Raw genomic sequence first — 72,089 nt, 5'->3', positions numbered from 1 at the left:
GGATGTGGAGAAAGGCGAACTCTTAAACACTGGTGGTGGTCATGTAAATTAGTGCTGCCATTATGAAAAAAAGTGTGAAGTTTCCTAAAAAAATTAAAAATAGAACTATCATATGGTCCAGCAACCCCACTGCGGAGTATATATCCAAAGAAAAAGAAGTTAGTACAGGCATACTTCATTTTGTTGTGCTTCACTCTATTGCACTTCAAAGATACTGTGTGTTTTTATTGTATTTATTTATTTTTTGAGATGGAGTCTCTCTCTGTCACCCAGGCTGGAGTGCAGTGGCGTGATATCAGCTCACTGCAACCTCCGCCTCCTGGGTTCAAGTGATTCTCCTGCCTCACCCTCCCCAGTAGCTGGGATTACAGGCACCTGCCACCATGCCCTGCTAATTTTTGTATTTTTAGTAGAGACGGGATTTCGCCATGTTGGCCAGGCTGGTCTCGAACTACTGACCTCAGGTGATCCACCTGCCTTGGCCACCCAAAGTGCTGGGATTACAGGCGTGAGCCACCGTACCTGGCCAGATACTGTGTTTTTTCCAAATTGAAGGTCTCTGGCAATCCTGCATCAAGCAAGTCTAGCAGTGCCATTTTTCCAAGAGCATGTGTTCACTTTATGTCTCTGAGTCACATTTTCATAATAATATTTCTAACTTTTTCATTATTATTTTATCTGTTATGGTGATCTGTGATCAGTGGTCTTTGATGTTACATTGCAATTATTTTGGGGTGCCATGATCTACCTCTGTAGAAGATAGTGAAATTAATCCTTAATTGTTGTGTGTATTATGACTGCTCCATTGATTAGCTCTTCCCCTGCCTGTCCCCCACTCCTCCGGCCTCATCCCCTGAGACACAACAATATTAGAATTAGGCCAATTATTAACCTTACAATGATCTCTAAGTGTTCAAATGGAAGGAAGAGTCTTGTGTCTTTCTTTTCTTTTTTTTTTATTATTATACTTTAAGTTTTAGGGTACATGTGCACAATGTGCAGGTTAGTTACATATGTATACATGTGCCATGCTGGTGTGCTGCACCCATTAACTCGTCATTTAGCATTAGGTATATCTCCTAATGCTATTCCTCCCCCCTCCCCCCACCCCACCACAGTCCCCAGAATGTGATGTTCCCCTTCCTGTGTTCATGTGTTCTCATTGTTCAATTACCGTCTATGAGTGAGAATATGCGGTGTTTGGTTTTTTTGTCCTTGTGATAGTTTACTGAGAATGATGATTTCCAGTTTCATCCATGTCCCTACAAAGGACATGAACTCATCATTTTTTATGGCTGCATAGTATTCCACGGTGTATATGTGTCACATTTTCTTAATCCAGTCTATCACTGTTGGACATTTGGGTTGGTTCCAAGTCTTGCTGTTGTGAATAGTGCTGCAATAAACATATGTGTGCATGTGTCTTTATAGCAGCATGATTTATAGTCCTTTGGGTATATACCCAGTAATGGGATGGCTGGGTCAAATGGTATTTCTAGTTCTAGATCTCTGAGGAATTGCCACACTGACTTCCACCATGGTTGAACTAGTTTACAGTCCCACCAACAGTGTAAAAGTGTTCCTATTTCTCCACATCCTCTCCAGCACCTGTTGTTTCCTGACTTTTTAATGATTGCCATTCTAACTGGTGTGAGATGGTATCTCATTGTGGTTTTGGTTTGCATTTCTCTGAGGGGCAGTGATGATGAGCATTTTTTCATGTGTCTTTTGGCTGCATAGATGTCTTCTTTTGAGAAGTGTCTGTTCATATCCTTTGCCCACTTTTTGATGGGTTTGTTTGTTTTTTTCTTGTAAATTTGTTTGAGTTCATTGTAGATTCTGGATATTAGCCCTTTGTCAGATGGGTAGATTGCAAAAATTTTCTCCCATTTTGTAGGTTGCCTGTTCACTCTGATGGTAGTTTCTTTTGCTGTGCAGAAGCTCTTTAGTTTAATTAGATCCCATTTGTCAATTTTGTCTTTTGTTGCCATTGCTTTTGGTGTTTTAGACATGAAGTCCTTGCCCATGCCTATGTCCTGAATGGTAATGCCTAGGTTTTCTTCTAGGTTTTATGTCTAACATTTAAGTCTTTAATCCATCTTGAATTAATTTTTGTATAAGGTGTAAGGAAGGGATCCAGTTTCAGCTTTCTACATATGGCTAGCCAGTTTTCCCAGCACCATTTGTTAAATAGGGAATCCTTTCCCCATTGCTTGTTTTTCTCAGGTTTTTCAAAGATCAGATAGTGGTAGATATGCAGCGTTATTTCTGAGGGTTCTGTTCTGTTCCATTGATCTATATCTCTGTTTTGGTACCAGTACCATGCTGTTTTGGTTACTGTAGCCTTGTAGTATAGTTTGAAGTCAGGTAGCGTGATGCCTTCAGCTTTGTTCTTTTGGCTTAGGATTGACTTGGCAATGCGGGCTCTTTTTTGGTTCCATATGAACTTTAAAGTAGTTTTTTCCAATTCTGTGAAGAAAGTCATTGGTAGCTTGATGGGGATGGCATTGAATCTATAAATTACCTTGGGCAGTATGGCCATTTTCATGATATTGATTCTTCCTACCCATGAGCATGGAATGTTCTTCCATTTGTTTGTATCCTCTTTTATTTCATTGAGCAGTGGTTTGTAGTTCTCCTTGAAGAGATCCTTCACGTCCCTTGTAAGTTGGATTCCTAAGTATTTTATTCTCTTTGAAGCAATTGTGAATGGGAGTTCACTCATGATTTGGCTCTCTGTTTGTCTGTTATTGGTGTATAAGAATGCTTGTGATTTTTGTACATTGATTTTGTATCCTGAGACTTTGCTGAAGTTTCTTATCAGCTTAAGGAGATTTTGGGCTGAGACAGTGGGGTTTTCTAGATATACAATCATGTCATCTGCAAACAGGGACAATTTGACTTCCTCTTTTCCTAATTGAATACCCTTTATTTCCTTCTCCTGCCTAATTGACCTGGCCAGAACTTCCAACACTATGTTGAATAGGAGTGGTGAGAGTGGGCATCCCTGTCTTGTGCTAATTTTCAAAGGGAATGCTTCCAGTTTTTGCCCATTCAGTATGAAATTGGCTGTGGGTTTGTCATAGATAGCTCTTATTATTTTGAGATATGTCCCATCAATACCTAATTTATTGAGAGTTTTTGGCATGAAGTGTTGTTGAATTTTGTCAAAGGCCTTTTCTGCATCTATTGAGATAATCATGTGGTTTTTGTCTTTGGTTCTGTTTACATGCTGGATTACATTTATTGATTTGTGTATATTGAACCAGCCTTGCATCCCAGGGATGAAGCCCACTTGATCATGGTGGATAAGCTTTTTGATGTGCTGCTGGATTCGGTTTGCCAGTATGTTATTGAGGATTTTTGCATCAATGTTCATCAAGGATATTGGTCTAAAATTCTCTTTTTTGGTTGTGTCTCTGCCTGGCTTTGGTATCAGGATGATGCTGGCCTCATAAAATGAGTTAGGGAGGATTCTCTCTTTTTCTATTGATTGGAATAGTTTCAGAAGGAATGGTACCACTTCCTCCTTGTACCTCTGGTAGAATTCAGCTGTGAATCCATCTGGTCCTGGACTCTTTTTGGTTGGTAAGCTATTGATCATTGCCAAAATTTCAGCTCCTGTTATTGGTCTATTCAGAGATTCAACTTCTTCCTGGTTTAGTCTTGGGAGACTGCATGTGTCTTTCATTTTAAATTGACAGCTAGAAGTGATTAAGCTTAGTGAGGAATGATAATTGAAAGCTGAGATAGGCCAAAAGCTAGGCCTCTTGCATCAAACAGTTAGCCAAGTTGTGAATAAACAGGTAAAGTTCTTGAAGGAAATTAACAGTGCTACTCCAACTAACATATGAATAATAAGAAAGCAAAACAGTCTTATTGCTGATATGAAAGTTTTAGAGACCCAGATAGAAGATTAAATGAGCCTCAAAATTCCCTTAACCCAAAGCGCAATCAAGAGCAAGGCCCTAACTTACTTCAATTCTATGAAGGTGGACAGAGGTGAGAAAGCTGCAGAAAAAAAATTTGAATGTAGCAGAGATTGATTCATGAGGTTTAAGGAAAGCAGCCATCTCTATAAGATAAAAGGACAAAATGAAGCAGCAAGTGCTGATGTAGAAGCTGCAGGAAGTTATCCAGAAGATCTAGCTAAGATCACTGATGAAGGTGGTTATACTAAACAACACAATTTCATTGTAGATGAAGTGCTGGATCCTTATTTTACAAGAAGATGCTATCTAAGACTTTCATAGCTAGAGAGACGAAGTCAATGCCTGGCTTCAAAGCTTCAAAGGACAGAGGGGCACTCCTGTTAGGGGCTAATGCTACTTGTGACTTTAAGTTGAAGCCACTGCTCATTTATCATTCTGAAAATTCAAGGGCCCTTAAGAATTATGGTAAATGTGCTCTGTCTGTGCTCTATAACTGGAACAACAAAGCTTGGATGACAGCATATCATTTATTCAGCTTGTTTTACTGAATATTCGAAACCCACTGTTGAGACCTACTGCTCAGAAAAAAAGATTCGTTTCAATATATTATTGCTCATAGACAATACAACTAGTCAAGAGCTCTGATGGAGACATACAAAAAGATTAATGTTGTTTTTATGTCTGCTAATATAATATCCATTCTGCAGCCCATGGATGAAGGAGTAATTTCAACTCTCATGTCTTATTTTATTTAAGAAATATATTTTATAAGGCTATAGCTGCCATCAATAATGATTCCTCTGATGGACCTGGGCAAAGAAAATTGAAAACTTTCTGGAAAGGATTCACTGTTCTAGATGCCATTATGAACATTTGTGATGAATGAGAGGAGGTCAAAAGATCAACTTTAACAGGAGTTTAGAAGAAGTTGATTCCCACCCTCGGATGACTTTGAGGAGTTCAGGGCCTCAGTGGAGGAAGTCACTGCAGATGTGGTGGAAATAGAGAACTAGAGCTAGAAGTGGAGCCTGAAGATGTGACTGAATTGCTGCAATCTCATGAATTGCTGCAATCTCATTATAAGACTTGAACAGATTAGGAGTTTCTTCTTATGGATGAGCAAGTAAAGTAGTTTCTTGAGATGGAGTCTACTCCTGCTGAAGTTGCTGTGTACATTGTTGAAATGACTACATAAGATGTAGAATAGTCCATAAACTTAGTTGATAAAGCAGTGACAGAGTTTGAGAGGATTGCCTCCAATTTTGAAAGAAGTTCTACTGTAGGTAAAATGCTACCAAACAGCATCACATGTTATATAGAACTCTGTTTGAAAGGAATAGTCAACTGATGAGGCATAGTTAATTGCGTCTTATTTTAAGAAATTACCACAGCCATTTCAACCTTCAGCAATCACCACCCTGATCAGTCAGCAGCATCAGCATTAAGGCAAGATGCTTCACCAGCAAAAAGATGACAACTTGCTGAAGGCTAAGATGACTGTTTGCATTTTTTAGTAATAAAGTATTTTTCAATTAGGTATATACATTTTTAAAAGACATAATGCAATTGCACAGACTACATTATAGTATAAACATAACTTTTATATGCACTTGGAATTAAAAAATCCATGTGACTCACTTTATTGTGACATTTGCTTTATTGTAGCAGTTGGGAACTGAATTCACACTATCTCTGTGGTATGCCTATATGTCAAAGAGATACCTGCACTCCCATGTTAATTGCAGCATTATTTGCAATAGCGAAGACAGGAAATTGAGCTAAGTGTTCATCATTGTATAAATGGAAAAAGAAAATGTGGTGTATTTACACAGTTGAATGATATTTAGCCATAAAAAAAGAATCAAATCCTATAATTTGCAGCAATATGGATTAGCCTGGAGAACATAATGTTAAGTGAAATAAGCCAGGTGCAAAAAGACAAATACTGCATAATCTCACTTGCATGTGGAATCTAAAAAGTTGATCTCATAAAACTAAAGAGTAGAATCGTGGTTACCCCAGTAGAAGCTGGGGAGGAAGAGGGAGTGGAGAGGATGAAGAAAGGTTGTTCAGCAGGTACAAAGTACAGTTACGTAAGAGGAATTAGTTCTGGCATTCTGTTGCACAGTAGAGTGGCAATAGTTAACAATAATATATTGTATATTTCAAAGTAGCTAGGAGAGGATTTTGAATGTTTTCACCATAAAGAAATAGAAATGTCTAAGGTGATAGATATGCTAATTACCCTAATTTGATCATTACCCATGGTGTACATGTATGGAGACATCACTTTTTACCTCATAAATATGTACAGTAATTATGTGTCAATTAAGTTTTTTAAAAATAAGACAACTGAAGATCAATAGAGAACTAAATGGCCACTCTTTGAATCATTTCTCAACTAACTGTATTTTAGTGTCTATCTCACTTAGGTATATGCCAGACATTGACTTCACAATGATGAGCAAGAATGATAAAATCCAGTTCCTACCCTAAGAAGCACAGAATCTTCTTTATGGAGAAATATATCAGGTATTTCTATTTACATCAGGTAGGGGAATGAATTTAAAGGGAAATAAGGCGTAAGAATTATCAAAATAAATTATATATGTTTCAGTTATATTTCCCGTTAAGTATTGTTAAACTGCAATCCTAAGATTTTTGTGAAAAATCTTCTTTTCTTTTTCTTTTTTTCTTTTTTAGAGACAGGGTCTCCCTATCTTGCCCAGGCTAGTCTTGAACTCCTGGGCTCAAGCAATCCACCTGTCTTGGCCTCCCAGGTGCTGAGATTACAGGCGTGAGCCACCACAGTACTCGGATTACAGGCATAAGCCACCATGCCTGGTCTTCAAAAATCTTCTTTTCCATTTCATTTCTCATCTAGACTTTGATATAATGCTTTAGTTCTGTTTCTTCTCCCTTTTTGACATTAGGACTTTCTCTAACTTTCTATAAACTCTCTTATTTCTGTGCTATTAAAGCCATCTTCTTAAAAGGCTTATTATATCACTCCCTACTTCATAACCTTTAATGGTTACCTGTTAGAAGTAATATAAATTAGAGATCATAAAATTTGGAAAATGCCAGAGTTAGTTTCAAGTATTCTGAGATACCTGGTAAGTTACTTAGCGTTTCTAATCCTCAAGGCACTTATTTGTAAAATACAGACACTAAACTTACTTTCCTCATAGGATTTTGGTGAGGACACATTCCCTGGTGATTCCTGGTACTCAGTAAATTATGGCCATCACAGTGATTAAATATTGTGTATAAGATCCCATTCCTTTAACATATTTCTTGCCAGGGATACCATGGAACAGATTTCTCTTTGGCTAAGAGACTAGTCTAGATAATTGTAAAGTTGCCTTGTAAGATTTTCTGGATCCTTGGCCCATTCTAACACTATATTTGCATTATCCTCATGAAACAGCAGTGTTCAGTCTATAAATCCCTTGTAAAGGTTTTAAGTAACTCTCAACACATCTCTTAAAGGCCATAAGATGGTAATAGGACAAAGGAGGGGATGTGCCTCTTGCATGCTGCCAATATTGGCTAGGTGCTAACCAGAGACACTGAGGAGAAGGACTTGGTAATGTGATGGCAACATTCCCAATGCCTTAAGCTGAGTAGTCCTCTCTTCTGCAGTGACTGATTGCTATTTATAGCCTTAATTTTTGGAGCTTCTAAGTAAGTGTCCTCAAAGGAACTTATCAAAGAAAAGCAGAAGCTAGAAGCAGCAGGCAATTTCCTTTATATAATTGTGATTTTGAATATAATCACATTGAAAATGATGCATTGAAGATAATGTATATCTTGATTATATTTATGACTTATGAATTTCCAGTCTCTAAAAGTGAGATATAATGTGTCTATGGTACCTACAGGTCTCAAGTACTTTTTCCAAAATGTCTGCATATCCTGCCTTTGTATGTTCTTGAAGAGTGACTCAATCCCAGCAAGTTAGAGTCTTTGACATGGAAAGTTCCCTTCAAGGTGTCTTCCCCATTCTCTTTTCTTCCACAAAAAGAGACAGAAGAGAACAAGATGGTGTTGCTGAACTTCCAGCAGAGGAAGAGGGAGGGAAAAAGAAATTCAAGTTATCTTTCTTATCTCCACACACATAGAGTTTTCCTTCATGGGAAGCTGAATCTTGATATGATCAGATATGGGATAGCTTCTGTAATGTTAGAGGGCCTGAGTTGATGGTCAAGTCTGAGGGCTAGAGGGGAAGGAGAACTATGTCATCTACAAAACAGGAGGAACTAATGTAAACGCTTTATAGAGTTCTCTAACAACAACAACAACAACAAGACAAACAAAACACTTATTGGGTACAATACCAGTCCTCCCTTAGTTCTTTGATAGAAGAATATGATAAATAAAGCTGTGTCTGAAATTTTCAAATTATTTAACAAAAATTATTAGATGGAAGTGTTTGAAGTAATGGCAGTTTTTTTTTGTGGCAGTTCAGGGTATATATACAGAGCTAGGGTTAACTGGGTAAGTATCTTTTAGCTTAATGAACATGAAGCTTCATTCTACATATATAGAATTTATTTATTTATGACTTCATAGATCATTGTTGTTGGAGACAAACAACAGTAAAGTGTTTGCCAAAAACTTTGAAAAATTAAATAAAATTGCTGTGAGACATACCTAAATATCACAAGTAAAATATGCAATGCCATTTTACTAGTTACGCTAGGCAAAGTTTCATTATAGTGAAAATCAACTACAAAATCTCCATGGATTACTCATCATGGTTTGTTTCTTGTTTATATAGTATGTGTCCTTCACATACTATAGCAAGTATCTTACCTAGAGCCCTGTGTTCCGTATTTTCCTTCCATTGGGACCCAGAGTAGACCTCAAGTAACCTCTTAAAAATTTGGTTTCCTTGAGGCTTTTCTACAAAAAAAGAGAGGAATGGTCAGGAGGATGCCAGCATCTAGTTCACTTAGTATAGTTCTATTTTAAATTAACACATCAATATCCTGGTTTTATAAATTGAGTTTTGTAAGCTTAGTTGGCTTGAATTAGCTTCCTCATTAAAAGGGGTTTGCTACATACTTTTATAAACAAAATCATAAAGTGTGCATTTTATTCATGATTCAATGTTAAGTTTTTTTTCTATTAGATTTGACAGTCAAATAAATAAATTTTGTGAGTCAGTATCTTTATGTTGTCATATAGAGGACTGTACAAGATGTTGCAGAAGAGATTAGTATTTGAATCAGTAGACTAAGTGAAGACGATTGCCTTCACCAATATGGGTGAACATTAATTATCCTTTTTTTTGAGTACCTGAATAGAACAAAAAGGTGAAGGAAGAGTAAATTTTCTCTCCTGCTTGAGCTGTGATATCCATTTTCACCTGCCCTTGGACATTGGCACACCTAGTTCTTGGGCTTTTGGACTTAGACTAGGGCTTACACATCATCCCCTTGCCAATTCTCAGACTTTCAGACTTGGGCTGAATGACACCACTGACTTTCCTAGTTCTCCAGCTTGTAGACAGCAGATTATGGAACTTCTCAGCCTCTATAACTGTATAAGCAAACCGCTGTAATAAATGTTCTCATATATATATATATATATATATATAAATGTTCTTATATATATATATATATATATATATCCTATTAGTTTGGTTTCTCTGGAGAACACTGATGCATACAGTAATGGTACCAAGTTATTTAGCTAAATATTAATATAAGTGTTTTTATGAAGGCATTTTGAAGATGTGGTTAATATCTACAATCAGTTGTCTTTAAGTAAAGATTGTCCTTGGCCAGGGATGGTGGCTGACGTCTGTAATCCCAGCACTTCGGGAGGCCGAAGCAGGTGGAACACTTGAGGCCAGGAGTTTGAGACCAGCCTGGTCAACACGGCAAAACCCAGTTTCTACTAAAAATACAAAAATTAGCTGGGCTTGGTGGTGCATGCCTGTAATCCCAGCTACTCAGGATGCTGAGGCACGAGAATCGCTTAAGCCCAGGAGGTGGAGATTGCAGTGAGCTGAAATCACTCCATTGCACTCCAGTGTGGGTGACAGAGTGAAATTCTGTTTCAAAAATAATTAAAGATTGTCCTTGATAATCCAGGCAGGTCTCATTCAATTAGGTGGAAGGCCTTTAAAAGAAAAACTAAGGTTTCCCTGAAGTAGAATAAAGTTTTCCTGTGGATTTCCTACCTGCTGGGCTGCCCTACAGATTTTGAACTAGCCGGTCCTTACGACCACATAAGCCAATTTCTTGATATAAATCTCTCTCTCTGTCTCTCTCCAATATATCCAATATAATATCTTTGTGGTTTTTTTTTGGTAGATCCCTGATTGGGTTATGCAAAGAAAAGCAAGCAGCACCTCACTTCCCAGTACAAAAAGAAATCTGTACCCATCATATACTGGGAAGCGAGGTGCTGCTGTAACAAATATGTACAAACAAGAAAGCGGCTTTGGAACTGGGTAATGGGTAGAGGCTGGGAGAATTTTGAGAGGCATGAAAGAAAAAGCCTAGATTGCTTTGAAGAGACTACTGGTAGAAATATAAAGGCATTTCTAAGGAGGTATCAGAAGAAAACCAGAAACATTATTTGGAACTAAAGGAAAGAATTTTTATTTTATTTTATTTTTTATTTTTTTACAAACTGGCAGAAAACTTGGCTGAATTGTGTTCTATTATTGGTTGGAAAGCAGAACTTGTAAACAATGAAGTTGGATATTTAGGCTTGTTTTTTTTTACTGCTTAGAGTAAGATGAAACAAAAAAGATATAAACTGAGGGAGAGATTGTTAAGCAATTGAAAAACTTATTGGAAAATAAAAAAAAAGAAAATCTTAAGCAAAAATAATAAGCATTTGATGGTTTGGGAAATTCTCAATCTATCCAGATTACAAAGGATGCTAAAATTAGAGAATTCACTGTTGAGAAAATGTGCTCTGGAGAGAAGGCCAAGGGTATAGCTGGACAACTTATTATTGAAGAGATTAGCCATGTCACTCATGGGTCCAATCAACCATTTCAGAAGAAGCCAGGAATAAAGATGAACTTATCCAAGAAGAATCACTGGAGAACTTTATTGTCTAATGCAGTGAATACTCTTGACATACATGGGAGACCCATGATGTTTTTGGAAATGTTACATCAGTAGAAACACTGCCAGTTTGGACTGAAAGGGACAAAGACTAGACAAAATTAAAAAACATTGATTAGATTCCCAAAATTCTATAGGCGAGAAATGAACTGCTATAGCTACTCAGCTTCAAATATGTACTACCATTCAAGGAAAAGAAAGAATGATGCAGAGAGTGGAACTGTGGACCCAGAAGCTGATGATGGTGGAGCAGCTGCTAAGGAAATAGGAAAAGTGCCTGTTCCTAAAAGTAAAGACTCAGGGGTGTTGGAGCTGTGGGCCCAGAGTGTAGAACTGTGAGCCACAAAGGACTATTCTTATGCCTTAAAACCATAAGCCAAGGAGTGACAAGAGCCACAAGACGCTGGAAAAATCAATGAAGGATGCTCGCTTAGGGTCTTCGGGGTAAACAAGTCCCTGCTGACACATTGATTTCAGACCTACAGAACTGTGAGAAATGAATTTCTATTGTTTTAAGCCACTAAGTTTGTGGTGATTTGTTAGGGCAGCCCTAAGAAGCCAAAGCATAACCTTATATTGCTTATTTGTACACGCTTATATTTAATTTTGTATTAAATACAAAAATAAACATTTATTATGTGCCTGCTCTTTGTGAAAGGCACTGGTCCTAGATGCTGAGAATATAGCAATGAATAAAATACATTCCCAAAATATACCAGGCAAGCAAAACAAAATACTTGCCACACCGTGTCATAAGTTCTGTGATAAGGATAACTAAAGAAGCTATGGGAATGCAGAGCAGCGCACCCAACCCAGTCTAGGTTGCTTAGGGAAGGCCTCTTCGAATGTTAGGCGTTAGCTAAGGAAGGGGTTAGAGTGAAGAGAGGAGCAGGTACAAAACCTCAGATCCGGCCGGGAGCGGTGGCTCACACCTGTAATCCCAGCACTTTGGGAGGCCGAGGCGGGCGGATCACGAGGTCAGGAGATCGAGACCATCCTGGCTAACACGGTGAAACCCCATCTCTACTAAAAATACAAAAGTTTTTCTGGGCGCCGTGGCGGGCGCCTGTAGTCCCAGCTACTCGGGAGGCTGAGGCAGGAGAATGGCGTGAACCGGAGAGGCGGAGCTTGCAGTGAGCCGAGATAGCGAGATAGCGCCACTGCACTCCAGCCTGGGCGAAAGAGCGAGACTCCGTCTCAAACAAAACAAAACTAAACAAAACAAACAAACAAAAAAACCCCCAAAACCCTCAGATCCAAGAGAAGATGGAGAGTTTGTTCAAGGGACTGTAAATAGCTCCATATGGCTGGAGTCTTGGGCATGATGGAGGTATCAGATAGTAAGGAGGTGGATGGGGCTTAGCTTGGTGATTGTCTGGGCACAGGATGGCAGAAAGAGAGAATGACAACAAGGCTTCAGACACTGTAAGTAATGGGGCCGTTCCTGAGATAGAAACAAGAAATACCCGATTTGTGAAGGAGAATAATTTCAGTTTTTAATATTTTGAATGTGAAGTAGATGTAGGGCATCCAATAGAGGATGGACAATAGGCCATTGGAGTTAGTTTTATGGAGTTTAGGCAAGACTAAACTGATTTCTGTCAAATAAAGGTGGTATGGAGTTTGTAACTGGAAGTTGAGGAAATGGAGATAATTATTTTTAAAAGTTCAACTTTGAAGAGGAAGAGATACAGTTGAGAAGTCACTAAAGGGAAATATCAGTTGAGAATGGGTTTATTATGGGAAAGTTTTGAATAACCTTTCAAAGTTGTATAGAAATGAGAGAAAGACACTAATTCAAGACAGAAGGAATAACTAATCGGTAGGGTGAGGTCCCAGAAAAGACAGAAGGTGATGGTTCAGAGCACTGGTGGGATGATTAGTCTCAGACAAGTGGCACATATGTTATGTGTGGCAAGAGGGAAGAGGGAAAGGATGGGATACAAGTGCCAGCAAGTGTGTGGGTTGCGGCAGGAAGACTTAGAGAAAGACATCTATTGTATTGGTTGTTTACTGCAATGTAACCAATTACCCCAAACTTAGTGGCTTAAAACAATGAACATGTACTATCACATAGTTTCTGTGGGTGGGGATTCTGGCACAACTTTAGCTGGGTGCCTCTCATTCAGAGTCTCTTACAATATAGCAGCTAAGTTGTCAGTCAGGGCTGCAGTCATTTCAGAGCTCAACTGAGGGAGGATCCACTTTCAAGCTCACTCACATGGTTGCTGGCAGTTTCTTGTCATGTGTACCTCTTTACAGACACCTTGAGAATGAGAGTCCTCACAACATAGTAGCTGGCTTGCCTCAGAGAGGGTGATTCAAGAAGGAGAAAGCCAGACAGAGCACACAAGATGAGAACCACACAGACTTCTTATGACCTAATACTTTCCTGGTTCATCCTGGACTTGTGAGATTCAATCTCCAAGTCAGTGCTTTCATCATAATTGCCTCTTCATCATGCCCATCCCTAAGTTCTTTTCTCCAGATTGTGCAGTAGCTCTGTTTTGGTTATTTACTTCTCTAGTCCAGTTGTATGTGTCCTTCCTTCTATTATTAAAATATCACAGCCATCCAGCCTCCTTTTTTGGAGATGTCCAAGTCATGTTGCTGTAGCTATTATAATTATTCTTATTTTCATTATGCGAACTCTTAGAAAACATGGTCACAATAGAGACAATATTACAAAAATGAAACTAGCACTATCTCACTACAAAGCACTGTAGTTAATCCACAAGATTAAAAGCACAAGTTAATCCACTTGAAGCAATGCAACAATGGATGATTCATTATGCATTGTGAGCTGCAAATAATGGTTGCCAACATCAGTGGTCATGGGAAAAAAAATTAACAGTGGTAGCTACTACAGAGGGTGGATAATCTGTGTCACATTCATTTGACATAAAAAGTAGTGTTACTTCCAGCCCTATTTTTTTTTGGAGGCACAGTATGGGTTTTGCACTTTTACCCTAACCTCCCATACCCATTGCCATTGGGACTTTCTGAATCCCAGGGAAGGGTTCTAGAGAGACAAAACTTTCAGTGCTAACACTGGGATAATCCCAGGCAAACTGGGGTGGTTGGTCTTCCTATGTTATAAAGAGGTCCCAAAAAGATTGCTGCCACTACCTGGTGGATGAATTCACATTGTGGGATATCCCTTACTTCTGTTTTTAAATTTGGCATGACCATCTCTGCTCACCAACATTCTGCAATGGTTTTCCCGAGGAATATCTTTCCTTCTCCACTTTTTCCCTCCTCCCTCACTACATACCTCTCACAGCACACTTTAAGCTGGCCCTTCATTTTAGAGGCAAAAGTAAAAAGCACTGATAGAGCTTCACAAGAGAAGGGAAGAATGGAGGTAATTATCTGGACAACCTAGACAAAGAGGCTTATTATTGTTGCTACTTCGAAACAAGGCAGAAATGAGTGTGGGCTGTGAATAATGATCTGATCCTTGGATAAAAAGGAAATAGCTTGTCCTTCTGAGCCAGAGCCCTCTATAAAGTGCTCCAATTGAGGCCAACAGAAAGACAGAAAGATTCTGAAAAACCAGGTCTCTCCCTCTGAAGTGTCACTGAGAGTAAGAGGCTCTGGCCAGATCTCTAAAAACTATCTTTGTTCTTTAACTTTCCTGTGTCTTTTAAGGAAGTCTTTATTTCTCAGGGGTTTGTCTATAGCAACAGCTCTTCACCACTTGTCTCTAGAAATGAGCTTCCTCTTATTTTGTTACTGACGAGTTCCAAATCACCTCCCTCCACTCAGGGGCCAGTGTCAGAATGGAGTGTGGTTTGTGACCAACTGGGTCAGCTATTTTAACTTGGAGCACAGTTTTACATGTTTACCATATTTTAAAAGATCTCTTTCCTTCTCTATTTTTGCTTATTTTTACTTGTGATGATTACTCACCATTGTCCACTAGTCTCCTCCCTTACTGCAGGTACACAATCTACGAAAGGTGTTGGAGCACTAAATCCTTCTATCTAGTTGAGTGAGGGGCTAACTTTTGCCTAATAGGCCCATTTTCATAGGGCTGCCTCTGACTGAAAGGCCTTACTTGCAGAAAAACAAACAAAAAGCCAAATGAGGACTTGCGAGCAACCTAACTTTCTTTTAGGATTTAAAAGATTCACTTTTTCTCTACTGATTTTGTTTTCGGGGAAGAAGACTTTGTCTTAATGACCTGTTGTCTGAATTTCCCCAATTTTCTGTATTGTTCATTTATAAGGTGCTTACTAGCAAAATCAAAAAGTTTCTGCAAAGTTTTAAACACTTTTATAAAAACAAAATAACAACAAAAAAGTGCATGCATTTTCTCAATAATATTTTAGCCATACTGAATTGTGCCATGGCCTATGGACACATTCCTGAGTACCTCCAGGGATGAGAAGTGGAGTCTGGGTGAAAATGTAAAGAAAAGGCTTTATCTACAAAGCCTCATGTATTCCAGACTCCCTCATCTTCACTGTAGAGCTGCTCAAGCTGATGGAGCCTGTACACAACTTTCGGGAAGAAGAGGCTGCTGTGGGAGGGCAGGATGGTTTTCCTTTGTCATGGAAAGATTTTCAGTTTGGTGGAGGAAACGGAGGGAAAAATATCCAGAGCGACCAGCTGGAATTTAGGGTAATGTTTTTAAAAAGATGGGATTGTTAAAACCATATTTCACCCAGCTGTCTTTAATGGTGACTACATCTCACAAAGCACAGCAGTCCTTTGCTTGGTGCTGTCTGGGATCTCAGCCCTTGGCATTGTAGAAATGCTAGAGAGTCAATTCATTTGCTGCCAGGAGTGTTCTCAGTGCCAGGCAAGCATCTTTGCTTTTGTCTTTTTCCAAGTTTTTCATTTGCTTAGCAGTGGTCTTCAAACCAACCTCCTAGAGAGCATATTCCACACTCCAAAACTAAAATGTTTAGTGCTAAACTGTTCCACCACTAATGTAGAATAATAGCGGCTACATCCCAATTCACAGAGAAAACAAAATTACAGAATGGATTGATATCTGATTTTAGCTATTACTCCCATAAATATTGGCAGTGCTTCAACACCCGAATAAACAATTAGCTCATAAAACTAGAAATGTAAAACATATTTATTAAGGTGATTGAACTTGGAATCCTGACTCTGCCACTTATGTAGGCAAGTTAATCCACTGCTGTCTAGCTTCAGTTTTATCATCTGTAAAACGGGCATATAAAAATCCTTAGTTCATTTGGTGGCTGTATTAAATTATACATTAGTATGGTAACTTGAATGTGTTATGCACTCAAAAAATACTCATTTTAAAAAAGATATGGATACTGGAAAATATGAAATGTAATCCTTTAGTAAGATTTTTTTTCCTAATTTGTCTTATGGCATTACATGCATGAGTATTTCATTGTATTTGGTGTCACTCCGAGGGCCCACCTCTTCTTTTCACCAAGCTTGTCAATCAGAGTACGTTATAGTTACTTTTTTTGTTTTTTTGTTTCTTGAGATGGAGTCTTGCTCTGTTGCCCAGGCTGGAGTGCAGTGGCGCGATCTTGGCTCACTGCAAGCTCCGCCTCCTGGGTTGACGCCATTCTTCTGCCTCAGCCTCCCAAGTGGCTGGGACTACAGGTGCCCGCCACCATGCCTGGCTTATGTTTTTATTTTTTATTTTTGCATTTTTAGTAGAGACGGGGTTTCACCATGTTAGCCAGAATAGTCTCGATCTCCTGACCTCGTGATCCACCCCCCTCGGCCTCCCAAAGTGCTGGGATTATAGGCGTGAGCCACTGCGCCCGGCTGTTATAGTTTCTTATTTATCCTTGAGGTCAACTTCAGTGACAGTGTTTCCTTATATATTTGCCAACATTTCCATCTTCTTCTAGGAAGATAGGGATCCTTGTGCTAAGACCTACATTTTGGATTCTGTTTTTTTGTTCCTCTTCAATTGTGGTGTCATTCTTTTCTGGCCTCAATTCAGGAGTGGCTCAATTATGGGATGAGTTTTCCTTTGGCTACGTCTCTCTGAATGCCCATATCACACCCAAGCTCCTGTGCCTCTTTCACAAATTCTTACCCTCCTACTATGCCAGACCTCAGCACTGTCCATCTTTCACCTCTGTTATGTGTGAATCCATACAGCAGTGATCTTACCTAATTAGCCTTAAATTGACATTGTCTTGATTTTTTTTTCAGTATTTGTTTCTTTTGTGTCTGTATTATCTCCATGACTAGATTATGAGATATTTAAGATCACGACCATCATATGATGTACATATTTTTATTTATTGTTAACCCTTGTAGCCCCTAGCAGAGTGTAGCACTCACATCTGGTGCTCAGTGAGTACTAGCTTCCAAACTCCTTCCTAATTCAAAGTTGAAGGCATTTAGGGAGCTGAAAAGAAGGATTTACTCAGGCAACCTAAAATGGCAAGTAAGAATGTAGAATTGACACTAATAATGAATCAGCATATGGTGTTCAGAGTATGTTTTATCCTGTCTCAGCTGATGCTCACTAGAATACAGTGTGGTACAGAGGAATTATTATAATTATCTTCATTTTACAGACAAAATCTCTGCCTCGTGAGGACTGAGTCACTTGCCCAAAGCTGTGCAGATTGAACATTGTAGAGGGGGAAGAGAGCCAGGTAATCTGACTCTGTATCCCACACCCCCCAACTCTGCTGTGCTGCTGCTTTCCCAACCTGGTTGGCGAAATATTTTCCTACAAAACTTCCTCTATAACTATACACACCTGGTCCAAGGCATGAGGTTTCACACTTAGCCCCCGGAAGCCAGAGCCTTCAGCATAAATTTCTTTCCTGATTTTCTCTGATGAATGAAATTTACCTAAGGCTTGTGATCTTGGTTAGAAACAGATTATTTGCATTTTAAATTAAAATGTCATCCTTCAGAAAAAAATATTTGCCTAGGAATTTAGCAATTACACCAGGTGCGCAGATACGGAAGTCAGGTCAGTGCAGAATGCAGAAGGCAGCTGGCACATGCAGAGTGGAGCTAGCATGTGGTCTGAGGGCAAAGCTGAGGCTAAAATCTCTGGCCTGCGATTAGGAGGTCTGTCTTGTTGAGATCCTTCAAAGCTATTCCTACTGATGGTACTTTGAGGAAGCAAGCCACAGTCCCTGGCTTCTCAGGATTCACCTTGGGGAAAAAGAATGACCATATGGGAGTTGGATGAAAGCTGAAAATTTGCCTCAAACATCTCCAAGAGGCTCTTCAAATATTCTCTTTTTTGAGGGACAATCACCTTTTCTTCATAAATTCACAGCTTTAGGAAAATTTCACCATTCTTTAGAGGACACAGTAGCCTTTGTTTTTTTTTTCCCTGACATTGGAAAGATGTGCTAATTGAAACTTAGTAGGAACATTGTGCCAACTTGAAACATTGATTTAGTAAAAATCTCAATGTTTAGATCCTTTGTCCAGTGATGGTGTTTATCAGGGAATGTATTCAGCTTGCTCAGAAAAACAAAAGGGCATTAAAGCCGCAAAAGCAAAGAAGAAAAAAAAACTTCCCATGTTTGGATCTTGTTCTAGTTAGAAAAATTAAGCTGAAATTATTGGACTTTTTCATTCATGAGGCAAATGCTGTAATACCTTGCCCTTTGACAGGTTTGGATTCTTAACATTACTAGTGGTATTTCAGGAAGTGAGGTTACAGTTACTTTAGTTATAACGGCTAAGTGTATTAAGTTGAATGTAACGATGATAATATTAATTTGCTTGAACTGAGGCCCACTACTGATTCTTTAACAAATTGCTTGAATTCTTATATGTAAATAATTTTATGGGAATGTTCCATCATAATTTCTAAATCGTTCATATATCAAGGTAGCCTTAATTTGTATATGTTTCAGTACAATGAGATTTTATTGCCTCTGTGATGCTGTTTATTTTGTATTTTGTTGAACTTTTTTATCCTAGGAAGAGAAACCTGCGACTTCTGTACCTAGATCATCTGTTACATAAAAAAGCTGCCCTTTCAGCATTAGAGCTATAAATGAATGTTATCTTGTGGGGAAACAATCTAGGTTTTAGCTATATGAGCTATGTTTATTATGGTGCTTATGTTCAATAGCCACATTTGACTGATTTCTCCATTTTCTTTGATGCTGTGGCTAGCAGCAGAGCTCGCCAGTTCATGCCTGGACATACTGTCTTTGGGGTTGACTCCATATCTTTTTGATGTGGAAGTATAAAGCAAATATCTTGATTTCTAAACCCAGGAGCTTTTGAATTGACCTTTATGAGTGAAGACTTTTCGAGCTTCTAAAGATCTTGGCAGTCATGATCTCAAACCAATTTGGAGGTCCAAGCTCCCTTCCCAGGTAACTGTTGGGAGCAATGGCATCACAGTATGCCCTTGTAATGGCTCGAAGGGACATGATCTTGTAAGTAGGAAGGCTGTCACTTAAAATTGTATTGTTTGCTTATTAGCCATATATCTCTTAAACTTTTGTTATGTTTACAACGATGTACCTTATTGGCAACAAATTATTAGTTTGATGTTTAACAATAGTGTCTTTAGTAAATTATTTTACAACTAAAAAAAACCAAATATTCTATTTTTTTCTTATTAAAATATCTTTTTTTTTTCTTTAAGTTCTAGGATACATGCACAGAACGTGCAGGTTTGTTACATAGGTATATATGTGCCATGGTGGTTTGCTGCATCTGTCAACCAGTCATCTAGGTTTTGGCCCCATATGCATTAGCTATTTGTCATGATGCCATCCGTCCCCTCTCCCCCAACCCCATGACAGGCCTGAGTGTGTGTTGTTCCCCTCCCTTTGTCCATGTGTTCTCATTGTTCGATTCCCACTTATGAGTGAGAACATTTGGTGTTTGGTTTTCTGTTACTGTGTTAGTTTTCTGGGAATGATGCCTTCCAGCTTCATCCATGTCCCTGCAAAGGACATGATCTCATTCTTTTTTATGGCTGCATAGTATTCCATGGTGTATATGTACCACATTTTCTGTATCCAGTCTATCATTAATGGGCATTTGGGTTGGTTCCATCTCTTTGCTGTTGCAATTAGTGCTGCAATAAACATAGCTCTGCACGTGTCTTTATAGTAGAATGATTTATATTTCTTTGGGTATACACTCAGTAATGGGATTGCTGGGTCAAATGGTATTTGGGTTTTAGATCCTTGAGGAATTGTCACAGTGTCTTCCACAATGATTGAACTAATTTACATTCCCACCAACAGTGTAAAAGCATTCCTATTTCTCTACAGCCTCACCAGCATCTATTGGTTCTTGACTTTTTAATAACCGCCATTCTAACTCACGTGAGATGTTATCTTGTTGTGGTTTTGATTTGCATTTCTCTAATGATCAGTGATGTTGAGCTTTTTTTCATATGTTTGTTGGCCATGTAAATGTCTTCTTTTGAGAAGCGTCTTTTCATATACTTTGCCCCCTTTCAGATGGTGTTGTTTGTTTTTTCTTGTAAATTTGTTTAAGTTCCTTGTAGATTCTGGATATTAGACCTTTGTCAGATGGTAGATTGCAAAAATTTTCTCCCATTCTGCAGGTTGCCTGTTCACTCTGATGATAGTTTCTTTTGCTATGCAGATGCTCTTTAGTTTAATTAGATCCCATTTGTCAATTTTGGCTTTTGCTGACATTGCTTTTGGCATTTTCGTCTATGCCTATGTCCTGAGTGGTATTGCCTAGGTTTTATTCTAGGGTTTTCATAATTTTGGGTTTCACATTGAAGTCTTTAATTCATCTTGAGTTAATTTTTGTATAAGGTGTAAGGAAAGGGTCCAGTTTCAGTTTTCTGCATATGGCTAGCCAGTTTTCCCAGCACCATTTATTAAATAGAGAATCCTTTCCCCATTGCTTGTTTTTGTCAGGTTTGTCAAAGATCAGATGTTTGTAGATGGCTGTAGATGTGTGGTGTTATTTCTGAGGTCTCCGTTCTGTTCCATTGATCTATATGTCTGTTTTGGTATGAGCACCATGCTGTTTTGGTTACTGTAGACTTGTAGTAAAATTTGAAGTCAGGTAGTGTGATGCCTCCAGCTTTGTTCTTTTCGCTTAGGATTGTGTTTGCTATATTGGCTTTTTCTTGGTTCCATATGAAATTTAAAGTATTTTTTTCTAATTCTGTAAAGAATGCCAATAGTAGTTTGATGGGAATAGCATTTAACCTATAAATTACTTTTGGCAGTAAGGCCATTTTCATGATATTAATTCTTCCTATTCATGAGGATAAAATGTTTTTCCATTTGTTTGTGTCCTTTCTTATTTCCTTGGTTTGTAGTTCTCCTTGAAGAGATCCTTCATGTCCCTTGTTAGATGTGTTCCTAGGTATTTTATTCTCTTTGTAGCAATTGTGAATGGGAGTTCATTCATGATTTGGCTTTCTGCTTGTCTATTGCTGGCATATAGAAAAGCTTGTGATTTTTGCACGTTGATTTTGTATCCTGAAACTTTACTGAAGTTGCTTATCAGCTTAAGGAATTTTTGGGCTGAGACGATGGGGTTTTCTAAATATAGAATCATGTTGTCTGCAAACAGAGACAATTTGACTTTCTCTCTTCCAATTTGAATACCCTTTATTTCTTTCTCTTGCCTGATTGCCCCAGCCAGAGCTTCCAATACTATGTTGAATAGGAGTGATTAGAGAGGACACCCTTGTCTTTTGCTGGTTTTCAAAGGGAATGCTTCTGGTTTTGCCCATTCTGTGGGTTTGTCATAAATAGCTTTTATTATTTGGGATATGTTCCATCAATACCTAGCTTATGGAGAGTTTTTGACATGAAGGGATGTTGAATGTTATCGAAGGCCTTTTCTGCATCTATTGAGATAATTATGTGGTTTTTGTCATTGGTTCTGTTTACATGATGGATTACATTTATTGATTTGCCTATGTTGAACCAGCCTTGCATCCCAGGGGTGAAGCTGACTTGATCATGGTGGATAAGCTTTTTGATGTGCTTCTGCATTTGGTTTTCCAGTGTTTTATCGGGGATTTTTGCATCAATATTCATCAGGGATATTGGCCCGAGGTTTTTCTTTTTTGTGTCTCTGCCAGGTTTTGGTATCAGGATGATGCTGGCCTCATAAAATGAGTTAGGGAGGAGTCCCCTTTTCATTGTTTGGAATAGTTTCAGAAAGAGTACCAGCTCCTCTTTGTACCTCTGTTAGTATTTGACTGTGAATCCGTCTGGTCCTGGGCTTTTTTTGGTTGGTAGGCTGTTAACTACTGCCTCAATTTCAGAACGTGTTATTGGTCTATTCAGGGATTTGACTTCTTCCTGGTTTAGTCTTGAGAGAGTGTATGTGTCAAGGAATTTATCCATTTCTTGTAGATTTTCTAGTTTATTTGCATAGAGATGTTTATAGTATTCTCTGATGGCAGTTTGTATTTCTGTGGGGTCAGTGGTGATATCCCCTTTACCATTTTTTATTGTGTCTATTTGATTTTTCTCTCTTTTCTTCTTTATTAGTGTAGCTAGTGGTCTATTTTGTTATTTTTTTTCAAAAAACACACTTCTGGATTCATTGATTTTTTTTTGAAGGGTTTTTCATGTCTCTATCTCCTTCATTTCTGCTCTGATCTTAGTTATTTCTTGTCTACTGCGAGCTTTTGGATTTGTTTGCTCTTGCTTCTCTAGTTCCTTTAATTGTGGTGTTAGGGTGTCAATTTGAGATCTTTCTAACTTTCTGATGTGGACCTTTGTGCTATAAATTTCCCTCTTAACACTGCTTTAGCTGTCTCCCAGATATTCTGGTATGTTATCTCTTTACTCTCATTGGTTTCAAAGAACTTCTTGATTTCTGCCTTAATTTCATTATTTACCCAGGAGTCATTCAGGAGCAGGTCATTCAACTTCTATGTAGTCGTGTGGTTTTGAGTGAGTTTCTTAATCCTGAATTCTAATTTGATTGCACTGTGGTCCGAGAGACTGTTTATGCAAAAAATTTCAGTTTTTTTGCATTTGCTGAGGAGTGTTCTACTTCCAGTTATGTGGTAGATTTTAGAATAAGTGTCATGTGGCACTGAGAAGAATGTATATTCTGTTGATTTGTGGTGGAGAGTTCTGTTGACGTCTATTAGGTCCACTTGATCCAGAGCTGAGTTAAAGTTCTGAATATCCTTGTTAATTTTCTGTCTTGTTGATCTGTCTAATATTGGCAGTGGGGTGTTAAAGTCTCCCACTATTATTATGTAGGAGTCTAAGTCTCCTTGTAGGTCTATAAGAACTTGTTTTATGAATCTGGGTGCTCCTGTATGGGGTGCATATATACTTAGAATAGTTAGCTCTTCCTGTTGCATTGATCCCTTTACCATTATGTAATGCCCTTCGTTGTCTTTTTTGATCTTTGTTGGTTTAAAGTCTGTTTTGTCAGAAACTAGGATTGCAACTCCTGCTCTTTTTGTGCTTTCCATTTGCTTGGTAAATTTTCCTCCATCCTTTTATTGTGAACTTATGTGTGTCTTTGCATCTGAGATGGGTCTCCTGAATACAGCACACCAGTGGGTCTTGACTCTTTATCCAGTTTGCCAGTCTGTGTTTTTAATTGAGGCATTTAGTCCATTTACATTTAAGGTTAATTTTATTATGTGTGAATTTGATCCTGTCATCTTGATGCTATCTGGTTATTTTGCACAGTAGTTGATGCAGTTTCTTCATAGTGTCTTTGGTCTTTACACTTTGGTGTATTTTTACAGTGGCTGGTACCAGTTTTTTTTTTTTTTTCCCATATTTAGTGCTTCTTTCAGGAGCTCTTGCCAGGCAGGTCTGTTGGTGATGAAATCCCTCAATATATGCTTGTCTGAGAAGGATTTTATTTCTCCTTCACTTATGAAGCTTTGTTTGGCTGGATATGAAAGTCTGGGTTGAAGATTCTTGTCTTTAAGAATGTTGAATATCAGTCCCAAGTCTCTTCTGGCATGTAGGGTTTCTGCTGAGAGATCCATTGTTAGTCTGATGGGCTTCACTTTGTAGGTGACCTGGCCTTTCTCTCTGGATGCCTTGACATTTTTTCCTTCATTTCGACCTTGGAGAATCTGAAGATTATGTTTCTTGAGGTTGATCTTCTCATGGAGTATCTTAGTGGAGTCCTCTGTTATTTCCTGAATTTGAATGTTGACCTGTCTTGCTATGTTGGGGAAGTTTTCCTGCGTGATATCCCGAAGTGTGTTTTTCAGCTTGGTTCCATTCTCCCCGTCTCTTTCAGGTACTCAAATCAATCATAGGTTTGGTCGTTTTACATAGTCCCATGTTTCTGAGAAGTTTTGTTCTTTTTTTTTCATTCTTTTTTCTGTAATCTTGTCTGCCTGCCTTATCTCAGCAAGATGGTCTTCAAACTCTGATATTCTTTCTTCTGCTTGATTGATTTGGCTATTGATACTTGAGTGTGCTTCACAAAGTTCAGCTCCATCTGGTCACTTATGTCCCTCTCTAAACTGGTTATTCTACTTAGCAGCTCCTCTAACCTTTTATCAAGGTTCTTAGCTTCTTTGCATTGGGTTAGAACATGCTCCTTTAGTTCAGCAGAATTTGTTGTTACCCACCTTCTGAAACCTACTTCTGTCAATTCTTCCATCTCATCCTCCATCCAGTTCTGCGCCCTTGCTGGAGAACTGTTGTTAACATTTGGAGAAGATGGACTCTGGCCTTTTGAGTTTTCAGCATTTTTTCGTTGATTCTTTCTCATCTTCATGAGTTTGTCCAGTTTTGATCTTTGAGGCTGCTGACCATTGGATGAGGTTTTGTGAAGACTTTTTTGTTTTTCTTTCAATGCTCGGGTTCCTCTTCTGCAGGGCTGCTGTGGTTTGCTGGAGGTTCACTTCAGGCCCTATTCACGTGGTTTGCTCCTGCGCCTGGAGCTGTCACTCAAGGAGGCTGGAGAACAGCAAAGATGGATGCCTGCTCCTTCCTTTTGCATCTCTGACCTCGAGGGGTACCAACCTGATACCAGTAGAAACGCTCCTGTATAGGGTGTCTGACAACCCCTGTTGGAAGGTCTCACCCAGTTGGGTGGTATAGGGAGTAGGACCCATTTAAGGAAGCACTTTGGCTATTCCTTGGTGGAGTGGATGTGCCGTGCTGGGGGAATCCCACTTGTCTGGGCTGCCCAGATTCCTCAGAACTAACAGGAGGAAAGGCTATGTCTGCTGGTCTGTAGAGACTATGGCCACCCCTCCCCCTAGGGGTTCAAGCCCAGGGAGATCAGAGCACCTGGCTGGAGTTGTTGGAGTTCCTGCAGAGAGGCCCCACCCAGTGAGGGATGGGTCAGAGTCAGCACACTCTGGCTGCAGTCTGCCACAGCCAGTGTGTTGGGCTTTGGGGATTAGTCTTGGGCCAAGCCCTCCAGCCTCCCTGGCTCCAGCAGGGGAAAAGCGCAGCCTGGAGCTATAGAGATGGCTGTTGCCCTTCCTTTTCCTTGGGAGCTTAGTGTGTTAGGCAGCTAGCAGTCCCAGTGTTGGCTGCCACCTCTCCCCTAAGAGCTCAGACAGCTTAGACAATAGGCAGCTGCCCCTCCCCCTGGGAACTCTGTAGGCTTAAGCAGATTCTAGCTGAGTGGCTGTTGAGAATCTACATGGCTCCCTGGTTAGTACCCTAGGCCCCAGTGGTGTGGGCTCACAAGTGGGGACTTCCTGTCCGATCTATGGATTGCACAGTTCCATGGAAAAAGCACAGTTTCCCAGGCTGGGTAGCATGCTCACTCACTGTCTCCTTTGGCTGGGGGTTGGGGGCTCCCATGCCCCATGTGGCTCTCAGGTGAGCCATTGTACCATATTGTTCTTCCTTTCTCTCTGTGGGTCATGCCAGCTGCCTAGTCAGTCCTGATGATGGAACTTGGATACCTGGATTGCTGGTGCTAGATTCACACACTGTTTTGGTTATTTTCGATGGGAGCCTCCAATCACCACTGCTTCTAGTTGGTCATCTTTGCCCCACACCCCCGGAAGATTCTCTTTGAATAGTGATTCAGATTAATAGTTCAAGACACATTTATGGTCTCATAGGAAAGTGGAGAATTCTGTAGACATTTAATGTATGTGATGCTTAAATAATAGCAGTGACAATGCATTCAGTAACTTAATAAAAATTTAAAAAAGTAAACTATAGGGTATTATGTAAGAGTACAGAGATTTGAAGGAAGCCAGAAGAGTCTAATAAATGTTTGTCATCAAAATAAATTTTATTAAAAACTCTAATAGCCAAAATGCAATTTTTATGAGGGGATAGAGCCATTTACAAACAGGGATTCAGTGTGTTAAATATAACACTGAAGGAATGAGGTAATATTAAGCTTGGCTAAGACTGGTTTTTTTTTCCCACTCTTGAGCAGTTTAACCATTGTGCTTAAGTTGTTCAGTTAAATAAGTCAGATATATTGTTTGTTTCTTCATTGCCCTGATTGGTTGCCTGATGAAACAGTTCAGTCACAATGGCTGAGTTATGGCCGAATTGAAGGTGCCCATAAATACAGACTAGAGAGGATTATGTACTTTTCAAATTGGAAGACACATTAGAGATTGCCTAGTCCAATACATGTAACCAAATCTGCCTTAACAGAGCTAGTCTATAAAATCTCATTTTGGCGGGAACTTGGAAGGACGAAGGATACTTTTTTGGAAAATCTGACATTTGCCTCTTGCATGGTACTGAAAAGAGCTTGGATTGGGGAGTCAGAAGACTTGAGTTTAAGTCTTAGTTCTATTTCATATAGCGATGTAAACTTGGGCAGTCCACAAGGTTTGGATGCTTACCCCCTCAATTGTAAGGTGGGGGCAGTAGTACCACCACACAGGCCTGTGGAAGAACTGTACAGTTGTTCATTGTGTTTGTGTTTATTAGTAATAATCATGTGTAGAACACATTTGACTGGAGGCAGTTTGTATTTATAGGTTATCTCTTGTTGCTCATGGGTGTCCCTTTATTTTCACTAAATAAGTTGTGAAATGCTTGAGTGTCAGAAATCTGTTATTTTATTATTTCCTATTGCAACAAATATGGTGCTGTCCCCACAAGATGATTTTACTTAGTACTGTTGACCAATTGACTGAATCTTTGCCTAATCATAGGAGACATCGAGTGGTGGCTACCAGTGAGAGAGAACATGTAATGGAATGTCATTAGCTGCTGTGTATTCTACCAGTAAATGCACTTGTGTTAATGTTATGTATCATTCGTTTTGAAAATGTGTACTAGAAGCTTTTTGCTTTATGAAATTAGCTGAATTTATGAAGATAATTTGCATTTTTATTTTAAACATACCTTTTATGATAAGATTTTAATTTGAACCGAAGAATATTCACAAAATATTGTTCTCAGTTGAAGAACTTTAATGAGAAATGTACGTCCTGTATCATTCTGGCATACATTTAGCTTATTGTCTGCTGGAAGACCTGATCTTTGTCCAAAAGTTTGCTTTCCTTTGCAACACATTGTGCTATTTTTCATGCCAACTCATTATTCTGCCTATCATTAGATACTATTAATTCAATACCCATAAATGAGCACCTACTATGGGGTCAGAAACTGTGCTGTCTACCAAGGATTTGGAGAGAAATATAATACAATCCTTGTCCTCAAGGAATTTACTGTCTGGCCATGGGAACATAATTTTCATAAAGTCACCATAAAGCATTATGGCAAAGGCAGTGATGGTGTTCTGTACACAGTATTTTAAGATTCCTGTATTTCCTCCCTGTCTCCTAACCAGCCAGAGAGGGATCAAGGAAGGCAGGGAGTGAGGAGATGAGAGACAGAGGACACTACTCCATGGAGGACATTAATGCCTTTTTAAGAAGTTAAGTTTAAACCCATCTACCATGAAGAACATGGCAAGTGTAAGCATTGGAGTCAAAGATTTCCATGTTAGATCACTCTGGCATTTGTGTGTAAGTGGAATTTGAAGGCGACAGCAAGAACAAAGACTGCTACATTAGGTAGAAAGCTGTTGCAGTAGTCTGGAATAGAGATGATGAGTTCTACTTGTGGGTATTTTCCATGGAACTGTAGACTGCCTAGTGTCAGAAGACTCTCCTTTCATTCTTTAAATATTTATATAGTTAATAGTTAATGAACACCTACCATATGCTGGGCACTGGGTATGAAGAGACAATGAGAACATTTAGTTACTGTCAAAATAGAAAAAAATGCAGAAGTGTGACAAGTGCTATGACGTAGGCATAATCAGGTATATGGCAGCACCAGTGAGGAACTATTAACTCACCTTGGAAACCAGGAAACACACCACTGAAAGTCCTCCAGGGAAAGAAGGTACAGGTACAGAGGCATCCAAGCATGGGAAATTGTATGTGAACAGGCACGGAGGCATAGGGACACATGGTCTCTTCAGGGAAACGTGACTAATTCTGCTTATCTGGAGCACAGGAACCCGGCGGTGTGTGTGAAGGGTGCTATGCCACTGAAAGACTATGTGGTTTGCTTGGAAAGTGTTTAGGAAAAATTTTAAGTGGGGATACAACCCATTTGATTTATGTTTTGGAAAAATCTCCCTCCAGCAATTAAATGGACTTCCTAAAGTAAAGCATAGACCAAAGGAGATAGGAAAGCAAGGATAAGGATCTGAATAAAGGAGACAGTTGGAGAATAGATGACAGGGCTCAAATTCAAGAATTACTTAGGAGGTGAAAATTATTCTAGAGATTCCACAGGACTCAGAGCCTATGTGAATGCATGACCCTCACTCAAGAGGACTGCAGGGAAAGCCAGGGTTCAGTTAAGGTGAGGAGGTCAGACATGAGTCTATGAAAAAATGGAATATGTGTGGTCATACTTTTTCATTTTTTTAGAGCCATGGGGTATAAGTTCTAAGGTCACAGATAGTGTAAATATTTGGGGATATGGGAATGAAAGCAACAGTGAAAGAATATGGATTGAAAGACTACGAATGAAGAGTCTGGGGGAAGAACAGGTGAATGAAGGGACTGCCACTTAGAGCATCTACCAAGAATAATCAACTAAGTCATTCATTCACTCCAAAAATATTCACTTAGTGAGTTTATTCCATTCATATGTTGTATATATATTTGTATTTTATTTATTTATTATTTATTGGGTTTATTTATTTATAACAAACATATATTTGTGACTGAGCATCAACAATGTACTAGGTACTCTGTGAGGTACTGGGGATACAGTCATGAACCATGTGTACCAGGAAAGGACCTACTAGACTCAATGTTTGAAGTTAGCTTTGATGTTAAGTTGATGTGGTGTTCATGCTGGCTGAGCCCTAGGTGGTGAGAGGAAAATACGCCAGGAGCAGCTGTTACTCCTATAGGAGGCAGCATGGCACAGTCTATATTGGAGTCTCAGGAGAGCACAGAATATCCTGGAATGCACAGGCTCTGGACTCATCCAGGCCTGAGTCTGAGTTCTGCTTCAGTGTGTACAGTTATGTCCCTGAGAAAGGAACTCAATCCCTCTGTGTCAGTCTTATCCTTTGTAAAATAAGGATAATGATAGCCACTTTGGAAATCTACTTGAGTATTCATATGAGGTGCATATAAAGATTAAGTAAAGAGCGTGGCTCAGAGTATGCACAAAAATAATTAATTGTAGTCATCATTATTATTTGGTACATATATTTAGAGCCATAGGAGAATCAAAGACCTGGATCTTCAGGAGATAGAGACCTGCTCTGAAGGCACTGAAGCCAGCGTGGACTGAAGCTGCACGTAACATCAAAGACAGCTCTGTTGGTGGCCATAGAGATTGGCTTCCTGTGGAAGGACCTTAAGGTTGCAGCTACTGGAAATTTGCTTACCTTTCTACACTTTTTTTTTTAATAAGTGAGAGCGTTACATTGTCTAATAGAGCTGAACCACATTATTTCACTTCCTTAGATTAAGTGTCCAAATTCCTTTACAGGAAATTAAAGATAATGAAAAATAATTTATGTGTCTAGAATCTGTTATAACTATCAGATCTCAGTGATCAATTTGGTTTATGATGCAGATAACCTGCACAGTCTAAGATAACATTGAAAAAGAGCAACATGAGGTGAGGTGAGCTAGAACTGTGATATCAGCCCAACACATTTCTGCTAACAGACCGAGTATGCTGGAGTTTAATCAACTGAAGAGAGCAGTGATGCTTATTGAGTGTGCTAATTCTCTAGGCAGAAAGCTTCCTGGAGCACACACAGCAAAGATAAACAAGGCCATGACTCGGTGTGGAGAGCCTGCACAATTGTGGAGGCTGAAGGATCAAACAAAGACAATTATGATCTCGGTTGTCACAGCAATTCTGTTTATTTGGGTTAGATTGAGTTTATGGAGGGTTTGTTATTTAGGAGTCATTTTAGAAGGCAGACAAGAGTTATTATTACTACAGGAGATGTTGAACCTGTGTCTGATTTTATTATAGTGGGTAATGTTTACATTAATATAAAACAGTCGAGTAGCAACATTATTATTTTCAGACAACTCATCTGGCGTTCTAACTTCCAACAACGTCCTCCTGACCACCTTACAATGCCATCTCTCCCTCCAGAGGCAATGTTTAAAATACTGGAATAAATCTTTGAATCATTTTTTCATATTGGACATTATTCAACTATTTCAAATTGAACATTATTTAAAAAGCAGAGTTTAAAGCAGTTATCTCTCCTTACTCCCAGTGGAAACCCTTGACTCCAAGTTGACATAGCTGAGATGACTGGGCTTTGTAAACAGCTAGACTTCAGTTCAACATCTATTTCCACCAGCTGTGTGACCTTGGGCAAGTCACCTATTATTTTGGGGACCTTTGAACCTATCTATAAAATGGCAGTAACTCTGCCAGTCTAGGGTATCTGCGAGTAGCAAATGGGAAAGCCTGTTTGAGCATAGAGTGCAAGAGCCTGCAATGCATGTTCTCTCCCTCTCTCTTCGCCTCACTAAACCACTCACTGGACAGGGACCTGACAGATGATATCACCAAGCTCAGATCCCAGAGGCTTGAATTCTAAGTGTCTCCATCATTTACTCATAGGTGTCCTCGGGCAATTCATTTGCCTCACTGGGCTCCAGCCTGAGAAATGGGTTCAGGAGACCCAAGGTTTTTCTTGGCTTCTTGAGCAGCCTCCTCACTTCCATAGGTTTCCTCAGGCAGTCTCTGCTGCTGGCATAAGTCTTCTTCATCTTCTACCTGTCCTAATGCCTTCTGTTTCTCCAGCTCATAGTGATCCTTTGCTCTCTGCAATAGCCTAAGATTTTCTGTGTGTATTACTCACTGGGTGTGGGATTGTGAGCAGCCTTCTTTTATTCATTAACCTTTCCAGTTTTTTGTTCTTTTCTCCCTCTCTAGAACAAAAAATCTCTCTGAGGAAAGGCATGTGTTTTATGCTTCTTGGCTTTCTTCAGTTTGTACCAGGAGCATGGAAGGTGATTAATGGCACCTTGTTGAAGTAGCGATCAACCTTATGTGTACAAAAGCATAGCCATGTGACATTATCCATTTAGAACAAGCCAAAGTGCCATTCTGGAAAGCACTGAGTGTCGCCGCCCTGCCCAAAACAATCCACTTGTCCACCTCTTTCCATTTTTTCTCCTCCTCTGCAGGGACCTGGGAATTTTCTCGAGGCTTACCTATGCATGAAGAGAACTAAGAGCCTGCCTTCACTCTGTGAATTTCTGTGGACTGAAGTCCTTCTCCAAGTTGAGCTGTGCAGTTTCATACCATGACAGATTTTCCATTTCTTCCTCCCAGAAGCCTATTGGCAGAACCAGTCTGCATACTACACTGTTGTGGTAGGCGGCAGACAGATGTGACTCAGAGCATGTTTGATTTCCCAGAACGTATTTCCAAGGGGGTAATGGCTAATGAGTTCACCTTTGAGTCTGCCAACAAAAGAGGCCCACAGAGACACCCAGGTCAGCTGAAATCTACCAGACACAGAGAAGACAGATTCCAGACACCAGCAGGGTCTACGAATGCCTGCTAGACAGCCGTATAAAAAGAAAGCTACCTAATTCTGAGAAACCAGCTTCACTGCATTGGTCCATCTAATCATGAGGTAATCCCACAGGTACACTTTCAGTGGGAGTAACAAGAAAAAGAAAAGGCTATAAGGTCTATGTTCATGAAGTCATAATCTGCATTAGGGTCTGTCTTAGGGCTCTACTTTTATTTTTTCATTAAATATTTGTTGAATTCCTACCATGGGTCAGTCCCTATTCTAGGTGCGGGGGATATATCAGACAAAAATCCCCACCCACCCCACCCCTAGAACTCATATGCTTATATGAGACTTAAAAACAGCATCCAAATTTTCACAGGTTTACACTATTTTACCAACCTGAGCCCCTTTGCCTCTTGGTCCCCTAGTCTCCCAAGGAGTTATTCAGTGAGACTTTCCCTCATTTCTGCCAAGTGCCTAGTACTGTACTAGCTGCTCATGTGTTGATTTTGATACAGTTCACAGTTCATAAAAACACCAAAATTGTTATGTTACCCAGGATGGTAAAATACACTTTCTGAATGTGTAAGTGATCATTGTGATCGTGTGTTATACTTTCCAACTCACTTACCATTAGTGAATAGCTCTTAAAGGGATTAAATGAATGATTACCCAATGATGATGAATAAAGAGAGTAAGAGTGGTATTAACCTCCATCAGAACCACAGTACCATCATAATACCTTGCCTGTTAATAGAATTTCATAATTTTCAAAGTGTTTTTTCAGTTTTTGGTTGCTTAGAGTGTTGATCGATCTATTGAAACCAACCAGAAATCCAGATAGTTTAAAAATACATGTCTTGGATGCCCATTATGTGTGAAACACTTAGATAGGCATGGGAAATCTACCAATGAACAAAGAGAAATGAGACTCCTGTCCTCAGGGAAATAAAGATAAATACACAGAATGCTGAGGGAGTGAAGAGCCCCAGTCTTGGAAGGCTCAGGGAAGTTTCCTGGGGAAGCTGAATTTATACTTGGCCCTGAAGTAGGACTTCCATGAGTGGAAGACGTGGGGAGAAGATTTCCAGCTTCTGCTGTAAATGTTAGTTTCACATTGGCCTTATGACAGGCTGCACATCTGTTCCATTGTCTCTGGGGATGGTTAGAGACCTTGGAAAGAGCAGGTAATTCTGCATATTAAATTATAACCCATTAGGCGGCCGGTTAGATGAAAGGGCCTGGCTTCATAATCTCTTTCTTTCCATGAAGTAACCATATGGTCACCTTTCAGCTGAAACATTGTCCTAGGACTGAACTGCCTGGCAGCCGGTGACTTTTTTTGTTTTATAAGATTAAAATTACTTTTCTTTTTTGATTATAAATACAATCAATGATAATTATTTTTATAAGTTGGGGAAGGCAGAAAAGTATGTAGAAGAACAAAGGAATAAAAAATGCTACAATGCAAATTCATAATTTGCATTTTGCAATATTTCTATCGAGCATTTTTCACTGATACAGTCATTCATTCACATTTATAACTGGGCTTCTTATGGATAAATAGGCCTGCATTAGTGTGAGAGGAAGAAGAAGGTCACACAAAGGTAGATTCAAGTGCTTAGCAAGACACAGTGGCATCTAATGAATAGGTTTTAAAATTAATACGGAGTTTTGGTTGGTTTTGACTTTTTAGAAATATTTCATTCTATGAAAAATTGAGATATGGGTGGGATATGAAAATCTGAGATATGCATGAATATGTTATTATTTCTTACCATAAATTTTAAGGTATGTGTGTTTTTTAATTCTTGCTTTATAAAGGAATATATTTAATAACAGAGATTCAACAAGTTAGTAGGAAAGGGATGCTATGCCCAAGTATGTCTAGGCAACATTTTGTCAAGGGTTCTGCCTATCCAGTCTCACCAATTCTGGATCTCAGGATGGTAACCAGGCTCAGATAGCACTGCTTAATAATGTGGTTCGATTAAATAGAAGTGGTTTAATTAAAACTGATTGAGACTTTAAAAGGAGAGTGGATGCTATTGACTATGTGATCTCTGTTCTATTGGCCACTGTGATGTGCACAACTGTTTGGTCATGGGCTATATTGAGAAACATTTTCTCTGATTAATAAGAGAAGAACCAAGTAGGCTTGGAGCTAGCTGGGGGACCAGCTAGAGAGATAGAAATCCTTGATTTCCTGGTGAACAAGAACATTTATAAAGACAGAAATATACAGAATCTGTTGTTGTTGTTGTTTTTGAGTTTGTGGGGACTAAATCCCAGATCTGTTTAAGCATTTGTGAGCACTAATGCTTTTGTGAGAATGAATTTTTCTGAAGGAACTTACAAAAGTGTTGAGTTTCATGTTTGGGTTAAAGCAATCAAGCATGAAGACATATATATGGATGAAGGGCCAGGATGGAGAGAGAACTTCTCCAAGCCATCTGAGTTCCAGATAGATAGAATAAGTTACAACTAACATGCCCAAATTGTGGAATGCCTTATGGTACTGATGTGAGAAACCAATCTCTTTTTAGAGCAATATGACTGTATGTTGGACCTCCCAGGCCCCCTTGGTAAGGCCAGTATTTCCTGGAGAACCTTTCTCAAACGCATGCCTTATTTTTTGCCTTCCATAATATCATTTCCATTGCCTTAAATTCTACCAACCCCTTTCCTATCCTGACCTCTCACTGCCTTCTATTGAAATGCCGCCTGCCCTTGACTTATCAAACTGTACTGTCACGGTTTGTTTGCTTGACTAACTCCTTTAGTTTATAATTCTCCAGAATGCAGGAACTGTGCCTAGTAAAATGGTTGGTATATAATAAACACTTGATAATTTATTGATTCAGTTACTGAGCAAATGTAAGTGGGACTTAAGTTTGCTTGATAAATGTTTCCTATTATTGACGTTTACTAAAATCCAGCTTACCTAAGGAATTTTATTTCCAATATATACTAACACTGTTTTCCTTCTCTGACTACATTTATTGGGTACTTATTATGTGCAAGACCCTACGTGATCTCATTTAATTCTTACAGTAACCCTGTGTTGTAAGTACTATATTTCTACAGGTAAGGAAATAGACTCTCAGGAAAGGTAGGTGATGTGGCCAAGGTCATAAAGCTGGGAAGTGACAGGACCATGATTTGTGTCCAGGAAGTCTGACGCCAGAGCTTACAGTCTTTTCTACTCACCTCAGAAGTCCTACTTGTCCTTCAGGGCCAAGCATAGACTCAGCTTCCTCAGGAAACTTTCTTGCAGTTATTGTCATCATCTATCTTCTCATCTCACCATTAGGCTGAAGGCCTTGTGAGGCAGGAATCATGTATCTCCTCTTTTTGTTATCTCGTTGTATGTGGCCAGCATCTTGTAAAGTTGTTTAGAAAGGAATTCCTACCTGTACTGGGCAGATGAGGGGAAGGGGGCTTGGGGATTTCTCTAATCTTACACAGCCACCCTCTGTCAGAGCCAGCGGTAGGCCCTAGGTTATCATCTTTAGTTCCAGGCTCCTTTCCTGGAAGAAAATGCCTTAGAAAATCCCTTTATAAACAATTCAGGTGGTGACAGAGTTCAGAGATTCTTAGAATTGCAAGAAACCACAATGGTTACCTAGATAAATGTCCTCATTTTAAACAGTAGGCCTAGAAAGGAGAGGTGACTTATCCAAGACTGTGGAGCAAGTTAGTAGGAAGTTTGGAGTAATGAAAAAACAGAGAACAAAACTTGCAGTTACCAGATCTGGGATTTAGTATTCACTCTGACACTTAGTTCTTATTGAAAGACCTATAACATAAAGTATAATTATTCAGATTCAAACCAAGTTGACAATGTCTTTTCTGTCATTGTCCTTGGCCTATCTACGTGCAAATAATAGTTTTCTTCTTAGTAAAAACTCCTTTTATTCCACTTGGCACAGGCACTATTTATTGAATTGCTTTAAAGTTTTTTTTCTTGACTTACGTCCTCTTGCAGTCTCCTGGCTTCTCCTAGCTGCAGCCTCTCCTCCCCCAGCCATGCTCCCTGCACCCTCCCAGCTCCCCATCCTCTCACCAGCCTTTTGTTTTCTTCATGGATGCCAAGTCAGCCAATCAGCATTGTTTGTCTCCTTTCCTGCTGTGCTCCACATGCCCAACTAAGGCTATTTCCTGGTTGCCATCCTGAACCAGGCTGAAATTGCTAAATATTAATGGCTCCCTTTGTGAAAAATAACACCGAAGCATCTTATTATAAATTAAAATTGCCAGAGAGGCAGAAACAATGACTGGAGGAAATAAAGCAAAGCTCTAATATGAAAAAGTATTTTAGGAGTTAAGGCAGGAGAAGGTATCCTTAGCCCTGCCTTCCCCATCACAATGCTGGGATCTTGCAGTGGGAAATACCATCACCACTGGCTGAGAGTCACCTTCTTGACCACCTAGATGGGGTGTATGGCAGGGTAGGCAATCCCTGTGGTTTTGCCTGGCTGGCTCTTCTTCTGGGTCCACTGGGAGAGAGGATGAGGGAAGAGCAGCATGGATCAGAAAAAAAAAAAAAAGGCAATCTGCTGTGGATAAAGAAAAGAGGGACTTCCTGTGGTTAAAAATTCATGTGACATCTTGGGATTAGGAAGGTTGAAGGATGCTGAGAACAGATTAGGCTGAACTCAAAGGCCAAGAAATGTGATTCCTTCCTTTGTTTAATCTTAAGTAAAGCATTTAGCACTTTATGTCTTAAATATCTGATTCCCCCACCACACTCTGTCATTGTCATCATTTTATTCCTGGGGTCTGCATGGTGCTGGGCACAAACCACAATGCTAACCAGGATTTTCAGAATGAATGGATAAATAATCAGCAAGGGAAAGAGTAGAGAGCAAAAACTGACCCTGAATATTTTCAGCATAGTGAACGTTAATATTTTTATTTCTTTTGTAATGAAGAGTACAAATGGTTGGGAGCAGGACATCACAGGAGGAGGAAAGATAGCGCCATCTCTGCAGAAGAACTCCTGAGCCACACACAGAAGGAAAGTTGATCCCCAGGGCAGCCTTTCCCGCCAAAAAAACAGGCCCAATCCAGGAGAGTTTGCCAGTAGCTCCCCAGGGTTCCAGGGTGTCTGCCAGCCTTCCTAGGAATCGTGGGCAGGCCTCTAGGTGCCAGTGACTCAAACTCCTTTTTCCACTTCCCAGTTCAACCTGGTCACTCTCATCCCCACAAGTTCCCAATCTGAGTCCCATTCTCTGACCATTCTCTGCTTCCTTGTTTTTAATCTCATTTGAGAGTGATCCTCACGGGTTCCCCTGGCCCCTGCACTCATTTTCCTTACTGGGTATGCTAACGTTTGTCTTCTAATTCAGGAAATCCTTCCAACCCTGTTTTCAGCTCTGCCTCCAAACCCTTCCATTTCCCCATTTCACCTCCCAGTCTCCTCACTCCTGGAGCAAAGAGCTCTGCACTTGGATTGCTAAGCATGCATGGCTCATGTGGAGCAGGGGAGTGGGAAGATGTCCCTCAGGGCAGAAAGCCTGCTTTTGGTGGGGACCCTAAATATCATTCAAACAGGCTTAGCTGTAGAGAACTTTCACTGCACCTGTCCTCCAGTTCTGCCTCTCCCCTCCACTATGCTGAACTTGCAGTTCATTCTGCAGTAAAAAGCAGTAGCCAGGCTGCAGCTGGTGCTCCAGAAGCCTGGCTGTAAGCATGCGCACTGTATATGTGGTGTGCAAGGAAGCCATCATCAGTCATATAAAGCAGTTGCTATGGAACATGTGAAAAGTGAGAAACATGGTTTAATTGTGGATTTTATTAGAAGTGTGATACTAGTCAGAAAGGCCCAGGAAGTTGGCATTGCAGTTACCAGCTCAGGGAGAAGGAAAGAGAGCAGCAGAAACTTCTATAGGAGATCCAACTGATGTTAACATATGTGGACACCCTCTGGTCCCCCGGCCCCTTTCCTTTCACCCAGATTTGGTATGTGGCAAATCTAAACATTTGCGAATTCACAGTCGTATTCAGTCATCCGGCACATTATGAACTTCCACTGGCGATCCCTGTGGGAGGGAGAGTCAGAAAATGAATGTCAGTGAGAAAGGACATGGCAGGAAGAATCGCTGCTGGGGAAACAGCAGCAGAGAACATTTGGAGGATCTGGGAACTGAAGGGACACTTAACCTCACTTTGCTCTTAGAAGACATCTTTATGCAGTTTCCCAAGAACCGACAAATCTGTGAGTTCAGGTCACCCTTGAAGGTGACTAATTAGGTCACTGGCTGTGTGGAGGCCTCTGTTCATCACTGGTGGTCAGCTCACCCCTGCTGCCTCCAGAAAGTACCTCAAGGACCTGTGGGTTAACAGCTTGGAATAAAAGCATTTATTTAACATCATCTCCATTTCATTGTAAAGAATCTTGTTTTAGGCTGGGCTTGGTAGCTCACACCTGTAATCCTAGCATTTTGGGAGGCTGATGCAGGTGGATTGCTTGAGGCTAGGAGTTTGAGACCAGTCTGGCCAATATGTGGAAACCCTGACTCCACAAAAAAATACAAAAAATTAGCTGGGTGTGGTGGTGCATGCCTGTAGTCCCAGCTACTTGGGAGGCTGAGGTGGGAGGATTGCTGGAGTCCGGGAGGTTGAGGCTGCAGTGAACCGAGATGGTGCCACTGCACTCTAGCCTGGGTGACAGAGTGAAACCCTGTCTCAAAAAAAAGAAAAAAATCTTGTTTTAAAAAGTCCATCCATTTTCCCACTGACTCTTTCTGAGCACTTAACATATGCTGAGTGCTCACCATGCACTGGGCTCTGTGCTATACATGTGTTTCCCTTCAGAAAACACTGCTACAGAGGAATGAAAAAGTCCCTTAAAGTAAAAAAGAAAATGGCTGCCATTCTGGCATCACAAGAATTGTTATGAATTGCCTATGTGTTTAAGTGGTTGGGGATGGGAAGAGTGTACATAGCATTACTAAATTTTGAAAAATGTGGTGTGGATACATTTCAAGGAATGTTCTTTGCTCAGGGTGAATTTATGTTCTTTATTCATCCATTTAAGAGAAATGTTTTGAGTGCCTACATTGCATGACACTAATATGTCATGGTCTAATACTGTTGAACAGTGATAATGATAATTGTAGCCTCTAATATATCTGGCATTGCACCAGATGCTTTACGTGTTTTCTCTTTTAATCCTCACAACGATTCATTGTTTAGGTGAAAAACCAGGCTCAGAGAAATAATTAACTTGCTTTAAGGTAATACAGGTAATAGGTGACAATTTCAGATTCGCAGTTTATTGTACTCAAATCTTGGTCTTTCTCTTAAACCACACTGTCTGCCTAACTAGGTAATCTTAAGCCCAGAAGAACACGTGGCTGCCATGCCCTTTGCACAGTCCTGATAAAGGGCAAAAACGAAGAGTTTTTCCATTTTTAATTATGCAAATCATTCCAAAGCTTGGTGGGGTCCTTTACAAACTCAGAATTATCTATCTCCCTTTTCAATCTGCAAGCCCTCTTTTCAACAATTTGTCCTAAACACTATGACTAACAAGGCCTCCATCCAGCTTCCAAACTGAAAAATGGGGCTGATTGCTCTTAGTCCTAGGAAGCAGGGCTCAGTCTGCTCAAACAGCCTAAGGCAGGCTTTCTAATTCTGAGTCTGTTGCTCCGGGTCGTTTGTTTAGAACAATTGGGTATAGAGTCCCTCAACACAAATCTGGGTGATCAACTTGAGGGTCTGGGTGATACCAGGGCCTGGGTGATATTTTGATTCCTGCAATTGTCAAAAGAGGTCATAGATTGTTTTAGAAGGAAATTAGAAAATTGGTGGCCTGTGGGTTTACCAAATGTCTGTAATTACTGCAGCCAGGTCTTATTTATCTGTGTAGCAACAAACACAGATAAACAAGATCTTATAATCAGGCATTCAAACTACTCTTTTAAAAGGCTATTAATTGATGCTGAGCAAAACTTAGACTTGGTCCTATGAAGACCAAATGATTCCACCAGGTTCAGTCTCTGATTTCACACCAGGACAGTGGGGGCAAATTTGCTCCCCAAGGGAATACTTGGCAATGTCTGCAACTTCTTTTGGTTGGGGTGGGGTGCTAATGGCATCTAGTGGGTAGACTAAACATCTAGAATGCAAAGGACAGACCCTGAAACAAAGAAATATCTGGCCCTAGATATCAATAGCGCATAGATGGAAAAACTGCATTCTAAGAGGAAACCACTATGATTTGCATGTGGAGGGAAAGCTCTTGCACAAGGAGTCCTGCCCTGACAATAGTTCTCCAAGCTGGGGACCTCAGCATCTTTCAGCAGAGGAGAAGAAACCCAAGTTGTGGATCATTAAGCTACTTATTTTTGATGACAGTAGCAAAGTTGCATGAGTATATTTATTTTATTTTATTTTGGGGGGAGGATACTCATTTTAAATTAATGCAATGACATAATATTTCAGTTTCTCATGATTCTGGGTAATCCACATAACCAAAACATTTACTGAAAAGTGAATTTACTGAAAACTGAATTGAGCATTTTAACTACTCAGATATATTTATTTCATACTAATCTTGGATGGCACTCTTCCTTTACTGTATTAATTCCTGCTTTCTTAAACAGGGAACATAGAACTAATTTTCTTGTTGAGCTGAAGTCATCATTTGGAGCATTGAGCACCCCTGTTATTTCGTTTTGCACTTTGGGGAGCATGGCCCTGCTAAATGACAACCCATGTTCTTTGAGTTCTTGAGCCTTTCATTTTCTTTATTTTTCTTAAGCATGTTTGTTGTCATGTCATCCAGCTATTTATTCTCATTGGTGGAATGAGTTTCATTCTAAGTAGTATATACTCGGTTCCCTTTCTAATTTGCTGCTTCTAGAAAATTGGTAACTAAGCTAGTTTCAAGTGTATCTAAAAATAAGTAATGTGTGCAAACTGAGTGGTTTGCCTATGGGTAAACATAAAGGTTTTTGCTGATCAGCCTGCAACATATATTGTGCCTTTCCAGAGCTACTTAATGTCTTTTTTTTTTAAAAAAAGAAATTCTAGGTCATATTAAATAAGTTCACTTTATTTAAGATGTAATTCTGTTTGAAAACACAGACACACACCAAAGATGTGTCACACTCAAATTCATCATAGCATACTATCTAATGAGTTAATGTAAGTGTTATTTGGTTTGCAAAATATTTATTGGTAACTTTTCAGGAATTCATTTCTGTGTAAAGTGATTATCAGCTGACTAAAAGTAGGCCAAACCAATCATTAACACCTGAATTTACCCACACATTTCTCTGTATTAATAGGGAGTACAATTCTTGTTTTCTTCTTACCGTTTTGATGCATTTGAGATAGGATTAAGGAGTTGATTGTGACAGAAAGGTGATGAAAAAAGTGTTAGTGCTGTTTTTATCTTTAGGCCATTTAAATTCTCTTCTTTCATTAATTTTTGCAGGTTTACTGAGGGATTGTTAACTCCTTTCATTTCTAAATATGGTTGGTAGATGCTATGGTCTGAATGTTGGTGTCCCCTTAAAATTTATATATTTGAACCTAATACTCAATGTGATAGTATTAGGAGGAGGAGCCTTTAGGGGGGTGATTAAGCCATGAGGGCTCTGCTCTCATGAATGGGATTAGTGCCCATATAAAATAAGTTGAAGGGAGCTGGCTTGCCCTTTCCACCATGTGTGAGGACACAGTAATAAAGCAACATCTCTGAAGCAGTGAGCAACCCCTCACCAGACACTGAACCTGCTGGCACCTTGGTCTTGGACTTTCCAGCTTCCAGAACTGTGAAAAGAAATTTCTATTGTTCGTAAGTTACCCAGTCTAAGGTAATGTGGTATAGCAGCCCAGACTAAGACAGTAGGTTCTGTGTGTGTCTTATCTCCAATCCCTTTTCTTTCTCTTCTCTCTTCTTTCCTAAAACCCAAAGTGGGGATGATGTAGAGGCATGGGGTGGAAGGGGGTCCATTTTGACAATGGGCACTCCTCTAAGCATATTTGCCTTCTCCTCTTGGCGTTTCATGAGGAAAAGTGCTCTTTGAAATTGAGTGAGGGGAAAAGCTTAGACCATCAAGGGATACCTAGTTTAGGACTCTCTGCTCTTGAGCAGGCTGGAATCCACCCTCACCTGCAAGCTGAGCAGCTCCATGAGGTGAGCTCATGAGAACAGCTCACTTCCCACTGCCTCCCATTTTCCAGCCAAAACTGCAGTTAATCCTTGACCAGGTAGGAAACTAAGATAAGGAAAACCTCAGGTCAAAGTTCCTGCAGAAATATATGTGCATGTAAGAAATTTGCACTTGTATTCTACGTGTGTGTGTGTGTGTTTATAAATTCCTGCAGGTAAAATCCTTGCAGGGAGTTAGTCCCAACTCCTTTAACCCTAGCCCATTGGGAAGGGGCTGTCTTTCTCACCTTTCCACTGCAGAGAAAGTGGTTGTTGCTCCTCGGATATAGTAATCATAATTGTAGGAAATCATGTCCATTTCCTCACCATAGTGACCTGGATATTCTGTTGTTAGCCTATGCAGGAAGAACAAAGGTTAGAGGAAAATGAAACACATTATTATTGCTGGGAGCAAACAGAAGACACACTATGAAGAAGAGATGGAGTTTGAGCATCTTGGCAAATCCAGACTGAAGTTAAATGACATCCAGCAAACAACTCCAGGCTGTGAAGAAACAGACAGCTCTCCTCCCACTTCTCATCTTCCTTTTCTAGGCCATTAAACTGTACACTGAAAAAGATGAAGATACCTCCCCAGGCTTTGGAATTATCAAAATAACTTTGGAATTCTTGATATTGATTAATATCAATACTATTCCTATTCTATTCAAGTCAACTAAGACAATGTTTTCAAATTTTAGATTATGATTCATTAGTTGATAACAAAATCAATTTAATTGGCTTTAAAAGAGACATAAAATAGAAAAGAAAATATCAAAGCATGCATTACATGCAGTAAGCACGAGTCTATGTATGTAAACATTTTGTTTCAAATATATATGTGTGTTTGTTTATAAGATGTACATATTGTGATAGTTTAATGTTTCTTATTGTGAGTTATAGTCAACAAAGTGTTCAAAAATTATTTAATTAAAATGTAAGCTCCCCAAAGGTAGAGTTTTTGCCTTGTCCACCATTGTTCATCCAGCACCTAAAACACATACATAATAAATATTAGCTGAATAAATATATGGCCTGGGGAAAGTCAGTGAATCTGTTTTCTGATCTGTAGAAGAATAAAGTCTACCTTATAGGTTTGTCATTGGAACTAATAAAAATGAGTGATGAGTGTGCTATACTAGTACATGGTAGGTGTTGAATCACTAAGAACTATTTTGTGTCTTCTTCCTCTTCCTCCTTTCCTTTCCTTCTCTTCCAATATTGAGTAAATCCTGAGCCTTCATATGAGTAGGTCCGTGGTAGTCCATCCTGGAATAAAAGTCTAGAATCCCCCAGTTCTCATAAGGGCTTTGACACTGGAACCTTCAGGACCAAAACAGTCCTTTTACCATGAAATAGTTCCTCCAAAGTCTTTATCCACACCCCAGGGCAGCTTGGAAAACAACTAGTTTGTGAGTGTCAATAATTTCATCTGATTTGGGTTTACCAGATCACTGTTTATTAATGCTAGAAAGATCTTCTCCTCTGCAGACTGATGGTGATCTTTCTCCAAGATTGTCATTAAATCATGAAAAGATTGATTTATAAACTGTAAGGGCTCCTAGGAGGATCTCAGTGCACAGATGGAGCAAGATCAATGGTTAGCTCATTCTCTTGGTTCATAATCATTCCTTTTACCCATTATTCACTAACCCTTGTTCTCTGATTTGACTTTTCCTAAGACGTAATTATGCTCTATCAGGATGCCAAGTCCAACCCAAAGTGAGGTACCTGTGTTTTTGCTTAACGTGTTCGTGAAGGGAAATAAGGCCCTGCAAATCCAGAAACTTATTTTGTGCTTCTAAAGAGATCCAGAAGCAGGACTTTATCTTTCAGGTAAATGTCTTTTTTTTTTTTTTTTTTTTTTTTTTTTTGAGACCAAGTCTCACTCTGTCACCCAGGCTGTTGCACACTGGTGCAATCTCGGCTCACTGCAACTTCCGCCTCCTGGGTTCAAGTGATTCTCCTGCCTCAGTGTCCCAAGTAGCTGGGATAACAGGTGTGTGCCACCACACCCAGCTAATTTTTGTATTTTTAATAGGGACGGGGTTTCACCATGTTGGCCAGGCTGGTCTGGAACTCCTGACCTTAAGTGATCCACCCACCTCAGCCTCCCAAAGTGCTGGGATTATATGCATGAGCCACTGCGCCCAGCATGGTAAATGTCTTATAAGTAGAACTAATAGGGCCTTACTTGGATCCCACTGATTTATGATCCATGAGAATTCTAACAAGGACTGTATTAAAGTTAACCCAAGGAAAGAGAGGTTTGTTGAGAACATGAATAATGCAAATTAGAATAAGAGGTTGCATGGGGATGGGGGTGTGTGTGTTTTCCTTACTTTAGGGAACAAAAAATATTTTCTAAAACTTTTGAAGCATCTCTGGATACAATGTGTAAAAATTAATTACCAAGTTGTGTTTTTTTTCTTTTTTTTTTGCTAAGGCAGAATCTACATACAGCAACACTGCATTAAGCTAAATCCAATTGCCAAAAGTATTTGGAAATTATGAGGCTAGATTTTTATTTTTTAAGTTTTTACTGACCACTCTGATCTGTCTTCAGATACTTGGATAAATATCACGGAATAAAGTGGGAAAGAAAAGCTTACCTTTAAAAACATCAAGAAGTTTTAAGCTTCAAAGAAGGAAAATGTTATTTAATGTTTTCTTTAATTAGGATTCTCTGTTGCTTCATTTTTGGTAGTGACCAGACGTAAGCCCCCTGTCTAACTGGACAGTTTGTCTGAGAAGCCTCTCCGTGAGGTACTGATGTCCAGTGAATTTCTAGAATGTCCTAGAGAAGGTGAGGTGCATGACCATTGGTACTTTTTCTTCTTGGTCCCAGATAGGTTTTGTTTTGTTTGACTTTTGGTTGTTGTTATTTTGTCTTGTTTTTGTTATAACACCATGGGATTGAGTTTAGACTGTCCTAGAGAAACCTGGGTAAAGGAGGATAGGGAAGGAGGTTGGATATCGATGGAAATCTCTCCTACTTTATGAAATAAAAATACCAAGGGAGAAATGACCGAAATCACTGGTAGAAAGTGAACCTCCCAAACACCATCCATAGGAAGAACTATTGAGTCAATGTGGCCCAGGATGCTGTGTTCTGTATTTTCAAACCAGATATATGTGGCTGCGTTTAGCGCTTGATGACACTGAATGCGCACGCGCACACACACACACGCGCACAAAGTGTCCTAATAAGTGAAAGCCCAGTAATAGCTCCTTAGAGAGAAAAAAGAATTTAAACGTTCAGAACTAGACACTGAGACAGGGCATAGGGACTTTTGAGGAAATTAAAAGAGGCTACAAGGAAGCAGAATGATTAGGGTTTCCTAAGCTGTGACACTGGGCTTTGTGAGTGTAGGTCGGGGAAGAGTTCGGTGTGGTTGCAGCTTCCTTGTGAATTCCTTGTGAATTACTAGGTCACTTTAAGCAGTTTTTTGGAAAAACACACTTCATACTGAGCATTGCCATACATTCCTAGACCAATTAAAACAATCAAACAAACCTTCAGCTTGGCAAGATGAAGAAGAGCGCAGGTCAGGAAGATGCCTTTATTGAAATGAGTCTACTTTTCAAACATTTCTATGGGAAGCCTTATTTTCTCCTTTCCCCTAAAGTAAAGAGTTTGAATAGATTTATTCAATTTTAGCTATTACTTAATTTTTAATAAAAACTACTGGTGTGCAGGAGAATGGCGTGAACCCGGGAGGCGGAGCTTGCAGTGAGCTGAAATCGCGCCACTGCACTCCAGCCCGGGCGACAGAGCGAGACTCCGTCTCAAACAACAACAACAACAACAAAAAAAGCAAAACTACTGGTGTGTATGGGGGGTGTGTGTGCGTGTGTGCATGCGCACTTTCAGATGAATGACTCTTGTGGTACAGTTTCTCCCTTCACAGCACTTTTTCTGCTGTCAAGATGAAAGACAGAGAGTTGTTCCAAAGCTAAGTAAAAACTTGATAACATAAAGACACTTGTACAACTCTTGTGTCAGCTGAAGCTGATGGGAAAAAAATTAATAATATCTTACTTATGAGCTGAGGGAAATCAGTTCGAACTGAAGACAATTTTAAGATTGATATAGGATTTTTCTCATCTAAGATTCTTGAAGCTCTAAAATTATTAACAGATCCAACTGGACTCAATGAATGTTTGCTATGATACAATATCATAGACTGAGCTGCTGCTGATAGATGTCTTGGCTCCATTGCCACAAGAACAGACATATTGCAGAGCTGAGTCCAGGTATATGCTCTCACATCCATTTTAGAAAGGGAAATAGAGATACAATCTAGTTATATACAGTGGCCAATTTTATTCATTGTCAGAGGTTTGGTTGAGAACTTATTAGGTTTTTAATAGTTAAAGTAAAGATTTTCAATCTATTCCTTGACATAAAGTGACTCAGCATAAGGTTTTGTGAAAACCCACCTCTATGAGACCTTATTCGGAGCTAGACACTTTTCTTCTATGAAAGTCAAACTTCATAGCACTGAGATGTGTTTGTTACAGCTGTTTCACTTGGGGAAATTAGGACAACTGGATTACTCGGTGTCACCTGGAAGCTCCTCTTTTAGGACTTTCCCTCCTATTGATGTGCACATGAACAGATACAGCTTCATCTCATGGTCAGGAAACATCATATCCCCAACCTTGGCCCACTTTGTGGGGACACCAGAAAAGCACACTCCACAGACTCCCTACCATAAAAACTGGAAAAAACCCCCAGCATTTACATATGAACAGATCAGAACGGGTACCTGAGGAAGCCATACTTCAGCTTTTTAAAAAATAAGAATAAAATTAGAATGTCTTCCAAATGATCTTTTATAGCCCAGCTCATGCTCAAACATCATTTTAGAGAAGCTTCTGTTGGTCATTCAATATTGAATTCTGTTTTTCTTCTATTTCTCTACCACTCAATTAGCACCTTACTTTAAATATCCCGTTCTAATGTCCTGTGACATGTCAGCTGATACAGTCTGGCTGTGTCTCACCCAAATCTCATTTTGAATTCTCAGAGGTTGTGAGAGGGATCCAGTGGGAGGTAATTGAATATTGGGGCAGGTCTTTCCTGTGTTGTTCTCATACTAGTGAATAAGTCACATGAGAGCTGATGGTTTTAAAAATGAGAGTTTCCCTGCACAAGCTCTCTTTCTGCCTGCTGCCATCCACATAAGATGTGGCTTGCTCCTCCTTGCCTTCCGCCATGATTGTGAGGCTTCCTCAGCCACGTGGAACTGTGAGTTCTCCATTAAACCTCTTTCTTTTGTAAATTGCCCAGTCTCGGGTATGTCTTTATCAGCAACATGAAAATGGACTAATACATCAGCACTATATATTTAGCAAGATAATAGAATACTGTATAACATCATGATGGCCAATATAGTGAGCTCTTTGAGGGATCACTGGTGCATGGAATCAAATATGCTTTTATGATCTGGTTCAGAGGTGGGTTTGGAGGAGAAACTCAACATTTGTGGATTTGGTTTGTTGAGGTTGGCTTACGTTTTATATATTCAGCTAAAAAGATGTCCCTTTCTGACAGTCAAATCATTGAGAAGTTTGTTAAATAAAGCCAGTCTGTTCATGATCAATCCTCTTGCATAATGCTTTTCCAGGTAAGCTATAAGGAATGAACATATTTCAGATTAGTTTAGTTTGTCTTTATTAGGAGCTACATCAGACCCTCTTTGAATTAGTTTTGCAAAGACAGAAAAAACAAACCCCAAATGGAGTTATGTGTAAAGGAAAACAGCCACAGAGAACAATCCCCAGGCTTCTTCCCACAAGAGCTGGGGATTGGCCAAGCGGGACCTCTGGTAGTCACCCAAGTGCCCTTCTCTGCACAGAAAATCTGAATCCGGGGCTCTGGGGTGTGTGAAATAAAAACAAATGTCCATGTCTGTCCTTTTATGGCATTTTGGGACTTTATATTTCAAACATTTCAGACATGTATCACAACACGAGGGAATAACAGTTCCAGGGATATCTGTAGCTTAAATGAGTAGAGGAAAGTCCCTGAACACTTTCCAAATTGCTCTCTTGGAACTGAGTTTCTAACTCACTGTCCAAGCCCAGGGCTAGTCAGTAAGCACATTCACTTTGACTCGTGTTGATTTTCATTAGCCACATTATGTGGTCGTCACCCTGGGTCTGCATGTCAGTGGGGGCTACTTCACCTTCAACAGCTCCCCTCCAATTAAAATAGTTTTATTCTCTGTTTTCTACCAGATGCCTACTGTGCTATTATGTAATGTTTCACCTGTAGAAGTCTTATTCCTCATCTAGAGACAGCTCAGTACTATGCAAAGAGCATGGGATTTGGAGGCAGATAGACTGGTTGAGTCAAGTTTGGAACTTTGAAGGGAGCCACAACTTCTATAGCTCAGTTCCCTCATCTGTATGATAGTGTCATAATTTTTGTGTGTGAGGATTAAATGCAGTAACACATGAACACGTGGTAGGTGTCAATAAATAAATATTATTATTATCATCATTATCATTAGTAGGGTCTCACCCAAAGCCTATGAATTGTTATTATTTCATATCCATTCACATTCATTGACTGCTTAAGTGAATTAATAAATAGAAGTAAGAATGATTGCCTCTAGAATCTATTATAGTAGAGGGAAGCAGACTAGATAGAATAAAGCATCAGATTTGGTTTGTAACTGAGAGGTTTACTTTGTTCTAAGTAGCTGGCCTTGGGTTAACCAATACTTAGCCAGACACATCTATGATATTTCTGCTTTTGAAGTTTGAACATAAGGAGAGAGGTATCACCTATAATGCAGGCACCAAATACAGTCGATATGGTTTGGCTCTGTGTCCCCAACCAAATGTCACCTTGAATTGTGGTTTCCATAATCCCCACATGTCATGGAAGGGACCCAGTGGGGAGTAATTTAATCAAGAGGACGGTCACTCTCATGCTGTTTTCCTGATCGTGAGTGAGTTCTCATGAGATCTGATGGTTTTATAAGGGCTTTTCCCCCTTTTGCTTGGCATTTTTTCCTGCCATCATGTGAAGGACATGTTTGCTTCCCCTTCTGCCATGGTTGTGTTTCCTGAGGCCTCCCCAGCCCTGTGGAACTGTGAGTCAATTAAACTTTTTCCTTTGTAAGTTACCCAGTCTAGGGTATGTCTTTATTAGCAGTGTGAGAACGGACTAATACAACAGTCATCAGTGGCATCTGCAGGGGATTGATTCCAGGACCCCCCATGGATACCAAAATCTTCAGAAACTCAAGTCCTTGATCTAAAATGGTGTAGCATTTGCACATAACCTATGAATATCCTCCTGTTTACTTTAAATCACCTCTAGATTACGTGTAATACCTAAGATAATGCAAATGCTATGTGAGTAGTTATTATACTATATGGTTTTGTATTTGTATCATTTTTTGTTGTTGTATTGTTATTTTTATTTTTATTGTTTTTTTCTGAATATTTTTGATTCAAAGTTGGTTGAATTCTTGGATAGGGAACCCCAGATATGGAGTGCCAATTGTACATGTCTACATTTTAAATATGGCACAGTAATTATGGAAATCATTCCAGCAGATGAAAGGGATGATAGATTTTGCTCAAGTTCAGAGAGGCTGCTGTCTGCACAATGAGTGCTATGTACATCATGCAACGGAAGGCAATGGTTTTAGTAGGGCACAGAGCATCTAAACCCAATATAAGTCCCTTTAAATTGTGACATCTAGTCCAATTTCCTCAAAACTTCAGTATGTCCATCTCTATAGTAATAGCTTCCAGCTTGCGCAGAGGACCAGTATGGAAGCTGCTCTTCATTTTTATTTTTTTATTTTACTTTAAGTTCTAGGGTACATGTGCACAATGTGCAGGTTTGTTACATATGTATACATGTGCCATGTTGGTGTGCTGCACCTGTTAACTAACATTAGGAGATATACCTAATGGAAGCTGCTCTTCTTACCAGGCCTCTGGGAGCTGAATTGCAGCAGGCTGTCTGGGCACAAGTGGCATATGACAGGCACAGCAATGCAGAGGCCTGTGAGATTGTTCATGTCCCTAAAACAGCATTACAGGAGTGAACATGCGAACAGTCCCTATCTTGTATTAACATCTGAACAAAGAGGCTAGGAATTAAAGATTAGCTTTGACTGGGTGCTTTGGGGTGGGAGAGATAAGAATGTTCTAATCAACTGATGTTGTTAACTAGAGCTATACAGGAATTTAAAAAAAGCACTCTCTGGCTTATGACTTGCACACAGAGAGTGGGGAAGTAGGCAGTAGAGAATGCAAAGTCTGAGAGACAGAATATCAGGGTTGAAGAGAAAAGTAAAAGTTATCTAAATGGATGCATTATTTTACAGTCAAAAGATATTATCCAATGAACCTAATGAAAGGCCATGGGTCTGGAGAAGAGGCATTTGGAAAAGAAAATGATTCACAACCATCAGATCCTGGGACACAGAGTCTCCACCTGGACAGTAGACAGTCTGGTGTGCAGCCTGCAGCTGCTGAGCTGTTTGGAGAAGAGAGATTACGACAAACAATGTCTAAAGGGTTGTGGCAACTTCAGTGACATGTGTTTGTGGTTTGCAGACCACTAGACTAAAAATTAGAATTTTCATATCTAAATAAATATCTATAAAATTCATGTATTCATCCAATCCAGTGGAGACCATTTCCTAATGGCATGTCCACATCTATCAGGAATTTGCTTTCTTGCCAGAGTCCAGTGAGGCTGTAATATCCAAAGAGAAACCGCACAAGCTGAAACAAGAGCAGCACCTTGGTTCCCACCAAACAAATAAATCCCATACTCATTTGGGAGTTGGTTGGATGATTTGTTTTTTCCAGCCCAGAGTGATGATATTTCTGAATCCCTAAGTGCTCACAAACGCAGGCGCTAGATACTCACTTAGCTAGTTCATACAGTGTCAGGCTGCGTGCTGAAGAATGCCTTTCATAGAGGGAAGGGGAAAAATGTCGTTCCCACCCACATGGGTCCAGTTCCCCGGGAGGTAATTCAAGCTAATTAAAGTCATGTAAGGGAAGGTTTCAGATAAGAGGGTTATCAGCATTTCACTGTGGGAAGGTGCAGGAAAAAGAGTTCTCACTTCACTCTGTAAGGCTGTTAAAAGGATCAAATAAAATAATGTACATGAAAGAAGTCTTTGTCAACTATAAAACATCATCACATCAATGTCAGGTTTCACCATTGTTACTGTTCCTAGGGGCTTGCAACATTCAGTTTTCATCTGACACATTTATTAAGAGTCTATTTTGTGCTGGGTAATATCCTGGAGATGTTGAAAAAATAAGACCTAATTTATGCCCTGGAGGCATTTAGAAAGACATATAATACAACATCATGACTCAGGCAATTTAAAGATGCCACTAAAATGTCTAGACACACCAGTGGGATAGTGACTCATACACTGTGTACCATGGTGCACACTTGAATCTTGTTCTGCTGCTTCTCCAATGTTTTCTTTGAAAAAATACCATTTTATTTGGTGACCATGATAGCTCTCAGCTCTAACACCATGCCTTCAGAAATAGAACCAGTCAGGTGGAACCACACCTTAGTGGGACTTGTTTCAAAGTTGACTTGTCATGCCTTTTGGATTAATTCTCTGTACTTTCCCCACCTTTTGGCTCCACAGACCAACAGCAACATGTCTGGATGGTAGGATGGGGTAAGGAAGGGTGAAGGGTATGGGGGTTGGGGTGGGTGCGGAGTGGCAAAGTCATTGCTGATCAAGGCTTTGGGTAAACTTTGTCAGCAGAGACATGAATATCTCTGGCAACTCAAAATTGCTCATCTTTATCTATCAATCTTTAACATTGAGACTTTGTTCCTACATATATGTCTATATGATCATTACATTTTTAGCATCTTAGCTGGTGAATTGCATCTCAGGGAGCTTCAGAAGTCATTTCTAAAGTATGTGAGAGGAACTATACCTAGCATTCTTGGGGAAACAGAAGTATCCTGGAACCAGTCTCCAGGTGACCACTGGAAATCTGGGGCATCATTAAAACAACGGTGGAACTTGAAACACAAAGACCTGTCTTTTTCAGGTATCAGCATTCAAATAAACAGACAGGATAAGCTTCAAGAAGCAATGCTCAGAGTGTTAACACAGATCCCACAGATCCATGGAATATGGGAATTCCAGGAAAATTTGGATGTTTACCCCTTTCTCTCACACTTACCTTCATCCACCCCCTATTTCTTCTGTTTGACAACTTTGCTTTTTTTTTTTTTCTTCTTCTTTTTTGAGTCAGAGTCTTGCTCTGTCGCCCAGGCTGGAGTGCAGTGGCGTGATCTCGGCTCACTGCGAGTTCCACTTCCTGGGTTCATGCCATTCTCCTGCCTCAGCCTCTTGAGTAGCTGGGACTACAGGTGCCTGCCACCAAGCCCGGCTAATTTTTTTTTTTTTTTTTTTTGTATTTTTAGTAGAGAATGGGGTTTCATCGTGTTAGCCAGCATGGTCTCGATCTCCTGACCTTGTGATCTGCCCACCTCGGCCTCCCAAAGTGCTGGGATTACAAGTGGGAGCCACCACGCCCGGCCTTGACAAATTTTCTAAAACCAGTGAGCCTTAGCTCCTTGCCTGCCTGGTCACCCAAAGCCTTGAGGCCCAAGTCCACTACCTGTTGTTGTTCTGTTTGGGCAGGGGCCAGCCAGCCATGATGGCATGGCCACAGACACAGCAGGCTCTCCCACTCATCTCTGCAGAGAGCTCGAGACTTGCTGTGATGAGGAATGTTGCTGCCTCAGCTCACTCCTCTCTGCCTGGGGAAGAATGAGTTAGTACATCTAACAACAGACCGTCCAACTGGTCACATGTCTTGTTCCTCTGCATAACCAACCCCGCTCTCAAGTTCTGCTTCCTGCAATGACCTGACACCTGCTAGGTTGTTCCTGGGCAGAGTTTGCCTTTGAATGTCCTGTTAGGTGGTGAAGAGGCTGGGTCTCTCCTGCATCTGGGAGGGTGAAGGGGACTCTCTTTCAAGACAGGTCAGCTCTGTGTGATCATAGACAGTGGCAAGGCCAGAAATATATTATCTTATTTAATGCTCATAACAAAAAGTAGGCTGAAGTCATTCCTTCATCCAAACAAATGCTATGTGCCTGGCATTATTTATAGGGCTTGGCATATGTCAGCACAAAGATCTCTGCTTGTGTAGAGCTTATATTCTGGGCAGAAGTGGAGGGATGGGGGAGAGAACAAAAAATTTTATGTAAGAGAATTATATTTTCTGGGCCACTTCACATTATATACACCCTCCACAATTATTAATGTGGATATTTGTTCAACAGTTGTTAAGAAGACACTATGTTCCAAGCACTATACTGGGCATTGAAAATACAAAGATCAGTGAGTGGCCCCTTATCCTCCAGACACTGGAAGTCCAGGTAGAGAGGAGCAACTGTACACAGGTGGTAAAATGCAGAAAGTGCTGTGACAGAGGCATCTACGAAGGGCAGAGAGACAGAGCCACCCACATCCAGGCCTCCAGCTGCCCCTAGGCTGTCCATGTTCCCCTTCCTCCCCACTACAGCCCATGCAGTGCTGCCTCCTCACTTCCTCACTCTTTCCCCTGCTCCTGAACCCACTCCTCTTGGCCACCCAGCATACCCCAGCCCTGATGTGTTCCTTTGGAGTCTGATTCAGGGAAAGTTATACTAATGTAGTAAATAAATTCACTGACTGAGTATTAGGTTTTGCTTGCCTTTCAGGTAATTTACATACTGAAAGCCATTTTAACTGGCTTTTAATGCCTTGCAACAAAGGGAGGCTGGTTTCCTTGTGGGAAGTGCCATTCTGTTAATAGACCAGGAATGAGAGATTTGTGGAGGCCAAGCTCCTACCTACTCTCCCCTTTCATTGGGGCACACTCGTCTTTGGAACTTCCTTCATCCTCTCAAAACAGTTCTGGCATCTGGATCATCTTTTCCAAAAGTGCCTTTGGAATTAAGACATTTTTAGGGTTTGACACAACCTGAAAGATCTTCTAGTCCTTGGAATTTCAACTTATGATCCAGGGGTTCTTGGCAGTGTGTTCATGAATGGCCTTCAGGGAGTTTAAGGGCTCCCGAAATTCTCTGCAAACTATTGTATTAACATGCTAAGTGCATTTTCCCCCCTGAAGACAAGGTCTATAGTTTTCATCAGAGTCTTAAAGATCTTGGAGACTCAAAAAAGGTGGTCATCATTTTAGGTGATGTGCTTGAGCCTGCAGAGTTATGAGAGGGAGGGGAGAAGGGGAAAGGGGAAAGAAGGGAGGGAAATGAGGAAAGGCCAGCACAGAGACTGAAACTCAAGTTTCTTTTTGCCCAAACTGGTGCTCCTTCTACCTCCTCCACTGCAAGAGATCTTTAGGTCTTTGGTTCAGGACCTATCCCAGTGGCATCATAATCCTTTGCCAGCCCTGTTCACCCACTGTAGAGCAGTAAAAGCTGCTTTATGGAAGCGGTTTTGAAGAACTAGAGGAGGTTTCTGCTCCATCATACAGTGACAGGTGACTTTGAGCTCTGAATTTACTATCGGTCCTTACTTTAAAAAGAAAAACGTTAAGCTTTTGGGGCTTTGTATCCCTAGAGATACTGTGTGCCACTGGGCATCTGTGGAGTAAGCTGTCTGATTGCAGAGAATAAGCATGACCTGTGAAGCTGTCCTTGCAAGCATCAAACTGTAGAGAGATCAGTCACTTGAGGGAGCCAACCTTCTACATGTTGACACTTCTGGATCCCCTTGCCCAAGGCAGAAATGCCTGGCTCGTTTTCAGATAAAAAAGACCTGGGCCGGTTGTGTTATCAACACCCAGTGTAAGTCATCAGGGCAAATGACAATATACACATTCTCCTAGTCAGTTGGAAGGCTAGGTTAGGAGATATTCGGCATCAGCCCAGGGATAGGGAAAGAAACAAAATATCAGAGGCTGGAATTCCAAACGGATCCAGAAAATAGCACAATCTTTTTTAAAAATTTTTAAATTGTTTAATTTTTTATTTTTTCTGTCTATAACTATGTACTAGACTCTGACCCATGAGAGGATTGGTTTCTCCCAGAGAAAGACTGCAGGAAACTAGGTTCCCAAATAGGCCCTGCAGCCTTGGATATGATGAGAAGTTACCAGAAGTTGGGGAGAAGGAGAACAGCACTGGGATGGGAGTCAGTAGGCCTAAGCTTAAGACTTGGCATTCCCACAGAGTAGGTGGGTGACTTTGGGCCAGTCACTGCCGGCTGTATGGTTCTGTTTCCTTTTCTGCCAAAAGAAGGATGTGGGGGGTTGGATAACCCAAAAGATCCCTCTTGGCAGGAACATCCTCCTAAGTCATTCATTCATTCTTGTCTATATGCCAGCGCTGCCTTCCAGGCTTGTGTGTGACCCTCAAGCTTACCTGAAGCTAGAAACAGGGGCCAGAGTACTTCCTAGGTGCCTCTCCCACCCCAGGAGTCATGAGAGTTTGGTCAGCTGCCAGACTCACCAGCAGGAATATGGGCACCTCTTGCTGTAGCGACAACAGTAAAACTGCCACTCTCGATCCAGCACTGACTCGAAGTAGCGGCTCTGGAATCCTGCCACCAGCCCATTGTTGGAGCACGTCTGGTACCTGAAGAGAAGACAACCCCAGGAACCTAAGAACAGTGACACATACACAGACCCCTTCCCAAGACCCCACTGCCACAGTTACACACTCTTTCTCTGACCTAGATTCCTAACAATTTATTCCATTTTATGCAAATAATAGTCTTTATTATATTTGTAGAAATAATATAGCCCCTCCATTAAAATTTAAGTGACTCAGAATTTTCTAACTGAACAAAATTTAGGGAACACTGCCCCTGTCATACCTCTTTCAATATATATTGTTAGATGGAAGCCTGCATAAATGGGTGGATCTAGAATTTTACATCTAGAATTTTACAAATTCGAGATTGTATTATTCATGCCATTTAAAATAAAAGATATTATAATTCATTTTACTGGAATTTAAAATAAAAAGAAGACAAAGAGAAGCACAACGTATTGATGAATTTCAAATAAACATTTCTTCTGCCTAAGAGAAGAGCCCTGGAAATTGAGCACAAGGATGATCATTCGTTCTGCCCCTGCACAGCATGCAAAGCCCAGATGGGCATGGTGAATGTGCCCAGGGCAGCCCAGCAGGAAAGCTGGGACCACAACCCAGATTCTTGCTACTTATCCAGGAATATTTCTACCACCCACAAGACCATAAGCTCTACACAGCCAGGGCATGTTTTGCTCAGAATTCTATTCCTGGTGGCCACCAAGAATCCTGGCTGTGGAGGCAGTCCTTACAGAGTTGCAACAGGCCAACTGAATGCCTCAAACCCCCTCTAAAGATCCCTTTCCTGTCCTAGCTGCTTAGTCCTAATTCTTCAGATATACAACCACTCCACTCCAGTCCACAGACAAGAAATAATTTTTGCTCTTTCATTCTACCTGTGCCGCTGCTGGTCTTCACAGCACCTTTTGAACTAAACATCGACTTAGAATAGTACAATCATTTCTTCCTTTGTTCCATCTCTAGTATGATTTTCTCCCATTCCTGGGCCCAATTCCTATGGCGTCTTCAGGCTTCCCACTTTTTGCTGTGATGATGAGAACACTATTTTCTACCTGACCACAGTGGATTTCCACTGTTCTTCCTACTTATCCAGGATCTAGAATTTTACATCTAGAATTTTACAAAGTCAAGATTGTATTATTCGTGTCATTTAAAATAAAAGATATTATAATTCATTTTACTGGAATTTAAAATAAAAAGAAGACAAAGAGAAGCACAATGTATTGACGAATTTCAAATAAACATTTCTTCTGCTTAACAGCAGAGCCCTGGAAATTGAGCACAAGGATGACCATTTGTTCTGCCCCCACACAGCATGCAAAGCCCAGATGGGTATGGTGAGCCATGGCCCTTTGATGAAATCCAGTGGATTTCCACCTTATAGAATGAGCTCTTTCACAAACCCTTCCAAAATAGTTCTTCAGCTACCTCTCCTTCTTTGCATTTCCCAGCATCCCAGCCATTGGTCTATCCCCTCTTATGAGTGGGCAGAGCCAGAGCAGGCAGTTGTCTATGTGCATGGCCAGACAGCTGCTGGAATGCAACCTTGTATTTCATGGGAAGATAAGTTTCCAGAAAATATAATGCATAAAATAAGTACTGTGTGCTGACTGGTGAGAGAGGCCTTGTTGACACACAAATTGTAACATTATCAACAACTGGATTTCATTTATTCTTTCCCATTGCTGAAAATGAACTTGCAGATCTAACAAAATTAGATATTAAATATATTACTTGTCTGTCATCAGAAATCATCTGTCCTTTTAAATTTATTATTTATTACTTGTTATTCATTTATTCACCTAATATACATAATTCAAATATGCATTTATTTATTTATTTATTCATTCATTTATTAAACATCTCATACTCTACTACTGTTCTGTATCAATCACTTTGCTATTATGTCGCGAGAAGAATTGAGAGATGGGCTCCGTATTCGGTCAACCATGTAAATTAGCTTGAATTCCCTGTTCCCAGGACTTGTAAGAAGTTCTGGCAGACTAGAAAACTCAGCTATAGGGGCTCAATAATTCAGGTTAAGGTGTAAATTGAGACCTATGGCTCTTTGATGATCTAGCCTTTTTTTTTTTTTGGTATGTGCAACTGTGTAGTTTATTATACATGTATCTAGGTTTTAAAATTTTCTTTTATTTTACTTTAAGTCCCGGGATACAAGTGCAGAATGTACAGGTTTATTATATAGGTATATGTGTGCCATTGTGGTTTGCTGCACCTATCAACCCATCATCTAGGTTTTAAGCCCCGCATGCATTAGCCATTTGTCCTAATGCTCTCCCTCTCCTCACACTCCACCCCCTGACCGGTCCCAGTGTGTGTTGTTCCCCTCCCTGTGTCAATGTGTTCTCCTTGTTCAACTTCCACTTATGAGTGAGAACATTCACTGTTTGGTTTTCTGTTCCTGCGTTAGTTTGCTGAGGATGATGGCTTCTAGCTTCATCCATGTCCCTGCAAAGGACATGATCTCATTCGTTTTTATGGCTGCATAGTATTCCACGGTGTATATGTACCACATTTGCTTTATCCAGTCTATCACGGATGGGCATTTGGGTTGGTTCCATGTCTTTGTTATTGCAAATAGTGCTGCAGTAAACATACCTGTGCATGTGTCTTTACAGTAGAATAATTTATAGTCCTTTGGGTATATACCCAGTAATGGGATTGTTGGGTCAAATGGTATTTCTGTTTCTAGATCCTTGAGGAATCACCACATTGCCTTCTACAATGGTTGAACTAATTTACATTCCGACCAACAGTGTAAAAGAATTCCTATTTCTCCACAGCCTCGCCAGCATCTGTTGGTTCTTGGCTTTTTAATAAACACCATTTTGACTGGCACGAGATGGTATCTTATTGTGGTTTTGATTTGCATTTCTCTAATGATCAGTGAGGTTGAGCTTTTTTTTTCATATGTTTGTTGGCCACATAAATGTCTTCTTTTGAGAAGTGTCTGATCATATACTTTGCCCACTTTTTGATGGGATTGTTTCTTCTTTTCTTGTAAATTTGTTTAATTTCCTTGTAGATTCTGGATGTTAGACCTTTGTCAGATGGGTAGTTTGCAAAAATGTTCTCCCATTCAGTAGGTTGCCTGTTCACTCTGATGATAGTTCCTTTTGGTATGCAGATGCTCTTTAGTTCAATTAGATCCCGTTTGTTAATTTTAGCTTTTGTTGCAATTGCTTTTGGTGTTTTTTATTATGAAGTCTTTGTCCATGCCTGTGTCCTGAATGGTGTTGTCTAGGTTTTCTTCTGGGGTTTTTATGGTTTTGGGTTTTACCTTTAAGTCTTTAATTCATCTTGAGTTAATTTTTGTATAAGGTGTAAGGAAGGGGTCCAGTTTCAGTTTTCTGCATATGACTGATGTAGCCTTCTTCATTCTACCATTGCTCGCATCTCATCAGGAGTATACTAATCACTTTGTAAATGCCTAGCATACTTCAGCAAGCTATATGAGTGGAATGGACTAGGCTCATGACATGGTGGAAAGGTAGCTTTAGGGGCTGATCTACCAGGGTGTTCTATTCTATCCTAATTCTTAGTAAAGTAGGCGAGAGGTAATTTCAATATGAAGCTCTAAGAATCATAAGCAAAACTCATATGTCCAAAAAGAGAAGGTTGCCATAAGCTAGTGCTCTCTGTGACCTGCTCTCCTACCATCACTAAAATGCTGCCTTCCTCTAAAACAAAGCCCTTTTAGAACTGAGCTGGGCTGTGGTTTCCACGGAGCTGTTGTTCCATTGTTTTGGCTTGTCTTCTGTACTCAGACCCCTACAGGGGACAGAGCTCCCATGGGGGTAAGTTCCCCTAAGTAAAAATAAATGTAGGAAGATAAGCTGAACTGTTTCATGGAGTACCAGTTCTGAAGGCAATCCAAGTTCCAGAAATTCCCCGCCAGCTGTTGGCCAGGCTGCTGGCCCCAGTGCCTGTACGGGAAGTGTGTGTCACTTTCTCACACACCACCTCAGATAACTCTGCCTTGTGAAGATTATTTGGACCCTACAGACTCAGAGCCTAAGAACATATAGTGAAAGTTAGATAACCAAACATAACCCTCCTCCTCTGGCTTTGGTTTGATTGCCTTCACATTTTGGTAGAGTCAGCCTGTTCAGGAGTTTGGTATGTGAAAGCATTCCTTCCAGAGCCAGATCTTTGTGGGGGTACCTTTTCACACTGTGGGGAGCAGATAGTAGAGTGGCTAAGAGCATTGGCTATGCTGCTGGATGGCTCCACTGTTCTTAGCTGTGTCATCTGGGTGGGCTTCGTGCCCTCTAATAGCCTCAGTTTCCTCATCTGTAAAATGGGCATAATAATAGCACATATGTATTAAAGTTATCGTGAAGACCAAATAAGACAACACATGTAAAATTCCTGGGATTAATAAATTGCTTATTAGTGTCATTACACTTATGTTTAGTCTACACAGTAATTATGAGTCTACTTTGTAAAAGCTGTCCCTTGGCTACCCTGTCTCTAATCAGTGAAACACTGGTGGATTCATAGGCCCTCCCTGAGCTGCTGTTTCCCTAAAACAAAGCTCAATGTGGTTGGATGTCTTAGCCACCCACTTTGGAGCACAGGTACTTTAGTATGCCTTACCACTCTCAGGAAGTAGTATTCCATGCAGTGTCTGACATTGTTGTCCAGCAAATGTTTAATAGAAGAATGAGGGACCGAATGAGTGACCCGACTATGTCCCATTATTGGAGGCAGAATTGACTTTTAAGAGCTCATCACTCAATTCCATTAAGGGCCCTGAAATGCCCTCCAAGTAGTTTACATGGATCTTGGGTGAGCAATCCCTTTTCTTGCTTCCGTCCTCTCCCTGCAGCTCCATGATGAGGGGGCAAAATAAATATAGCTTTGGGCATTCCTCTCCTCCATTCCTCTCATTTTCACTTTTAACAAAGCTCCTTATTTAACAAGACTCACCTAAACACTAGCCATAGCTGCAGGATTACAAACACAGAGCTAGGTGGGAAGAGAGGCAACTTCTAAATGGAACAGGACTGGGGGAACTGGCAGGGATTGCATTGCTAAAGTTACTCAAACTCAATTTAAAAAGAGATGGGTAGCGGTCAAATGACTAATGCTCTGACTCACTTCACAGCACCTGGTTGTTGCTCCTGAATGGCCTGGAGAACAGAGCAGTGGCTCAATGCTCTATTCTGCTTGGAGGGAAACTACTTGGAGGGAGTTTCAGGCCCCTTCATGGATGTGAGTGAGGAGTTCCTAACAGTCACCAATACAATGGCTAATATCCTGGTGAATTGTATGACATGACCGCAGCTCTAAGGAAATAAGATTATTTCCTTAGAGCAGGAGGGCACTGGTACCTTACTTACAAGACTCTCCTTCCCATCTGAGAAGACATATTTTTTTTTTCTTACCACCTCTTTGAAGGCTGAGGTTCAATTTCAGTTTCAGAAACTGGAGTATTGTTAGCCCTGCTCCATCTGAAACTGGAAGCTTTCTAGAAGGAAAGTCACAAGGTAATTACTCCTCCTCTGAAAACACACTTGTGAACCTATTCTGAGAAAGTGGACTTTCTGAAAATGATTTATCTCAGGGCCATCACCCTGAAAGCTAAAACAGAAGACTTTCTCCTGTATCTGCAATAGTAAAACATAAAAGCAGCGGGGTGCAGGGGAAAGAGCCCTTGTTGAGGAATCAGCAGACATGAGTTCTAGTCCTAGCCCTGACCTTTACATGCTTTGTGGAGCCTCACCTAAGGCACTGTGTGGAGTCAGTGATAATGCCTACAAAACTCTTGGCCAAGATAGTAACTGGAAGAGCCAGGACCCAAACTCAGATTCATCTGAGGTCAAAGCTCATGTTCATGAGCTCTCAAGGAATACAATAAATCTCTTCGAGATGGTCCCACAGCTCTGGTTGGTATGCTGGACAGGACTTCTTCTTGTTGTCTGCATTCTTTACCAAGTCCAAAGCTATTGGACAGGCAGAATTACAGAGCATTTGCAAGGTGTGTGAGTGTCTGGTTTTGTTGGTGAACCCCTCTATACAATTTTAGAAGTTGGACTTGCTAAGAAGTTTGGACTTTAGGTGGTGTGGTGTGGGGTTGAGTCAAGTGACGAACAAGGTAAAAGGAAGCAGCACCATCTTGGTCAAGAACTCTCAAAATTTCATTAAATAGATAATAGATGGGCTGGTTGTGCTGGTCTTTTTCTTCCCAGCTTCACAGACACACAGGTGTTTCAAGGGCTGTTAGCCAGTTTCCAACCCCACTGCAGAGATGGACTATGAGAAGTTTTGCCCATGATCTAGACAAGTGGCTCACTCCATGTGGCACAGCATCCTTAACACTCCCAAATTTCTTCCCTGCCCCAAAGGTGGATGAGGTCTTAAATAGTACCAAAAGAGTTTCTTTCTTTTAGAGTAAAGCTTTGATTTTTGTTAATTCTGTTTTCCCCAGAATAATTCTTTGAGTTGCTATCAGGCATTTATAAAAAGGCCAACAGAATTTTAGAATGTTCATTAAGTCTTTTGACAAATATTCATTAGAACTTACTCTATACCTGATGCTGCACTTGGTCTGGAATCTCTTCAGAAGACTGGTACTGATAAGTAAACACTATGACATTGGACAGGCAGAATTACCAGACACTGGTACTGATAAGCAGACACTATGATAATACAGATACTGGAAATAAGTAGACTGGTACCAAAGACAGAGGAGCAGAGAAATAGGAGAGTGGTTGGGGACGGTGGAGCAGTGAAGTGGCAAGGGACAGAGACAAACCCAGTTGGGGGCAAGTTTGCCCAGTAAAAGAAGCCTTCAAAGTTCTAGATTTCTCTGCTAATTCCAAACAGAATTGTTCCACGACCCATCTCTCCCCTTCTGCTGATATTTATACCTACTTCTGTAAAACTAGGATGACAATTCTTAACCTGACAGTATAACACAAAAACTAAAGAGATGCTATATATCAAGTGTAGCATAGAACCTGGCACAACGTATATAATTGAAAGGCAGGGGAAGTCGTAGTTATTACTACCATGATGATAAAAGTATCTGTAATTTGATAGAAAGACAGGCTACATCCTAGTCGCGAAACATCACTTTCAGTAAATATTGGAGCCTACATTAGAAATTGTCAGGATTGAACTTCTCCAATTAGACACTGAGAGAAGCCTCAGAAGGCACATATCAGAGCACAAAAGACAATACCAAGCCTCTCCTCCTTCAAAGATCTTTCCTTTCTTGACAATTCCAAATCATACTAACTTTCCTTCCTTGTGACATGTTGATATCACCATTACACATTTCACCTAACACATACTGTCACTGAGTAGCCTCATGGGGCTACAATGCAAAGTTTTTGAACACTGCACCGTTTACTGCTCATCCTCCTGCCACCATGGTGGGGATATGAACAGTCTCTTTAAATAGTGTTAAGTTGCACACATTCTGCTCTCTTCCTGCCTGCATCTGGGTAAGAGTTCTGCTGTCTTCTCCATGTCCAGGTTTTAAGTCTGCTAGTCTGTCTACAAGGTTTTAACAGTGAAGCAGAAATGACCTGCAGAACAGCATCTCTGGATAGAAAGACCTAGCACAGGACAGAGTGAGAATGCCTCCAAAAATACAAATTCCTCAGTTTTTTTTGGAAAAATACAGGCAGGAGAGGCTTCCCCTAAGGCCTCTGAGAAGATCTAGATTATCTTGTGAGATGCATTTATGTCCTGAGAGCAATTCCAGGTCACGCAGGGATTGCATGAGCTATGTTAGCATCACAGTAAATTTGACGTGAGTTTATGAATATCAATTATAATATTTTTAACCAAGAGATCTAATGCTATCTCTGTGTCTATTAAAATGTAATAAATATTCAAGACACTTATAATGTACACACAATATTTATAGACTGTGATTAAATTATATGTTCCAAAAGCAAAATGATATATTTCAGAGGCTCTGTAATCTAGCAATTTGGTTTTCAACTCCAGCTTTGTAATTTACCAACTGTGTGATACTTGTCTCCATGAGTCTCAGTTTCCACAGAGTAGTCATGATAAAGTAATAATAAATAACCTTTATCAAGGACTTGCAATGTGCCAGGCATTGTGCTTAGCACTATGCGTGCATTAATTATTTTAATTATCAAAACAATCCTATAAAATGGGTTCAAATAATGAGCTTCTCACCACGATCACCATTTTACGTATAAGGAAACTCAGGTTTAGAGAAGGTAAGTAATTCCCCTAAGGACACACGTTAATGTACATATATTATCTTATTTAATTCTCACAACAACAATTCTAGGGAGGTGTGTTTTAGTTGTGAAAGCTGAGTATTTCAGAGTTGAGATGACTTGAGTAAAGGTAGTAGTCGGGTCAGTGGGGTTGCATTTTGAGAACTGTTCTGACCCTAAACTTCATTAACTTTTCAATACTTCAAGATACCTCAAAGAAACACACACACACACACACACACACACACACACACACACACACACACACACACACGATATCTTAACTCTGCAGAAATCTCTTATTGATTGAGAAGATTGTGTCCTGCAGGTTCCCAGACAGAAGCAAATCCCCTCCTGGGAGGAGGGAGCTTTTACCATCCTTATAAGAGCAGCCAACAACCATTTTTGCAGAGCTCAAGTTCCCCCAGACAATTGATTCCTAGCACTTAGGAGAGTGACCTAGATGGAAAGTTGGCAAGAATCCTAGATCTGTCATAACCCTACTCTCCCACACTCAGCCTTCTTGCCCTCAGAAGTCATCCTTATGTGGATTTGATATCTTTTTTAGGTCAGCACTCACTATGGCTTTATCCGGGAACAAAAATAACATCAGCATTTCATATCACCCACAGCACTGTGGAATCAGGCTGGCTGGCTCAGGTCCTCCCTCTGCCATCTGCTACCCATGCAAGGGCAACCTCCTCATGTGTGAAACACCTGGATTCCAATACTGTTGTGAAGATCAAACAATATTAGCTTTTGAATAACTCATGGGCATAGACTGTATGTTATTCATCTCCATCTTCCTGGGGCCTGGGAAAGTTTGTGCTAATAAGCATTTGGTAGTGAATGAATAAACAAATGAACATATAAATGAGGAATACTCTATAAATCATAAATCACCATGTAGATCACGGTTAGGGCCATAGAACCTATACTTATGTAGAGTTATGGATTTCTCTCCTAATTCCAAACAGAATTGCTCCATGACCCATCTCTCCCCTTCTACTGATATTTATATCTACTTTTGTAAAAAGAGGATGACAGTTCCTAACCTGACAGCAATGTTTTTATTCAGTTTTTAATTGCTTCAGTCTCATGGCCTTTATTTCTATTCTGTGAGGTAAGGAGGTTGCTCTAGATTGTGCCCAAGACCCCCTCCAGTGCTGGGATTCCACGATTCTGTTGTACTATGTTTGTGCCGCATCCTTATATTTATTTTTTTAAATTTTATTTTGAAGTAATTTCAGATTTACAGAATGCTTGTAAAGACAGCACACAAAATTCATGTATACTCTTCACCCAGGTTCCTCTAATGTTAATTTTCATAACTCTAGAGTGTCTAGGAATGCTAAGAAATGCTAAGAAATTAACCCTGGTATAACACCAAACTGATTTCATCAGTTCTTCCACAAATGTCAAACCAGGATAGGTTACTGTGCAGCATTTAGTCCTTATGGCTTTTGAAATAAAGAGTTTACTTTCAATTTTTGAAATTGATCGAGACCTTAAGATTATTGAGAGAATGAAAACCTGATAAAAACTTCATTCTGCGGCAGCAAAGTGTGTCAGCCATCCTCTGTGCATGTTTTAGCGATCCTTAAGAAATCTTGAAAGACCATCCTGCATGTTGGTTAATGCAATAAATCAAAACGAGATGTGAACAATACAGTTGGAACCCCTACTATAGACACCGGAATATTGGGAATCAAAGACATAAGCAAAATAGTTCCCCTGTGGGAAAACCTGCAGGCCTCCTTGCGGAGGGCCGTGGGGACACTGGCTGGGGTTTGGACTGCTGATTTGGTCTTTCACTGCATATGTATTGAGGGCCTGTTATGTACCAGCACTCGTCTAGGCACTGGGGATACAGTGGTGAATGAGACAAAGCCCCTGTGTTCATGAAGCTTATATTTTAGTGAGGGAAACAAAACAAGAAACAAATGCCAATCAGGTAGTGACAAGGGCATTGTAGGAAACAAAGCAGGCTGAGGGAGTGGAGACAGCAAGATGTGTGGGGAGAGGAGGTGGTTTTGGAAAGCATCCCCGAGGAAGTGGGCCCTGTGAGTCCTCAATACTCAGAACCATGACTCAGGACGACTGCCCTGCACTACACTGAGGCTTGATCTTGCTTAGATTAGGGAAATATTCCGACCATGGAAAACGGAGTTCCCACCCAACCTATCCACCTTCAAATGCACCTCGATGCTGCCATAGCCCTGTTGCATAGATTCCTTTCTCCTCTTCTCCAGTCTGTGGCTTGTCATTGAATTCATAAACTCAGCTCTAACACAAACTGCCACTCCAAAACTTCTCCTTGAAATTCTTTGAAGTCCGGGGTAAAAAGTAGATGCCAATAAATGGAACACTTTTCCTCTGAACTCAGACTCCGTGGAAAGCTGGCTTGCCCAACATCAGCCACATCAATTTCAGATTCACTAAACTTTTACTACCTGCCCATGATGTGCTAGGCATTTGTTTTAGACTTCAATTTGCTTTAGAGTTTTCTTATACTTTATCCTACAAGTATCACAGTAACACAAGTAACAGCTTGTGAGGTGGGAGTCACACCTTCCTTTTTCTTTCTTTCCTTTCCTTTCCTTTCTCTTTCCCTTCCTTCCTTCCTTCTTTCCTTCCTTCCTTCAATCCTTCCTTCCTCCCTCCCTCCCTTCCTTCTCTCTCTCTCTTTCTTTCTTCTTTCTTTCTTTCTTCTCTTTCTTTTTTGCCAGAATGAGATACCGAATGTCACAGATACAAGCAGGAGCTGTGAATCCAGGTTTCCTGCATCCAAGCCCAGGGCTCCTTCTGCTACACAGTAGCTCAATCTCACTAAAAAATTTCACCTTCATCTTATTCCACACAGGACCCAGTGCCCTACAGCCTGTGCTGACCCAAGTTAGAGCAGATTCCCTGAGAACAACCTAGGCATGCCCTGGGATGGTGAAATACCACTCATGGGGACCCAGGTAAGGCCTCCTGGCAGTTGTTAGTGCCAGAGACCATCACCCAAACTTCAGAAGCCAACACTTGAAGAGGTGGTTTTCAACAGAGAAACTGTGATCAATGGCAGCACCACAGACCACTCAGCTATGATGACAACACCTTTTAAAGATGGCACTTTGATTAGAAAGATTTTCTTTTTAGCAGATCCTATGTGCTATTGTCAAGCCTATATTTGAGACTCCTCCCCTCTTTTAAAATAAACCTGAAAGCTAATTTGGTTATACAGGGCAGCCCAACTGCACAAAACCATCAACAACTGTTCCCTGAGAACAGACTAAGCCTGTAGCCAACGTAAGATGTAATTGCTCCCCAGCCCATAAGCAATTTCTTTCCTTACAGATTTTTCACTGAGACTGGAGGCTGAACTCAAAGGCATAATCATTTTTAAAAGTGCTTCCAGGGTAATTCGTGTCAGTCCTGGGGCAGCTGGATCTTATTGTAAAGAAGTTGTTTTGTATGTTTGTGAGTTTTCAACCCTGTGATTAGTAGACGGGGAGAAGGAGGCAACAGAGGGTGGAAGGAGGAAAGGAAACCAAAATTACTAGACACTGCACACCCAAAAATGCCGAGTAAGAGGAGGTGGAAGAGATATCTCGCCTGTCAGCTTTTCCCTTGACTCCCATGGGCCAAATAAAATCATGTTATTTCACCTTCTTCCTCTTTTGCTTTTCTTCAAATAGTTTGGGAGTTCATGACAAACCAGTCATAGTTGGCAAGTTTAAAACTAAACATCATTTGGCTTCTCTCTCTAGCAGGGATGAACACAAAGATCAACAGAATGCAAGAAAAAGCCAAGAGTGTTGTCAGGGGTGAGCCACAGCTCTGTGGAGCCTTCAGAGATCATGCAGCCTGACTGCTCACTTTCCAAATGAGGCGGGAGACTGGAGGGCTGAGCGTCTGGGCCAAGGTCACACCACAAGTCGTTAGAACCAGGATCTAGACCTAGGCCTCCTGATTCAGAGCCTAGGGCTCTTCCTCTACGGCTTGGGGAACCATGGCTGAGTGCTGCTTGACTGTGGCACTAAAAAGGGCTGTTAGAAAGGAGTCGCACCCATGTGATGGTGCTCCTGAGAGGTGAGGAGTGGAGGGACAGTTGTAATTAGGTCATTGCCATGCTCCACATTAGGCAGTGGGCCTGCCTGTGAGGAGTCATGGAGACAACAATCAAGGCGAGCCTGGTCTCTGAATCAGCATCTGTCGGAAGGGGTTTTGAATAACTAAATCTGCTCACCAGAGGCCGTGGGCGTGGATGAGAATGGCCCACAGAGGCTGTCCAAGCAGCCTCCACAGCCCCGGCACCCTCACCTGCTGCCTGTGTGAGTCCTCTCCCCACCTCTTCTACAGTCCAGCTGAGCCCCTCCACAGTCCTGGTAACTAAGTAGGGATCATCCCTCTGGGGCTGGGCTTCTGCTGTGGTCTTGCAGGTCCCCACCCTCTCCAGGAGGAAGAACTGCCCTGAGTCTTGTCCGGTGGCACTGGCTGTGCTGACAGAGTCAGCTGTCGGGTGGGAGCCCACGCTGGGTGGAGGCAGCAGCCTCTCAGGAGCCCATCACTGTGGCAAAGCACAAGCTCTTTGAAGCAAAGACTCTGTGGATCCAAACCCCAGCTTTCTAGCCGAGGAAATACTGGATCTCTAGACTGCAATTTGTCTACCTATAAATGGCATATACTCTTGTTTTCAGCATTACACGAGATGATCCACATAAAGCACTTAGCATGGAGCCTGCTCAGGGTAAGCACTCAATAAATGGTAGCTGTTGTTATTACTTAAAGGCCCGCACTCTTTCCTGGCTCCCCCACCCATCGGTGTTTCTTCCTCTTGGATTTCCCATCATCACCTCTCTACTGGTTGTGTCCCCCAGGGTTCTATGCTTTTTCTTTTTTCTATTTTCTTTCTTTTTTTTTTTTTTGAGACAGAGTCTTGCTCTGCCACCCAGGAGGGAATACAGTGGTGTGAGCATGGCTCACTGCAGCCTCGACTCCCTGGGCTCAAGTGATCCTCCTACCTTAGCCTCCTGAGTAGCTGGGACCACAGGCTGCATGCAACTACACCAGGCTATTTTTTTTTTTTTTTTTCTGTAGAGATAGGGTCTGGCTGTGTTCCCTAGGCTGGTCTCGAACTCTTGATCTCAAGTGATCCTCCCTCCCCAGCCTCCCAAAGTGTTTGGGATTACAGGCGTGAGCCACCACACCTGGCCAGATTTTGTGCTTGACCCCTCCAATCCCCACTACACTAAGTACTTGTTGCCATGCATCTGGGTTGCTCTACAGATAGCACATGCAGCAGCCCTCCAGGTGGGCTTCCTCCTCCCTGGACTGCCTCCTCCGTTCTCTCCTCCAAGCCTCCTAGAGTGTTGGCTCCATCTAGGCTGTTGTAAATAATCAGCCTAGCAGTCAGTGCCTACTAGGATGAGCCCCTGACCAAGCACCTGGGCTGAGACCCAGCTGAGACAATCACACCCCACAAAAAAGCACAAGCTCGAAAAAATTCCATGCCACTGCTTAGGGCAGAATGCAGTCAGGGGAAGACAGCACCTCTCTCCAAAACCCTTTAGTAAACTATTTTCCAGCAATAAAACCCACTTTAAATTCAGGCAGAGAGAAGGACCTCAGTACTCATAATTGAGAGAGCACATTTAATCAAGGCAGTAGACAGCTATTTAATTCTGCTTTCTTTTGCCTAAATGTCCTTGTCCCCTCTTTTCCATTCACTTGCTCTAAATCAATAGTTCTCAAACCCTCTGTGCTGAGAGATCAATTGTTTATTTTTCTTGTTCCCAAACTACTGTGGGCCAGCATTTTTGTAAAATGGTAAAAATAAATTTCTAAAAAAGAAAAATGCCATTCCGATGGCATAGCAAGTTTTAATTTCTATAAAGTTTCTTACTTTCAGTTCTGTACATATCTTTTGGTAGTCTGGTAAGCAAGCTTCTCGCCGACCTACACCAGCCCCTGGCCCAAACTGAGAGTAGGTAGAACAGCTTCTGGAAGGAACAGAGCCACAGAGGAGTCTGTCTCCCACAGACACTCCCCATCCCAGGTTTTTGTCCTGTCATGTAGTCTGCTCAGCAGCAGCCCTGCTCCACCCAGAGCATGCAGTGGTGAGGTTTGGGGTGGGATTTGCCCAGGCTTTTGTTACTGATATTCCTTGAGAGTCTAGCAGCCCCCAGGAGGAGGGATATGCAGAGATGTTCCCAGCCCCAGTGCAGTGCAGGGACTGGCCCTTACCATTCCATGCCAGCCCTGTTGATCTCCTCCCACCAGCACTCCGTGGGTTCCCCGAGGCTCTGTGGCGTGGGCATGCAGGCGTAGTTCCATTGTCTGTCAGAACCTTCCTTCTTGCTGAAGATGCTCCTCACGGCCACTATCACCTGCCCCTGGGGACACTGGTAGCTGAAGCCTTGCCGGTTCAAATTCACCCACCCATCATCGCTGTAGTCATGATACTGCTGGTATGGGTATCCATAATCGCCATACTGGCCCCAGGCCATGGTGACTAGGGGCAGAAGTACCCAGAGAAGACTGAGGTCCATGCTGCCTGGGATTTTGGCAAACAATGTCACTCTAAGATTGCTGGTCTGACCGTTTTATATAGCTGCCGCTGACATGTGGCTTCCAGATGTGGGTGAGAAGGATCCAACTGCAGTGTGTCATTGCTTAAGCAAAACTTTTCCATGCTGAGATGTCAGCCATAAGGACATTCAGCTTGTTTTAAGGTGGAATTCTAGGAATATACCAGCAGCATGTAAGTCTAAGAAGCTCCCCGGAGAAAGAACAACTTTGTACGTAGATTATAAAAGCCAACGGCTGCTCCACCCTGTAGAAATGTTCACTTGAAAAACACTGATTAGTAGCATATTTGTCCCTCACCTTTCAGCACCTCACCCCTTTCTGTCCTACCCTACCCGCTACTAGCAAACGCCTGTATTTGTTCTCCAAACTAGCCTTCCGGGCCACACAAATACCCAGACAGTGATTTCAAAATACCGAAATCATAGACTGAAGTAACAGAGCCATCTAAGATTTCTGTAAGCCTGAATGCCTGTTTTTTTTTTTAAGTTGTCAATCCAACACTTTTTAACCCTTGAGTATAAGCGTGGGTATACCAGTTTGCAGGGCTACTCTGAGAACTCATAAGTTGCATAAGGAAGTACTATGGGCCCATGGGGAGATAAGTTGGATATGATTTCTACACTTAAGCATTCTACCATGCGGCTGAAATTGGACCCAGTCAAGTCTAGAAACTGTGCTCTGCTCTCAAAAATGTAATGGGTTTAATCTAAATAAACCCCCTATTTATCCTTCAGTATTTTTGCCCTCACATTGAATTTTCTTTTCTTTGAGTTATAATTTACATATAATTAATTCACCTTTTAAAATACTTAATGTACAGTAATATAGCCAGCACCCTAATGAAGACTTAGAACAGTTCCATCAATCCAAAACATCCCCTTATATCCCTTTGCAGTCAAATCTTCCCAAACACCCAGCCCTTGGTAACCAATGATTTACTTTGTCTCTATAGTTTTGCCTTTTCCAGAATGTCAAATAAATGGAATCATACCACACGTAGCCTTTCATGTCCATCTTTCACTTAGCATAATGCTTTTAAGATTCATCCATTTTAAAATTCAACATCTCATTGTATGTGTTAGTATTTTGTTTCTTGTTATTGTTGAGTAATATTCCATAGCATGGATGTACCACAGATTCTTTATACATTTACTAGTTGAAAGACATTTGCGTTGTTTCCAGTTTTTGAAAATTCATTACTTTTTATGTAATGAATTTTATATTCATTATATTTTATATAATGAATTACATAAATGTAATTATAAAGTTGATATAAACATCTATGTGTAGGTTTTTGTGTGAATAAATTTTTATTTCATTTGGGTCAATACCTAGGAGTGAGATTGCTGGTTCACAAGGTAATGTATGTTTAACTTTAAAAGAAACTACTGAGGCCGGGTGTGGTGGCTCATGCTTGTAATCCCAGCACTTTGGGAAGCCGAGGCGGGCAGATCATGAGGTCAGGAGATCGAGACCAACCTGGCTAACATGGTGAAACCCCGTCTCTACTAAAAATACAAAAAATTAGCCGGGTTTCGTGGCGGGCGCCTGTAGTCCCAGCTACTCGGGAGGCTGAGACAGGAGAATGGCGTGAACCTGGGAAGCGGAGCTTGC

At 40.7% G+C, this 72,089-nt stretch overlaps 1 protein-coding gene across 1 annotated transcript; it reads right to left on the bottom strand.

The window, feature by feature from the left end:
• Nucleotides 1-36,787: 36,787 nt before the first annotated feature.
• Nucleotides 36,788-70,669, bottom strand: DPT (dermatopontin). The gene is made up of 4 exons (XM_004027859.4): nt 70,131-70,669; nt 55,564-55,689; nt 42,317-42,424; nt 36,788-37,944 (listed from the first exon to the last, which is right to left on the bottom strand). The coding sequence occupies exons 1-4, from the start codon at nt 70,433-70,435 to the stop codon at nt 37,878-37,880; spliced, it is 606 nt and encodes a 201-aa protein (XP_004027908.1). The 5' UTR covers nt 70,436-70,669; the 3' UTR covers nt 36,788-37,877.
• Nucleotides 70,670-72,089: the final 1,420 nt, after the last annotated feature.

Source organism: Gorilla gorilla, chromosome 1 (genome assembly GCF_029281585.2).
Source record: "Gorilla gorilla gorilla isolate KB3781 chromosome 1, NHGRI_mGorGor1-v2.1_pri, whole genome shotgun sequence".
NCBI classification, from domain to species: Eukaryota; Metazoa; Chordata; class Mammalia; order Primates; family Hominidae; genus Gorilla; species Gorilla gorilla.
Note: the sequence above shows the minus strand (reverse complement) of the source record. Positions and strands in the feature narration are given on the sequence as shown.

Excerpts from the sequence above, each read along its gene's own strand:
- DPT (XM_004027859.4), bottom strand. The coding sequence starts at position 70,435 with ATGGACCTCAGTCTTCTCTGGGTACTTCTGCCCCTAGTCACCATGGCC. Across the intron at positions 42,425-55,563 it reads AGGTGCCCATATTCCTGCTG|GCTAACAACAGAATATCCAG; the intron begins GTGAGTCTGGCA and ends CTTCCTGCATAG. Across the intron at positions 37,945-42,316 it reads ACTTTCTCTGCAGTGGAAAG|GGATCGCCAGTGGAAGTTCA; the intron begins GTGAGAAAGACA and ends TCCCTCCCACAG.